This window comes from Nicotiana attenuata, unplaced genomic scaffold (genome assembly GCF_001879085.1).
Source record: "Nicotiana attenuata strain UT unplaced genomic scaffold, NIATTr2, whole genome shotgun sequence".
Classification (NCBI taxonomy): domain Eukaryota; kingdom Viridiplantae; phylum Streptophyta; class Magnoliopsida; order Solanales; family Solanaceae; genus Nicotiana; species Nicotiana attenuata.
In genome coordinates this window covers 161,286-230,409 of record NW_017671248.1, presented here as the reverse complement: position 1 = coordinate 230,409, position 69,124 = coordinate 161,286, and the positions used below count along the sequence as shown (strand labels likewise).

Below are 69,124 nucleotides of genomic sequence, written 5' to 3'. Positions count from 1 at the left end.
TTGTTGCGATCTTTCCTTTTCTTTCACTTTTCTTTTCTTTCTTTTCATTTCTTTTCTTTTCCTTCTCTTTTCTTTTCTTTTCTTTTTCTTTTCTCTTCTTTTTTTCCTTTTCTTTTCTTTTCTCTTCTTTTTTCTTTTCTTTTCTTTTCTTTTCTCTTCTTTTTTATTTTTCACTGTTTTTCTCTTGTTTCTCCACTTACTTTTCCTGCTCGGGCTTACGAGTTTTATTATTGATTCCGAAAGAGGGGTATGCAAGAAAATAACCGAGGCTCAAAGGGGTAACAAAGGATAAAGTGTTTGGATAGCAGAACAAAATGCCTTCGTCATTCCAATCTCCAAAACATGCCAAGTACAAACTACACAATTAAACAAACATGAGGAAAACATACGTAACATCTTTTGATTGCACCAGAATTCCTAACCATATCCACACATTTGCCTTCTACATTTGTCAATTACCCAGCACCATTGGACAACAATCTCGGTACCACGAACGACCCCTGTAGACTTGGGGCAAACTTGCCTTTGGTTTCAAACCGATGTGGCATGATGCATTTTAACAGTATTTCTTTATGTTCCATCTGCCCCAGTTCCACACAATTTGGGCTCGAAGTGATCTCAAAATGCCCTTACGTATTTCCCTCGAATGTCCTTACATCTTCAATATTGTTTCATTGCTTCATTACTAAACTGACTTTTAAAAAAACCAGGCTGAGAATTATGCGTGCATGTCATGTCACCAGACCCAGCATGAAAAGAATTGTAAAAGGAGAAGAAAACTAAATAAAATGACTAGAAATGGCAGGAAACAGAGAATCGCCTTAGACTGACGGTAAAAGGGTTTAAACAACAAAACAAGCAAACAAACCTAGACAGCACTAAACAAGCTATTACGTCTAAACAAACAAGGCAAAGTGAAAAGATAGAAGGGTTTGAGTCACAAGACAATATCCGGATTACAACCCTGAAATAACCCGGACAACAGAAATGACAACAAAATAAACCACCAAAACTCCACTCCGGCTGACCAAGAAATGGAGCGTCTTCCCAATTACCAAGCATGACATCTTAACCACTGAGTTTCGCATCAATATTGCTGGAACCTTCACCAATTTCAATATTATTGACTTCATTCAACAAGTTTCCGAGAGGGTTCTCATACTCCCTGTCACCGTGGATCTTCCCCACAAAATGTGCATCATCATGTTCAGGTAAAGGCTTCTGTGCAATGTTCTGGGTGGCACTGTCCTGGACCGCAATTATCCCTTCCTGAATCATTCTTTCTATCTCTCTTTTCAAATCCCGGCAACTTTCGACATCGTGCCCCTGGACATTGGAATGGTATTCACGCCTTTTAGAAGGGTCAAAGCCTCTTGCACGCTTGTCCACATGATTCAGAGGAATGGGTGAAATCAGGTTATATTGCTTTAGTTTCTCAAACAAGTTTGCATATGACTCTCCCAAGGGGGTGAAAGTTTCCTGCTTCTGTGCCACCTCATGCTTGACATTTTGGTTGGCCCGCAAACCTGCTCCAGGGGGATTCTTGTAGGCTCTTGGGGGTGGGTAGGTGTTTTGAATTGGGTAAGCATTTTGTGGGGTGGGTGCGCGCCATTGTGCATGGGTAGGATGTTGGGGGTATGTTTGGGCATGGTGGACAGGGAAGTGGGGATAGTGTTGTGGTGGGCTATATGGAGTGTGGGGGTAGGTTTGGGGATGGGGTTGAGGTTGGTTGTAATATGGTGATGGGCCCTTGGACCAAGCTCTTGATTCAACTACTGCCACATCTTCTTTCTTTTTCTTTCCCACTACCCCTCCAGTGCCGCTCTGGATAGCCTGGGTAGTTGCCTTGATCGCGGAATAGCTCATGATTTTGTTGGATTTAAGCCCCTCCTCCACCATACTTCCCATTTTCACTACTTCGTTGAAAGATTTTCCCACTGCCGACACCAAGTGACCATAATAGGTGGGCTCCAAAGCCTGTAAAAAGTAATCAACCATCTCGCTTTCTTTCATTGGAGGATCGACTCTTGCCGCTTGTTCTCTCTACCAAAAACCGTACTCTCTGAAGCTTTCCCCGGGCTTTTTGTCAATTTTAGTCAGTGACAGACGGTCCGGGACAATTTCGAGATTATACTGAAAGTGGCATGCAAACGCCTGGGACAAATCATCCCAAGTGTACCATCGAGTGTGATCCTGTCAAGTGTACCATTCCAAGGCCGCACCACTTAGACTTTGACTGAAGTATGCCATTAATAACTCGTCCCTTCCCCCATCTCCTCTCATCTTGCTGCAGAATCCCCTTAGATGTGCCACCGGATCACCGTGTCCGTCATACATATCAAACTTGGGTAACTTGAATCCCACAGGTAACTGGACATCGGGAAACAAGCACAAATCTTTGTAGGCCACGCTCACTTGACCTCCGAGACCCTGCATATTTCTGAACGACTGTTCTAAACTCTTGACCTTTCGTATCATCTCCTCCTGCTCAGGGTTTTTGGGAGGCTTTTCTTCTTCAGTTAAGAGATCAAGACGGGGAGTGTAAGAACATGGTTCTGGTGGTTTGAAGGTGGGTTCGGGTGGGTAATAGTGGTTTTCGTGGGTTTGAAACAAGGGTTCACTAGAGGACCTGTGTAATGCGACAGGTGGGGGAGCTACAAACACAGGAGTAGTTGGTGGTGGAGGGCATGGGATTTGTTTGGGTGGTGGAGGTGGTGGTGTTTGAGAGGTGGTTCTGTAGTACTGCTGGTAAGTAGGGAAAGCCGGGGATGAGTTCACTGTGGGAGGATCTTGTGGCTGCGCTAACGGTGGGATGTAGGCAGGGTTAGCAGGATAGGCTGGTGGTGGGTGTCCCTTTGACCAGGCCTGGTACATCTTGGCCATTTGCTGCTTTAGTTTATACATCTCCTCCTTCATTGCATTAACGTCCACTACTTCCTCCTCCCTAAACGGGTCGACAATGCTTGCTTCTAACTCCCGGTTGACCATGTTTGTCTTATCCTTAGAGTGGGTGTTGTAGGAATGGGTTTCCAGAATGCCAGTCAACTTAACCACCTGCCTGGACTCATCATCAACGACTTTGTTAGCGGTTAGAGCGTTAACAGATAGACAACCGCACATTTGGGGAATGAATGCACCTAAGCAGTTAACCATTTCTATTATGACTTCGCTTGGTTGCATGCGTCATCCCGGCTTTCTTTTCCTTTATTTGTTAAACCTGTTTTTTGCTTTAACCTCTCGCTCTTCCCTCTTGTGTTCCATTGTATGTTTCTTGCCTTTCCCGCTTTTTGGGATTTCTCCAATTACAAAGTTACTAGGTTATTTGTTTTCTGAAAAAGGATACTACAAAACAGACTCGAAATAACAAAATATAGACTTGATGATTAAAACCTAGATCAGGAGTACATCATAGCTTCACATCCTGGGGCCCGCGGGGCATCACTCGGCATCGCCACGGGCCTGCGCAAGACTGAGAAGGTTTCAATGTCAACTGGGTCATCCTGGACAAGGAGTTCTAAGGAAAAGTGTGACTATTTAAAGAAAGCTGACTTATTATGACTTAAAATAAAAGTGGCTATTTTTTCAAAAAATTTATTTAAGAAAGAAAAGACTTGGTTTTGCAAATACGGCCTCTCAGCACTTCCGGGAGGGAGATTTTAAGGCTGTGCCCACAAACCATTTAAAAATAACTCAGGGTGGCTGTTCTTGCAAAAACAGCCTTCCGGCGCCCTTTTGGGGACATTCGGCTTATTTTAAACAAGAATGGCGGCACCCGACTTATTTTGACAAAAAGTTAAAGTCTTGGTATTTTTGGCTATTTTTGAAAAAGGGTGGTTGGACCCGATGAGGGTTGCCTACGTATCTCACATCCGGTGAGAATCAAACCAGCGTAGTTCGGTCAGTTTTGTCAAAACCTAATATTTGTTTTTGAATAATCTCTTTTTTTTTCAAATATTTCCATTTTCATTTTTCAAAAATCCGGCAGCATTTCGGTACTATTTGGGCATTGGTTTTTCAAAACTAGCGGTTACCCTCACTTATCCCTAACACTGTTATTACCTTTTTCATTTTCTCTCATTACATACAAGCCGGTCAACATGCAAAGCCGAGCAAATAAATGCGCAAGTAGCACGTAAGATGCATCAGGATGGTCTTTTCATTTCAGGTCACCTGTCCTAGACGGACCCAACCCCTGTGTTGAGTCCCCTAAGTCAAATGCACATGATGCAAACAAACATTCCTACTGGGGATCCGGCATGAGGTTTTGTTCTTCTAGGTTTAAACCCTAGGTTTATTGGTCTAGACCTGGCTTACCCGAGCGGACAACTCGGACCGAGGGGGAGGCAGCGTACCGGGGATACAGAAGCTTCGCCGGCTTAGCAACTTATCCAAACCTCGTTCAAAATTGGGAAAGACTCTAAACAGAAGAGAAGTTACACGAAGTGCACCCTTATCCATGATGTAGAAGACTCAGAGAGAGGAAGGGATTCGCGACAGTTTATATACTATTCAACAAATATCAAAGCGGTAAAACATTTAGCACATATAGCATGGGACATGTAGAAAAATCAGATAAAGCCAAATATAACAATTTAACTGAGCTCGAATTCTTGAACCCTGAACCGAAATTCTGGGTTCTTGTCCCCAGCAGAGTCGCCAGAGCTGTCACACCTCCTTTTCGCTACTACACCCCGTAAAGGGTATAATAAAAGGAGTTTTTCCAATTAAAGGACAATCAAAACGGGATTCGTTTATTAAGAGATTCAGAGTCGCCACTTGGGAGATTTATGGTGTTCCAAGTCACCGGTTTGAATCCCGAATCGAGGAAAGGGTTTGACTTTGTTTAACTGTCGCGAACCAGAAATCCGGGTAAGGAATTCTGTTAACCCGGGAGAAGGGGTTAGACACTCCCGAGTTCCGTGGTTCTAGCACGGTCGCTCAACTGCTATATTTGGCTAAAGTCTGATTTTAATACATGTTATCCTACTATGCAATTTTAGAATTCTTTAACCGCTTTTAATTAAAAAAAATTAAGAAGGTGAACGTCGTTTAAAAACGTGTCTTTGGATCACGTCACATGAAATGCACCCGAATCTTCGACACATTTTTATTCAACGTTTTGGGATTTGAATTTGGGTCACATGAAATGCGCACCCGAGTTTAGGAAGGTAAAATTATTAAAGAACGCACCTAAAGCGACTAACGTGTTATTAACTTTGCGGGGGGGGGGGGGTCATGAAAATTTGCTAAATGGCACGCCCTGAATTCTAAATATTTTAGCAGATATAATTAATGAGGGCCACGCAATTTGTTATTTTATTTGGCGCGGCGCACCTCGATTTATCCTAATTAAAGCATCTCTAAATTAATTCACGAGGGCCATATGTGATTCATCTAATTACGGCTCACCTCCTACCCTGGGGAATTGGTTGTTTACACTAAGTGTACCTAGAGGTTCGTTCAGTCTAACTAAGAAATAACTTACATGATGGGCAATTAAATATTACTTCTTGAGGAAGGAATTCGACCCAGCTTAAGCGATGCCAAATAGTCCAAAGAAAAGATGCGGCCCAGGCTCCATTGGAAGAGGATGGTCCCATTTGGACCTAAGGGCGAGCTCGAGCTACTAGATCCACTGCTCTTGCGCCAGAGACTCGGTATCGAATCTCCACGATGAAAACGAATACTTGTGGTGATACAAATTCAGGAAATCAACACCGGGGCCGATACAAAGCATGACTCGAGTTCGAGTATTGGACAATACAAACCCTTATGAGCATCAGGAGCCTTGGGCTCTAAATAGCAGTAGAGACCTTCTTAAACATGCAATGAGCAAGGGAATACAAACCACCGGGCTTTTCATTAGCACAATTTAAAAACATTAATTAATTGAAAATTTTCAAATAATCATTACATAGCCATTCCACTAACGAGTCACAGTAATCTCCTCGAGTCCAATACACAGGGATAAAGACTAAATTCAGATCTTAAAGACAGGAGAGAAAAGAAGCTGAACTAAATTTGGAATTAACTTCAACGACTGAATTTTAAAGCAGACCCCAACATCTATTCAAGTGACCACTGCAATTGAATGGTCACGTATATGAGCCAAGTTTAAATTTGATAATAATGTCCTTTCTGTCCAAATCTAAAAGTAAAATAAGCAACACCTAATAATTATAATTCAACTATTCTATCCATTCTAGCAAAATAGCCTATGATGTGTTAAATGTCAACTTCTAATTACATATTCAAAACAGGGAGCATAGATTGCGAAGAAGCACAACAAAGTATAACTTCGAACACAGATGCTATCACATCTCTCGACTTCCATTTCCAATTTCCGAATCCAACTTTACATTAAGGATGTGCAGAAATGTGTACCTGAAGATTAAGAGAAAAGGGAGGCTAAAAGTGAGCAACAGCAGAGGCAGAGATCAATAAGATCAGCAGCAAATTGACCCCAATGAATCAGTTTTGAAACCAAAAATGCTTCAAACAGTCTACCAAAACAGTCTCGCTCGAATGCAACCCAGAAATCAAAAGAAAACCTCGAAACCAAGTTCAAACCATTTTCCTAAACCTTAAATAGACCAAAGATGCTTCAGGAATAAGAAAACTTAAGAAAACCTCAATGAATCTCACTGAAACAGTGACTCTCTTTTAACACAGCCTGAACCTAAAGCTTTCCAACACAAGATCAAGTCATTTTCATTCGAAGGATTTGAAATTTGTATTGTGAGTGAAGAACAACTTAAAATTCAAGGCAAAACTCTAATGGAACAGTGTTTTTCTCCCTAGATTTCTGCCGCCTGGTGATTTTCAGGATTTCAATTCTCCAAAATCTCTGACTTACAAGGCAAGTCCCTAATGCCTTTATAGGCAATTGGGTAGGGCAAACTTCAGAATCAGTTTTTTACCCTTTACCCCTTTTGAACTTTTATTTTAACTAAGTTACCCCTAAATCCCTGACTTGCTACCCAAGTAATACTATAAAGAATCAGGAATTGCAACTCAAACCCCAACCTAGAAACTTCTAGGGGCTTCTTATTCTGTTACTGCAATATTCCTAGTATAAACTTCCTAAACTACCCTCCCAAATGTCTCTTAATTACTCAATGATCAAATGGGCTAAACCTGACCCCAAAATTTGGGCTATTGTTCGGCAGCTTTGGGGCCTTTTACCCTTGAAGCCCAAATTGTGGTTCAAATGACCATAGGTCACAAACGAGTAAGCCCAAAGTTCGAGCATCCAAAGAAATTAACCGGATATAAAAAGAAGACCAGTGAAACCGCCAGCAATACATGAAACTAAGAGATTAGCAGAAACACACTGACTACTCTATTATGCTAACAAAATGACCTAAATCTAATCATGCACCCAATCAACTAACGACTAAAGAAAAGGGATGAATCATTAGAAGCAAATAAACAAAACAAAAGAAAACAACAAAAGAAAGAACAGGAGGAATGAAAACTAACCAGAACAAAGCTGGGAAGCCATGAAATCTAAACGAACAACCTCTAAGCGAGAGCACGGGAACCGGCCAGAACAGGTAAACCTCTCAAAATCGAACCAAGATTCGAACTAGCCAAAGCTTTCCAGAAAGAAAACTGGCCACCACGAATCCTGATTCGTATTTGAACTCCGAAAGTCATAAGATCTTGAACTTTGGTATGAGATTCGAAGAGTTTGGTTAGGCTTCGAAGGCAACTTGTTTAGGATTTGTGATGAAGGGGTGAGGAGGGTTCTGGGGTGCAGCTTTGAGACTAAATTGAGACGGCGCCGCCGGCGGGTGAAGAGGGCGGCGAGTTAGGTTTTATGATATGAAGGAGATGAAGTGAAGAATGTCTGGTCTTTGAGACTTCCAGAAAATATTATACACAGATGATGAAACCTCCTGGGCCGTTGGATGGGGATAATACGAAGGGCTCAGGTTAAATCCGAATTTGAACTCTAAACGACCGCGTTTTGGTATTAAAGAAGCTGGACAGGGTAAAGAAAGTGAAACTGGCTGGGCTTAACCGGGTCTTAGGGGAAGAAAAGACTCGGGCCTGGCTTGGTCTTGAAAGAATTGGCCCAAAAGCTGAACTCAAAGACTAATAATTCTAATTTCCTCTTGCTTTCTTTCTTTGTTTTTTTCTTTTTCTATTTTCTAATTTCTTTTAATCCCAAAAAATTTCTTCCTAAATAAAAATCTAAACTTACATCTTAGAACCTAATCAACCTTATCAAAAACACTAATTAAACCTAAATATTAATTATCAACATTAATTAAAAGAAAAACTACTTGAAAAAATCAAAATTAAAATTAAAAGTGTAAAGTAAACTATTTTTGTGATTTTTCCATTTTATAAAACAATTGATTTTCCAATTAATCCTAAAATGCAAAGTTAAATCCTAAATGCAAAAATGCAAGATATTTTTGTATTTTTCAGATGACTTAAAATGCACAGACAAATGCAAGCAATTAGCCGAAAATGCCACAAAAATTAACAAAATTAAAAATAATGACTAGATATTTTGTTTTAATTTATGGGAGTAACTCATGTAGGGCAAAAATCATGTGCTCACACCATCCTGCTCATATAACACCATCGCTACGCGGAACCTCAACACAGATGAAATTTATCAAGCCGTTTCACAACTCACACGGCATAATATAACATTACACGAAAAAGCCGACGACGAAATAACATCCAACATCCGAATACTCCTCCATAAGGAGCGCTATGCTGAAATGAATACATCCAGCCTGATATAGAGCCCACGTTTACATTTAGATCCATCCACAGACCTCAAGCCGATTCTGATCGTACCGCACTAGGCTAGTAACCTTTCAAGGATCCACAATAACCCTTCTTCCCATGACACACAAGGACAACCGTCGATCCGGAACTAATTTCCACGCTCCACAACCAAATGAACTGAGCGCTCTTCAAGCATAAATTCTCACATGAACGATAGTACCACAATCTCCATACTTGGTTCCAATCTTCGATCAATCAAGTGACTACATGTCACACTTATACCATCTTCCCATGGGACACGCTCCCACGACCTTCCGCACCAGGTAACAAGTCTGCACATCCATACCACTGGCCGCACTAATGCTGTAAAGCAAATCAAAAATCCGAAATCAGTACTCAAAGCCTCTTACACAAGACACCGATCTCAGGTGACGCTAAAGACAACACCAGTTACTCTAACCATCTGAATCATTTTTCCCTGCTCATCCAAGTTGGTGACATTCTTGTCGACACCAAACTGCGACCTTGATCCTCAACTTCCAAACCCCATGCTACTTGATGCACTTAATCATGTCAATACGCAAGAGTACAAGAATTCCATCATAACTCCTAAACCACTAATAGGGTAAACACTTCATCATATATAAACCTTTTACTTAACTCATTTCAAGAGAACCATTGCAACACGTAATTGGAATCCTATAACCGCATAAAATACAACCTCGAGTCGTGATCTAAACCACCATAACCCTTCCAGGGTCCATTTACACATAACAGGCTATAACACTCAAATGTCTTTACATAAAATCAATTACGACGCCCGTCAAGCATCGCACGCACCGCCATCAAGCACATGTATAACTTATCACGCTGAAGGAACTGATCATTTCCACCATCGTGCCAATTCACCATTTCTAACTAATTCGACTTTTTCTAATTTACTCTGGGCTTGACTTAGGAATAATAACAGCCCCATTTAAAACATCACGAACCCAACTCCGCACTCGTCCTGAGTGACCTGATTTCAAGAGACCACGTCGTCTCAAAACCCACGAACCATTTCATACCGTCCTTGTGCGCATCGTGTCTTCAACTGGTATACCAATTCTGATAATTTCTTCTATGAATCCGAAGTTATTTTCTCCCATTCCTCCAATACTATATCGCAGACTAAAGATAACATAGAACACTCCAAGCCCCTTTCATAATCCGCTTAAAAGCTCGATACTTAACCATACCACGGACTCGAAGTCCTTAGGCACCACACTTTAACCTTTGAATCCGCTAGGGCCGTTGTTGAGAGTCACCCACTCTGACTTGGTCCAGAATATAATCAAACCCCCAAGGCTTTGCTAGCACATGAACATTCTCTCAAAGAAGCACCCGGCTGAATCACCTTTCTTGTAAATGACCTCTACACGAAGCATAAATCCTGAATCTTCCCAAAACCTGAACATAAACCGATAAGGACAAGATAGCACATATTCCTCAAATCCTTTGCTCAAATTGCTACTAATGTTTTTTATTTTTCCTTAGTCGTAATAACCTACCAATACACCGATAACCAGAAACCACATAGGTAGACAACCATGCAGTCCAATCATAAACGGTGGGGCTCTCCCACTTAGCTTGAAGCTACAATTACATAACCTTGAGACCCACCGAGGTTCATTCTTCCCCATTGGCATTAGCTAAAAGTCCAACAACGCATTCCAACCTCGAAGTCATGTTCCACCCAAATAAAAATCCGTGGACCTAGTCGCTGTCCACCATGAATTTTCCAAATGGCTCCAGACTATCCTCAAGGCGTGTGACCATCCTACCACAGAACTCATATGTTACTCTGCCACTCTCCCACTTTGGTTCAACCCTCTCCTTTAAGTAACTCCTCGACTTCTACTTTTCACACTTGACCTTCTAAAAATTCAACCACCGCAAAACACCTCCCACGTGTCCTTCCTTGTCCTTCGTCGCCCAATTGTTGCCCCAAATCTGAATCCGTCTCCGTAACACCCGAACAAATGAGCCGCTACCAACTCTAAGCCTCTTATAAGATCATCTTTCTCGACCCTTCAATACTAGAAGTACCAATTCGATTCCAAAATTGCCACACTCTGTTATCTTTGACAACAGCATCTCAGGCACCGTTTCACAATACCATGCCCCAAAGGCAAATTGAAGAAGGCCATAACATTGGCGAACCTTAACGCATTCAACAAGGACGATGATACCACATCACAAGTGAGAACTCTACCACGCTCAAAAATACCAAGCCTCGTTACTCCATCAACCAAAGTCTGAACATTTCTAGTCCGATTGCCTTTCCTCTACGGAAATTGAATACTGAATCACTAAATCATGCACAGTGTAAAACCTCTTTTCAGGTCATTCACTGCCTCGACGCCTAGACAAGCATCCTACCATTACACAAACACTGTGCGATAGCAACGCACAACTCGTCATAACAATCAATGCCAAATCTCAAAACTTTAGGTAATACTGATACTGAGCTGAAATGATAGAACGACCTTCCATAAGGCGACGACAATAGCCCAATCAAATACGCAGGGAGAAACATCCTGAACCACATCTGTAGTACAATTACAATTCCTCAATTCCCGATTTATAACAAGCGTTTCGCGTTGCATAGGATTGAATAGGATAGAAACAAAGGCATAAGCCTCAAAGGAATCAAATCGCCCGATGAGGAATCAAGAAGGGGAGTGCTCCTAATAGCCCTGTAGCCTCTCGAAGATAAGTACAGACATCTCCATACCGATCCGCAAGACTCCACTAGACTCGATCATGACTCGTGAGACCTAAGTGAACCTAGTGCTCTGATACCATGTTATCACGATCCAAAATCCATTAAAGGTCGTGATGGCGCCGGACACCACTGTCAGGCAAGCCAACACTAAATAGTTAGTTAATTCTCATTTTTTTATTTTTGAGATCATAAATTTCCTTCAACTTAACTAGTAAAAGATGAACTTTACAGAATAATAATAATATTTTCCAATTTCAATACTGAATATCCCATCATCATCCTAGAACCCAGTGTCATAAGTGCATGAGCATTTACTAGGAATTAAAATAAAATACAATAATTGTCCAAAATATAAATTTGGACAGAAAGTACTCTGAAGGAGACTCTGCTGGCTGCGGATCGTCTCATAAGATGTAACTCACCTAAGTCCCCATATCAACCACGCCGTTGCGCCCACAAGGCCACTAGACGTACATGTGCCTGTACAACAAAATGTACAACAAGTGTAGTATGAGTACGAAAATAACGCGTACCCAGTAAGTATCCAGTCTAATCTCGAAGAAGTAGTGACGAGAGGTCGACTCCGATACTTACTACGGCCAACAATAATATACCGATAATATGATAAATTATGGATTTCTTTAAGGCGACTGTAAACTCAATAACATGAAGGAGGAAAATAATTCTTTTATTAATAGGAGATTTCAAAATTTATTTTCATCTTTTAACAATTTATATCTCCGGCCAATGAGGCCACATCAATTATCAAAAATTCCAAAACAGTGAATTAAGTCATGCGCAAATCATGCTGAGGTCGTACGGCCCGATCCAACATAATATTAAACAGTGCACTGTCGGAGGGTCGAACGGCGCAAACCATAGATGCATCTATTTACCCCGCTCGCGAATCATACATGCGACGCGGTCAAATATAAATTTAAGGAATTACCCCGCTCGCGAATCATACATGCGACGCGGTCAAATGTAATTTTAAGGAGTTTCCCCGCTCGCGGATCATACTTGCGATGCGGTCAAATATAAATTTATCATTAAATCATAACCCTTTCTTCATTCTTTTCAAAATAAAGACAAATCAACATGAAACTTTTAAATCCTTAAAAATCCTCAACTTAGTTCCATTTAATACAATTAACAAATATAATCAAGTAACGGTATCCATAAAGCATGGTGTAAACCTAAAACTACCCGAACATAAACAGGAATAGTAGCTACGTACAAACTCTCGTCACCTCGTGCGTACGTAGCCCCACAAATAGAAGTACAAATCGAATCATTTCACCTGTGGGGTGAATTCTCTCTTACAAGGCTAGAAAGGAGACTTACCTCGCTCCGAAGTTCCATAACCGGCTCCAACATCGCTCTAACACCTCAAACCGGTGTCCGTCGCTCCAAAACTAGTCAAGCAGTGTGCAAACAATAAAAATATACTCTAATACTCATAATAAATCAATTTATAACAACTCCCAACTCCGTTCGAAAAGTCAATAAAGTCAACCCTCGGGACCACGTGCCCGTATTCCCACAATTGTTGAAAATAAATACTACCCATAACTCATATGGTCTATATCCAAAAATTCATCCAATTTCGTCCATGAATCGACCCTCAAATCAAGGATTACTATTTTTTAACTTTGGTGCTCAAAATCCCAATTTCTACAATCCAAACACGGATAAAAATAGAAACCAACAGAAATAATCATGGAGAAATATCAAAATAAAGGTCAGATATTTACTCCCTTGTTGAGACGAGAACAACGCTGCGAAAATCACCTCAAACGGAGCTCTAGAACTCAAGATTTGCCCAAAATACTAAAATTCTCGGTTTAAAACACTGTCCAGGCGATTTTTCTTCATCGCCTTTGCGAGAGACCTTCTCGTTCTCGAAGAGAAATTTTTTGCATTGACCGGTCAACCCAGAAATCCTTCTTCGCGTTCGCGGAACCTCTCTCACGTTCACGAAGAACAAATCTTCGCACCAAAAATCAGCAATTTTGTCCGACACGGAAATGGGCATAACTCTCTCATACGACATCGAAATTCGACGATTCTTGTTGCTACGACTCCGTAATTACGATACAGATCTAGTGGTTCAATACAATCATAAATCAAAGGTCATTTGCTCAATATATTGCCCTTTATGTCCAAAAAGAAACGACGCCGAAACATCAAATAAGAGCGCGATACAACCCAAACACCTCCGAAACACACCCGAGGCCCTTGGGACCCCGTCCAATCACACAAACCAGTCCCATAACATAACACGGACTTGCTAGAGGCCTCAAATCACATCAAACAACATCAAAATCATGAATCACACCCCTATTCAAGCTTAATAAACTTTAGAACTTCCAACTTCCACATTCGATGCCGAAACCTATCAAATCACGCCCGATTGACCTCAAATTTTGCACACAAGTAACATTTGACATTACGGACCTACTCCAACTTCCGGAATCGGAAGCCGACCCCCATATCAGAAAGTCCAATTCCTGTCAAACTCCTCAAAAACCTTCAAATTTCTAACTTTCGCCAAATGACCCCAAAATGACCTACCTCCTACGGACCCCCGAATTCACTTCCGGATGCGCTCCCAACACACCAGAATCACCCTATGGAACTATTCTCAGACTCAAAATCCCAAACAGACATCGGTAACATTGAAATGCACTTCAACCCAAAATTATGATATTCTTCCAAAATGCTAACTTCCACAATTGGTGCCGAAACGCTCCTGGGTCATCCAAAACCGGATTCGGACATACACCCGAGTCCAAAATCATCATACGAACCTGTCGGAACCTTCAAATCCCGATTCCGAGGTCGTTTACTCAAAATCCAACCTTAGTCAGAATCTTACAACTTAAGCTTCCGAAATGAGAATTCTCTTTCAAAACCAACTACGAACCTCCCGAATTTCAATTCCGACCACGTGTCATAATACTTGAAGTGTAGCTGCTCGTGGCCTCAAACCGCCGAACGATGTGCTAGATTTCAAAACGACTAGTCGAGTCGTTACAAATTTAGTCAATATTATTTAGAAAAATAGAATTAAATTTAAAAGAAAATATATTTCAAGAGTAATAAAATATATATCTTCAATTATATTACAAAAAGAAGGTAGCAGACAAAACTATTAAACAAAGTAATATGCTAATAAAAATTTCTATTAACAATGATATAATATCAAATAATGGATAACATAATAAAACAAATACATGACAAAAAATTTATTCGATGCCTATATAAGTCCGTCTAATTTAATAGAGATTTTATTCATTAAAATTTAGATAATATTATTGAGAATAATAGAATAAATTTTAAAGAAAAAAATATTTCAAGAGTAATAAATATATATTTTAGATTATATTAAAAAATAAGTAGTAGACGAAAATATTAAACAAAGTAATATGCTAATAAAAATTATAAAAAAATACAATTATACTAAATATTGGATAATATAATAAAAAAAAATACATAAAAAAAAGTTATTCAATACCTATATAAGTCCCTTTAGTTTAATAGATATTTTATTCATTAGAATTCAGACAATATTATTGAATAATAGAATAAACTTTAAAATAAAAAAATTTATTTCAAGAGTAATAAAATATATAAGATNATTATAAAAAGTAATATGTTAATAAAAATTTCTATCAACGATGTAATAATACTAAATATTGGATAATATAATAAAGAAAAATATAGAAGAAAAAAGTTATTTGATGCCTATATAAGTCCCTTTAATTTAATAGAGATTTTATTCATCAAAATTCAGATAATTTATTGAACAACATAATAAAATTTAGAATAAAAAAATATTTCAAGAGTAATAAAATATATATCTTCTCTTACATTACAAAAAGAAAGCGAGCAGGCAAAAATATTAAACAAAGTAATATGATAATAAAATTTCTATTAACAATGTAATATTACTAAACATTGGATAATATAATAAAGAAAAATATAGAACAAAAAGTTATTTAATGACTATATAAGTGTTTTTAATTTAATAGAGGTTTTTTTTGGGTATATTGTATTGACAAATAAGATGATAATTGAAATTTTATTAAAAACGATCTAATATGTTCAAACAAGCCCGATCATAATTTAACTTAATTAGTATTTTTTTAATATTGTCCACGCACGGATACGATTACTAGTTGCTTATAGTAATGTAGAAAGTTGGAAGAACGAAGTTTCCGCTGAGCTTGTTAACAAATCTGGCAAGAAAAATAAATTTCCCAAAATTTACAAATCTAAACAGAAAAAGAATTAAGGGTGTGTTTGGTATAATGGACACGGAAAATATTTTCTTGAAAAACAAGTAGTAATCTTATTCATTTTCCGGTGTTTGGTATGCAAATTAAGGAAAATTTCGAATATGTAACCAAAAGATAAAAAAATTAAAACTAAAAATATACTTTAAAAAATATTTTTTTCGCAGGGTAGGGGGCAGGAGGGTGTGTAGAAAAACGAAAAAACAGAAATTTGAAATTACAAAAAAAAAAAGTAAAAAAAAAGACATTTCTTTTTTGGGGAGGGGAGGGTGGTGACGGAAAAATAAAAACTGAAATTTCAAAAAAAAGCCTTTTTGGAGAGAGTGGGTGGGTGGGTAGGCTTGGGGTGGAGTTGGGTTGGTGGGTGTGGGGTGGGTTGGTGAGGGTGGAGAATAGGGTGGAGAAGGTTGAGAAAGAGTTTTAGTAAATATTTTTCCTTCTCTGGTTCTCTTGATAAGGAAAATATTTTTCTCAAATTGGAGAAAAATGAGTTTATAAGGAAAATAGTTTCCAAAATATTTAAGCCAATCAAATATGAAAAAATTAGAAAATATTCTCTGAAAAGGGAAAATATTTTCCTTCGTACCAAACACAACCTAAAAATAAAACATCACGTGTTTAAAATTTAGAACTCTAACTGTATGCAGGAATAAAATAGAGTTTCGACTAAGCATTTTACAAATCCGAGTTAAAAAGGCTCCAAAAATGCATGATTTTAAAAAAGAAAAAATTTATTTTAATTTTTAAAAAAATGTCTCGTGTTTAAAATTCAATGTAATGTATATATAACTTAAATCCATCAAATTATAAGTGGAGCAAGTTGTAAATTGAGGCAAGTTTAAACGGGTTCTTATGTTAAGCCAAGTGAATTGAACAGGCGTCTCTCTGTTTTACGCACTCTCTCTCGTTTGCTCTTTGATTTAGCAAATATGGCGGATCGAACACAATTCATTTTACGTCCCTCTCCTACAATCACTCCTTTACCGCTACTTGACCATTTCCCATTCTCCTTCTACCTCGCTTCTTTCCTCTTCTCTGTCAATTTCTCCTCCACTATTCAGTATTTTTCTTCAGTACTCGTCCCCCCATAGGGAACTGGAAATTCCTTTGTTTTTTTTTCTCTTCACGTGAAGAAGATGTGCAGAAAATTAGTGTATAGGGATTGATTTTTTATTTTTTTAGCTTCGAAAAATGGTTAATCATTGAGACAATATATCAATCATTTTTTTGCCAACCGCCATGGCTGCTTCTCTTGCGAAGTATATGTTGGGTTTCTTTGTTGTTTCGGCAATACTATGGAGTATAATCAAGTAAGTCAATTGCAGTTCAAGTATTTAGCAATTGTTACTATATCATGTGAATAATGAATGCTTCGCTCTCGCTTACATTTCTATGACACTCTTTCAATTTTGGGACATTCTCAGATTATTTATCTATCAAACTATTTTTTCAATCATTACCACACTCAGCATTCCATTTTATGTGACACTCCCCCAAAATGGTTTTTCTTTGACTAGGATTTTCATATATTCTTAAAATATACTCCTTATGTTACATTTATCTTGTTCGGTACGAAGTATAAGAAAGAAAGACAGACTTTTGAAACATGCCATAATGTTTGTGTGGTTGTAAAAGCTTCACAACTAGAGTAAAATGAGAAGTTTAATGTTATATTGTTTTCAATATAGAAATGTAATTCGTTTTTGGAATGGATTAATAAGTAAATAGCGTCACATAAATTGGAAAGGAGAGGATATTTTTTATTAATAACCGGAGATCTCTTCTGAGTTAGCAACCCAATAGTATGGGCCCGCTCTCTATCTTGCTCTCACTTAATTGTTAGGTGAACTGTGCGGCCTATACTTTTGTGTATATAAGTAGGAAGTATTATACTTGTAGTCATAAGTTTAGCTAAGTTTGCTATTTCTCTGGTAAACGACGTTCATGGTACAATAGCTTCCCCGTTTGGGTTGTCAATGAGGCTTCTGTTTCTTCTGTACTTCTGACTGATGTTATGGATTAATATAAGCTGCTAACTTCTGTGCGCCCTATGCACACATCCCGCCTTGTGTCTTTATCACTGAATCAAAGCCTTATGGGGAAAAAACTGCAAAATATATTTCAAATATAAAACTATATAACTTATTGTACTCTCACTAGTTCAAACTATGCTAATTTAAATTGTTTTTGTATAATGAAGGAACTAATGTCCGTATTAAGATGGAAAATTGAATGGATTGACCCTAATACTGCGAACTCATATTCTTTTTGAAAAAAAAAACAAAGTATTATATTGTCACGTAGAATGAAAGGAGGGAGAATTATTCATTATTAGTTGAACTTTAGCGGTTGTGCTAATTCTTTCTCGAATAAAATTAGACACTAGTGCATGTAGCAGATAAAGAAAGATTTTCAATCCATTCACAATTCTCTTCTCTATATTGATCTGATAGAGTGGTTCTGTAGAATGTAATGCTTAACTTAATTGGATTAGACTCGTGTTTAGTGATATGCTTGTTTTAGTGATATGCTTGTCTTCACTGCTTCTATTTGGTGCAAAATATTAATCGTAAGTTTATTGTAGGTCATATGTAACATCGAGTCTTACTAGTGATGAGAAAGTGTTAGTGCAGAAAAGTTTCCATTTTTCTTGTTGCGAGCATTAAGCAGTCTAGTTCTATTGAGCTTAACGATTTAAAAAAAAGTTTAGTTCTATCTAGAGAAATTTGTTAGCTAAAACATTTGTGCGTCTCGTTTGGTCAATCTTGAAACCATGAGCAATTTTCTTTTCTTCTATAACCTTTTCCTTTTTCATTCATTGAATTATTTTTAGTGCGTGCTCACTATGCATTTCTTGCTCAGATTTGGTTCCAGGTTGTTTATATGGATTTTAAGCCGGGTCATGAAAGCCTCCATTTCATTCCGTGTGGGAGGATGTAATTGCTTGAGAGATGTGGCGGTGAAGTTCAACAAGGTAGTTTTTTTTTTTAATAACTTTTTTCTATTTCAGTTTGATCTGTAACTTTAAGGGAGTGATATCAACTGTCTCTGATGCTGTCTTTGTTTCGTGGAACAGTTTTTAACTAGACTAAATTTACTACTTTTTGCTTTGTTTTCTGTCATTGTTTTGGCTGACTATGTTTGAATTTCTGCATACATTTTCCAACTACGTACTGCTTTGTGTCAACCTTTACAGGTGATGTACTACTTAAGTAGTTGGTTAGATAATAAGTATCAACCTTTAACTGCATGGATATTCCCAGCAGTTTTGTACTCTTTTCTGGTACCATCTTGGTATTCAGTTAATAAACCTTTACCTTTTCTAAAAAAAAAAGATAATAAGTAATAGGAAGTTTATTTGTTAGTCTTGACACTTGGCTTTTACAATATACAAGATTATTAGTGATTTTACTTTTCATCTTAGGTTAATGTCCTGATTAAGACTACTATAGGATTTGTAAACATATCTAATATTATTTTTAGGACTTAAGGTTTTAGTTTTTTGTGATCCAAATTGACTGTAACAGTGTGATTCTTGGAGTAAATGTGACTCCTATAGAGCTTCTCCTTCCTGTACCATGGTTGTCCTGTTAAGATCTGAAATATGACTCTTATTCTTTTAGATTATGTTAAAGCTTTAATTCTTGCCCCAGTGTTAGAAATTTTACTTTCTTTTCCCTGGAAAAGCATTTTCTCTTTGCAAGCCAAGTTTATTGGTAGAGGTACAGGAGACAACTCAACTTATGTTGTATTAGGCTAGTACATGATAGCATACTTGTGAAGATCTTGATTGAAACAGTGTTGTTAACCATGTTTCCAAAATGGCTCATATTCACTTGGTGCCTACTCCTCCTTGGAAAAACATGCCAAAGATCATGTAGCTAATCTACAGGTGAAACTTTCTTTGATCATAGCTCGAGTTGAATCATGAATGGTTGTGGGCAAAACCTTCTCATTTGGAAAAATCATTAGTATTGTCTATTTCCAGTGCCTTCGAAGAATTGTCATTGAAAATATCTTAATCTATGGAGAACTGTTTTCTGTAATGATGATATTACGTTTGTCTTTATTCTCTCAAGTACCATCCATTGCTTAGAGTGCTGTACACTTTAACTAGTTTTGGCCATGCCAGCAAGCTTTTTGGTTTTAGATCAACTAAAAAAGTGGAAGAACCTAAGTTGCTCGGACTCAAGTGCAGGTGTCCGATACAGGTGCGGATCTAGAGGTCGGATCCTTCATTATCTAAATTTTAAGATTCAGGGATATGGATCGTGATACGGATATGGGTATGGAGATTCGGCTAAAAATAATTCAAATATCTAAAAATAGTGTTATAAAAATATGTCTAACTTATGAGACATTATGTGAAAAACTTATAACGTATTCCGAGAAGGAGAAAATATTGATCAAGAGGAGAATCCAAGAAGGAGATAAAAGGAAATGTACTAACAAGTAACAATAAAAAATTCTATATACAAGGTATTTCATTTTCTTCAATTTCACCCTAGCTTTTATTTTGATTTCATAAATCGTAGTATCTGTCCCAAATTTCTCCGTCGATTTTGGTCGAAGTGCCCAAAATCGGCTGACCAAATCCGATAAGGATCCCACACCCACACCCACGTCGTGTCGACACTGGTACGGCATAGAAAGTGAAGAGTCCAAGCAACTTAGGGAAGAACACTTTGGCCTTCTTGGCATCAGATCTTTTGAGTTGCAGGATATGAACTGACTAGAACAGAGTCCTTGTTAGCAAGCATTACCTTTTATTCGAAAAAAATTTGGTATCTGAATCTAAAATATTACTCTTGCCATTTTTGTGCTTGAGTTCCAGAATAGAAATTAATGTTATGGAAATATATGTTATTCCCGTACTTGGGGTTGTTTTTACACCAAAGTCTGAAGTGCATAATGATTTAGCTAGGTCCTCCACTTAAGGGAATTCTTAAGTTGCTGTAACTAACTGTTCTGGCATTGATTTGCAAGTTTGTGATTGTTTACTTGACAAGGCAAGAATTCCCTGCAAGATGTTCTATATATGCTGGGTCATGATTTACTTTAATCTTTGTTCTCATCACTAGAACTGATAATTTTCAGGGTGCTGTTGAGAGCATATTCATCAGTGAAATCAGACTCAGTATACGACAGTCCTTGGTTAAGCTCGGGGATGGGTTGATCTCGAGGGATCCAAAACTACAGCTGTTAATATGCGGTTTAAAAGTTGTAATGAGGGCTTCAAGTAAAAGCTCAAAGAAAACAAGCTCAAAGAGAGCAAGATCTCGTAAATCTCGGAAATTAGGTAGAGGGAAGTGGATGGTTGTAGCTAATATAGCCAGGTTTTTGTCAGTTTCTATGACTGAGACGGTTGTTAAGGTAAGACTGGCTCCAATTATTACACTTGATCGTTTGGGTGTTTATGATTATTTGCCAGTTCTTCCATCGTACTGATACACCAGACTCTCTTACGGATGTTGCTTTATTTATCTTTTTTGTCAAGTTTTTTTACTGTTTGTAATTGTGCATGCTGAAGATTTTTGTTACAAAAACATATTTGAATAATTTTTTGATTCACTGAGATTCTTACTTCATTGTGAGCGGAAATAACTAAACAAGGAATTTAATTGCTTTTGCTTGTACAGTGAACTACCTCCGAGTTTGTTCAACTTATACATAGAAGGATTTGAATTGTAGGTTAATGCTTACAAGAAACCAGTTGAAGTATACCTTGGAGATCAAGGTTCAAATCGTAGTGTGGACAAAAAGTAGGCGATTTTTTTCCATATGCCTAAGCCTTGGTGGGCAGAATTACCCGGTACCTGTGCTGGTAGGAGGTAGCAGGTACCCAGTGGAATAGTTGAGTGTGCGAAAGATGGCCTGGGCAGCATCATTATTTAAAAAAACAAAGGAAATCAGTTGAAGTATATGATTGACTGATGGGAACATATTGATTCTTGTTTTAACTGATTTCGCAATAAATGTGAAACTAGAGATCCTACTAAATTAATCAGAATAAAGGAATCTGCATCTTAATAGATAATATCTAACCATTTGTACAAATTCCATTGTAACATGTTCTTGGCGGACGTGGCCGGACCAGATTTAGAAGGGCAGCATTATAAGACTTTGGGCACTTTTTGGGGTTATAGTGGGACGATATGAAGTGAAGGTAAATGTTCAGACGGTGTACATTGAGAAAAGCTGGCAAGGAAGTAGCTTTAAGAGTGCAGGCAAGAACAAAAGGGAACAAACAAAGAACAAATGGAGCCAAAAGAGCTTGGAGTTGGTGTGAACGACATGCTTAGTATATCAAGAAAGGAAAATGACGAAAACCTCAATGAGTGGAGTGTAATTTTTTGAAGGGGTTAATTAGTTGTAATCACTACTCTAAGGTATTTGGGGGGATAGATATTTTTGAGGTTTGGATATTCTATTTTTATTGGTATACTCTGCCGTGCATAGGTTCCCCTTTGAGTGCTTTTAATTTAGTTATATAACCTATCAAAAGATAAAACGTGTTCTTATATTTCTTTTTAAAGTTATATATGGGAAACTGGAAAAAATATTATAGACTCTTCTTATACTTTTGGATACAGATCATTAAAAAGCACTACCAAGAAGAGAATAATCAGGAGTACTCCATTAGTTAGTGGTATTGGGTAATATCAGTAAAGCTTTATCTGGATGGAAATTCACTAGCCATAGAGTGAAGGAATTGTACGAAATTAGTTTCTGTCCTGCAATGACCTATAGCCATACTGTAGTATGTTAATGCAATGATCGCTAGATAAAGTTGTTCTTAATGTGACATCTTTTTGTTCCTAATTTGTTCTAAAACACATGTTATTGTTTTCCTTTGTGATGCTTATGTTCTTGTTTATTTCGGTAGCTTTTTTTCCCCTCATGTATCATGTTTCTTATGCATGTTGATTGTCTCTTTAAATTTTGTAGACACCAAAAGCTGGTTTGGAAGTTAAAGGAATGACACTTGATATATCTAAAGATAGTGGATCAGAGCCAGCCTTGTCTGTCAAGTTGCACGTTACTTCTATTCTTGTTCACTTATGTGAATCACAAATCAGTTCTGGTCAATCATCAATGCACAGCGGATCTTTTCCTGCCAACAGTGCAATACTAACCATGACGGAAAGGACCTCTGCCCCTTTCAGTTGTGAGGAAGTTTCTCTCTTGTGTGAGTTTGGCCATGATAGGTATTACCTTTTTCAATTGTTTCATTTTAAAGAAGAATTCATTATGTAGTTTAATTTATTCAGTAACTGACAATTTATGGGACCTCTCTGGTCATTCAAATCCTAGTTACTTCTCTTGTAGCCCATACATAGTAATATACTTTCTGGTTGTGTTAGATATGAATCTAAGCTTTCGGAGTGCCGTTACTGTCCATGCCATTATTTTCTTCCTACAACTTTTTAACAGCTCGGGCCGTCTCATTACCTTTGTTGCTTTAAACACGAGAACCTTTTCTAAGATAATCAGTTGGCTCAACTACTTCTACATTTTCTTGCTTTTTTCTTTACTTAGGAAATTTTAAAGGTTATAACTTATAAGCTTAATATGTGCACCAAATTTGTTTAGTTTTCTTTGGAAGTAGAAGCCCTCAAGCATCTCATACAGCTAAATTTCCAAAAGATGGAAAATAATTCTCCTCCACAAGAGCATAAGATGCCTTATATTACCTAAGTAATTGTACCTCTCAATATGCTGTACAAAAGTAACACAAATATCTAAACTAGAGCTTTCTTTAATTTCTGCAAGTCATTTTGTCCAATTAAACCTTCAAAAAATTGTCCATATGTGAAGAACGAGTAGTCCCAGCTTATATATTAAGAAAACAGCTATTTGATATGCAATACATGTTGAGGTGATAGTTTTACAGCTCCCTTTCCTTATCTAACTACAATAAGATTTTGAGATAAAGAGCATGTTGAGCTTACACAGGTTGAGCAGAAGGAACTTTCTTAGATCATGTCATCTTGTTTGATGGAAAACATGGATATGTCAAAAGGGGCTGATTATGCAAAACTATAGAAGTTCTTTGATAAATCGTGAAGTACAGAGACGAATTTCATTGAGGAGAAGAGAACTTGCTGTTTATAAAGATGTAGCACCTATATTTATATATAGGAAAATGATACATTGAAAAACCCCAATCATAGGAATACTAGGATGGTAGCTTGTCAATCAAGAAATAAAACAGAAGGCAGTAAGATAGAAGTTCCACAACTTTTTGGAATTGGATTGATAGTAGATATCTGAAATCAAACAAAAACACAATTGTGTGGATGTAAATATTTGAGCTAGAGTTGCTTGGTGCTCTATAACAATAGCACTTGCCTGGTGCTGTTATTGTGAATAAAATAACCTTACTTCATCGTAAACAGGTTTGAGCTAGAGCTGCTATATCACTGAACAGTGAGCATGAAAATGTCATCGTGAACAAAATTTCACCTTTTAACTTAAATATGTCCTGCATGAAGGGGACACGTATTTTTTGACTTTGCTAGATGAAAAGTTTACCGGCTATTTAAACAGCAACCGGCTTTCTGTTTTATGCTATTCGAAACAACAATGTTTTGTGGCATTAAAAAGAGCAACTTAATTAGCTCTTCTCGATTCTCATTTATAGATGAGACGGGAAGTATATCATCCAACAGACCTGTTTGCTACTATTCTTTGCCATACTAGATCCATTCAGTTGTGACTTATTCAAATGCGTTCATGTAATCTGATCTTAGTGAAAGCAATTTTTCATCTTTTTGTCTGATGTTGACTGTGCCTCTTTACTTCTCGTTGTTGTTTCTTTTCGTTTAGGGAAGCAGGAGTGGTTGTTAGGAATGTGGATATCAGAAATGGTGAAATTTCGGTTAATCTGAATGAGGAGCTGCTTCTTAAAAAGAAAAGTGCGGATACTTCACATGTAGCTATAAAGCCGATTAATGAATCTGGTAGTACTGAAAAACCAGAGAAAAAACCAGCAGCTTTTGCTGTTATGAGAGAAAAATATGCCTCTATGTTTCCAGAAAAGGTCAGCTATTTCCTTATTCTCATCTTTTCTAATGTGCTTGACTATATATATTTATCCTCTTTGATGCTTTGGTAACTATGTTAAGCACCGAATAATCAAAGATGAAGCGTACAATTTGTGCTTGCTTAGGTTTAGAGCTTAAGCGCATCTTAAGCAAGTCTTATATTGCATTGCTCGCCAGTGGAAAAAGAGATAGAGCTGTACCCTAATCCATCAAATCTTAATGCAATTGTGAAGGAGAAATAGAGTTCCCAGTGAAGGAGAAAGCCTTCTCATTTGAATCCGTGGAAGAAGCTGCAAATGAAATTCTTTGCTGTTACTAATATGTCGGAGAAGAAACATATACAAGAACGAAGACGTATTGCATATGGGACTAGCGTACAGGGTGATCACTTTAAATCAAAGGTAAGATGGGTCAGACAGTTGAAGGCGGGTCCAGGAAATTGTGATAAGCCCAATGTAAAAGAACGATGCACTCAAAGGTTAAATGGGGACTAGGAACAATGGAGAGACGAAGCCAATCAACATACAACCATGAGTGCACCAGTTAGTGAATTATTGGTTAATTTTTGGAGTTTAAGAACAGAATGCCTGAAATTTTAGGGGCCATCCAGTATGAAGTTGAGTAAGCAGGCCTTTGACTGTACCATGGTGAGTGAGAGACCTCCTAGGAAAAGCCCAGGACTTCAGATTGTTCCTTATAACCAAAGATTTCACTTAAAAAGTACAAACCCAAGTTCACTTATAAAAACAACAAATCGATACAGATTGTAAACATAAACCGAGACTAAGTGTAACAACATAATCAGCCTCTGACCAACCAAAATCCAAACCAAGACCAAAAGCTTAACTGAACCTAACAATATGCCATCAAAAGTTGGATGATCTTCCATGATAGGTTATAGAGAATACTGAAGGAATGACTAGTGAAGTGAACAAGCGAAGCAAAAAGGGGGAGGATCAGTGTGTGAGGGAAGACCAATGCACAACTGATGACATTTCCAACCAATTGGCCTCCACACCCAAAAAAATACTAACTACTTCACCCAAATGGCTACCCTTTTTCTGATGAAGGAAGGAGATGGAAATTTAATAAGGTGGGACGGATAGAGGTAGAAGGAGGAATGGGAGAACTGTATAATTGAGCTGAAACTCAATATCTTCAAAATACAAACAATTGACAATTTTACTGCTACCTTGCGGCTTGGATAGTGATATAAGGGGGATGACATTCAGTTGGGATATGCAGTTTACGAGGAAGTACGAATTGGTCAGTCATGATGAGATGGATGATTACTGGGAGCATTTCAGAAAGTTTGGATGTAGAAGAGGGAAAGAAGAAGGCATTGAAGATGTCTGCAGGCGGGTCAGATAACATGCATCTTAGTTGGTTCCGCCACCACTAGATAACATATAGATTTTCTATGGGGGAGATAAGGGTTTCAACATGGATGGGAAAGAATTATTGGGATTTCAGTAATTGTAGGGGATGTCATGCTTTTTATTAAGAAAAAAGAATGACATCCCCTAAAATATCTAGGGTGTGTCATTCTAGGGGTTCAAAAGGAGAGCACTTTATTTGTATTGTGAGAAAGCACGGGAGAAAATATATTATTGATGTATATTCATATGTTACAATGAGCCCTATATATATACACACATAACATGTCCTACTCCTAATATATATTGGATTAGGGTTATTTATTTACTCCTATTTACATGACTATTCTAACACTCCCCCTCAAGCTGGTGCATATAAATCATATGTACCGAGCTTGTTACATATGTAGTTAATACGAGGACCAGTGAGGGACTTGGTGAAAATATCTGCAAGCTGATCATTCGACTTCACAAACTTTGTAGCAATATCTCCCGAGAGTATCTTTTCTCTAACAAAGTGACAGTCAATCTCAATGTGTTTAGTTCTCTCATGGAACACTGGATTTGACGCAATATGAAGAGCAGCTTGATTATCACACACAAGTCCCATCTGACTAATCTCACCAAATTTCAACTCCTTGAGCAACTGTTTGATCCAAATTAGCTCACATGTCGCCATAGCCATCGCTCGATATTCTGCTTCTGCACTAGACCGAGCAACCACATTCTGTTTCTTGCTCTTCCAGGACACCAAATTTCCTCCTACCAAGACACAATATCCAGACGTAGAACGTCTATCAGAAGGTGATCCTGCCCAATCAGCATCTGAGTATCCAACGATCTGCTCATGGCCTCGACCCTCAAACAATAAACCTTTGCCTGGAGCTGATTTTATATACCGAAGAATGCGAACAACTGCATCCCAATGACTATCACACGGAGAATCCATAAACTGACTCACAACACTCACAGAAAAGGAAATGTCAGGTCTTGTCACTGTAAGGTAATTTAATTTACCAACCAACCGTCTATATCTTGCAGGATCGCTAAGAGGCTCCCCCTGTCCTGGCATAAGTTTAGAATTCGGATCCATCGGAGTGTCAACCGGTCTACAACCTGTCATTCCTGTCTCTTCAAGAATATCTAAGGCATACTTTCGTTGTGAGATCACAACACCTGAGCTAGACTGAGCGACCTCAATACCCAGAAAATACTTTAGTTTGCCCAGATCCTTAGTCTGAAAGTGTTGCAAGAGATGTTGCTTCAATTTAGTAATACCATCCTGGTCATTGCCGGTAATAACAATGTCGTCAACATAGACCACCAGATAAATACAGAGACTCGAGGCAGAATGCCGATAGAATACAGAGTGATCAGCTTCACTCTGAATCATGCCAAATTCTCGAATAACTGTGCTGAACTTACCAAACCAGGCTCGAGGAGACTGCTTTAGACCATAAAGTGACCGACGCAAGCGACATACAAGGCCACGAGACTCCCCCTGAGCAACAAACCCAGGTGGTTGCTCCATATAAACTTCATCCTCAAGGTCACCGTGTAAAAAAGCATTCTTAATGTCCAGCTGATAGAGGGGCCAATGGCGAACAGCAGCCATGGATAGAAAAAGGCGGACTGATGCTATCTTAGCCACAGGAGAGAAGGTATCACTGTAATCGAGCCCAAATATCTGAGTATATCCTTTGGCAACAAGACGAGCCTTAAGACGATCAACCTTACCATCCGGACCAACCTTGACTGCATACACCCAACGACAACCAACAGTAGATTTACCTGAAGGAAGAGGGACGAGCTCCCAAGTACCACTCGTATGTAAAGCAGACATCTCGTCAATCATAGCCTGTCGCCATCCTGGATGAGACAATGCTTCACCTGTAGACTTAGGGATGGAAACAGAGGACAAAGAAGATAGAAAAGCATAATAGGGTGATGACAAACGATGATAACTCAAACCGACATAATGGGGATTAGGATTAAGGGTGGCCCGTATACCTTTCCGAAGTGCAATCGGTTGATTAAGAGGAGACAAGTCCGCAGTATTAGCAGGGTCAGGTGCAGGACGTGAATCAGCTGGACCTGATGCTGGGCGCGGACGACGATGATATGTCAAAAGTGGTGTTCCTGTGGCAGGGAGTCTAGGAGGAGCCACACTAGACTCCTCAACGGCTGGAATGGATAAGACTTCTATAGCGGAAGGTGAAGGAGGAGCTATAGGAGACTCGGGTAAGACTTCTGTGGCGGAAGGTGAAGGAGGAGCTATAGTAGACTCCTTAAAGGTCGGTATAGGTAAGACCTCAGATATATCAAGGGGGTCAGAAAGGTCAGAAGAGGTAAAGAAAGGTTTAGACTCAAAAAATGTGACGTCAGAGGACATAAAGTACCTACGAAGATCAAGTGAGTAACAACGATAGCCCTTCTGAACACGAGAATAACCAAGGAAGACACACTTGAGAGCACGAGGAGCTAACTTATCTTTCCCAGGGGCTAGGTTATGAACGAAACAAGTGCTCCCAAAAACACGAGGGGGAACAGAGTATACGGGTGATTGGGGACACAATACTGCATACGGTATCTGATTCTGGATGGGAGAGGAAGGCATCCGATTAACTAAATAACAAGCTGTGAGAACTGCATCGCCCCAAAAACGCAGCGGAACATGAGATTCAATGAGAAGTGTGCGAGCAGTCTCAATGATGTGCCTATTCTTTCTCTCTGCAACCCCATTTTGCTGAGGGGTATAAGGACAAGAGGTCTGATGAATAATTCCTTGAGAAGTCATAAACTGCTGAAATTGAGAGGATAAATATTCTAAGGCATTATCACTGCGAAAAGTGCGAATGGAAACACCAAATTGATTTTTAATTTCAGCACAAAAATTCTGGAATATAGAAAACAACTCAGAACGATCTTTCATTAAGAAAATCCAAGTACATCTTGAATGATCATCAATAAAACTAACAAAATAACGAAATCCCAAGGTTGAACTGACTCTACTAGGACCCCATATATCAGAGTGAACTAAAGAAAAAATAGACTCTACGTGACTCTCAATACTACGAGGATAGGAGGCTCGGGTATGTTTCCCGAGCTGACATGACTCACACTCTAATGTGGATAAACTAGACAAACCAGGCACCATCTTCTGAAGCTTGGATAAGCTTGGATGTCCTAAACGTTTGTGAATTAGGTCCGGAGGATCTGTAACTAGACATGCCTTGGAGGATTTTAGGGAGTTAAGGTAGTAAAGCCCTTCTGATTCAAGTCCTGTTCCAATCGTCTGCCCTGTACTGCGGTCCTGCATAATAAAAGAATCATCAATAAAATATATACCACAATGGAGGGCACGAGTCAAACGACTAACAGATGCAAGATTAAAAGGACAGCCAGGGACATAGAGAACGGAATCTAGAGTGACAGAGGGTAGGGGATTCGCTTGTCCAACTCCTTTTGCTTTGGTTTGAGACCCATTGGCTAAAGTAACAGTGGGAAGAGACTGTGAATACGCAATATTTGACAAAAGTGATTTATTACCAGAGATATGATCAGAAGCGGCTGAGTCCACAACCCATTGTCCAGGAGGACTAGACTGGGAAACACAAGCAAAAGAATTACCAGCAACAGAAGTATTAGTCTGAGCAACAGAAGCTACTTGTGGAGATGTCTGCTTACTTGCTCGATACTGAAGGAACTCATTATACTCCCCTTCAGATAAAGAAAATCCCTGGTTACCTGTAGTCTCAGTCTGAGCAACATAAGCATTTTTGGTTGGGCGGCCATGTAAAGAATAGCATACATCACGAGTGTGTCCAAGTTTATGACAATAGGAGCACTTGGGTCTAGATCTTCCAAAACGACCTCCTCCTCGTCTATTTTCCATAGTATGAGATGCCCGATTGTCCACTGATTGGGATACGAGGACAGATGAGTCAAGTGTCTGTGATGAGCTCACTGGGTGACTAGGTGCTGCAGCAAGGCGAAGTAATCGAGAGAATAATTCATCAACTGAGGGGACGGTTGGACTAGCCAAAATCTGGTCACGTACTGAATCAAGGTCATTAGGGAGTCCAGCGAGTGTAAGAACTAGAAACATCTTCTGTCGTTGCTCTTGTTGTTTTTCAATACTAGCAGAAACTGGCATCAACGTCTCAAATTCTTCCATGACTGCCTGAACTTGTCCCAAGTAAGTAGACATATCTAATTCCTGTTTCTTCAAGCTTGTCATTCGCGATATTACATCATAGAAACGAGATATGTCATTAGTGTATAGATTACGAGCCTTTTCCCAAACTAAATAACATGTCTGGAATGGACGGAACAAGGGCATCAACTTGGAATCAATAGATCGCCACAGGATACTACATAACTGAGCATCGACCTTCTCCCACTGTGTTTTGGCCTTTTCATCACCTTCGCTAGCCTTATTTGTTAAATGATCTTGAACTCCTTGACCTTTACACCACAACTCGACAGATGAAGCCCAATCTAAGTAGTTTGAACCTCCCATTAAAGGTTCTGAGGTAATCATAACACCGGAACTGCCAGAACCCGGGTTTCTAGACCCGAAAGCATCGACTCCCAAAGACATGGTTGGATTATCACCAAATAACAAAAAGAATCAACTGAAAATTCTCTGAAACAGATGAAGAAAACACTGTGTTTGCCGGAAAAGTACTGTAGCTGCCGGAAAAATCAGTATAGTCGCCGGAAAAACTCAAAGTGGTCGGAATCAAACGAAAAAGGTATGGACAGACTCGGAATTACTAGGCGATCCGACTGTCCAACTGGAAGATTTTCAAAAAATGGCCGAAACAGTGCTCACGCGCCGGCGCGTGGGGGCGCGTGGGTCAGATTTGCCGGAATATCGCCGGCGCGTGAGGGCGCGTGAGGGGGTGTTTTCCGGTGGGGTTTACTGGGGTTTGGTCGCCGGAGCCTTGGGAACCCTGTGGTGGTGTTGGTTTTTGCACAACACTGATAATTAGTGACTTTGACGCAATTAGTCACTTAGGTCACCGGAAAATTGCACGGTGACTGAGTTGTTTCTTCCCGGATATCGTTGGAATGACGCACAACGATAAATTTCTCACGGTTGCTCTGATACCATGTGAGAAAGCACGGGAGAAAATATATTATTGATGTATATTCATATGTTACAATGAGCCCTATATATATACACACATAACATGTCCTACTCCTAATATATATTGGATTAGGGTTATTTATTTACTCCTATTTACATGACTATTCTAACAGTATTGTCTAGCATTGAATAGAAATGCAAGTAGCTAGGAGGACAAGAGCAGGTTAAGGAATTCTTGGATTTTATCAACTATTAGAAAAAACTTAAGACTGAGAAGTAGAAGAGTTTAATGTTGAAGAGTACAATCTGCCTAGTGTGAAGAAAATGGCCCTTGGGTCAAACTATGCAAGCAAAAATCTCACTCGTTGTCACATATATGAGATGAACATAGAAAAGGAGTGTTCATATAGAGATCATGTGTTTCATTGCATGAACAACAACATGGAAAGCAATTTACTGTAAGGCAAGGTTCTTAATTGATGGTATGTGCAGTCGATTACCACTAGGAAGAAACAGCAATAAAAACAGACTGGAAAATTAAGGTTCAATAGCATGGAGATGATGCTGTTGAACATTGTTCTTACTTCTTCCAGACAATCTCAAGAAATTCTAGACTAGAATACATAAATTGTAAATGTAATTTATCAGTTAGCAGGGCCCAATTTACAATACTGTTCTTTAAATACCCATTATGTGCGAAACATGCTCCAATTAATTGGATTCGACACATTCAGTTAAACCCTGAATATCAAGAATATTGACTGAAAATCTTATTTGCATTTTCCTATGCAGTTGAAAATTAACTCCTTTCTAGACTAGTTCTTCCTCGTGTAGTTTTAGAAGAACTGGTCTGCTATGTCTGTAATTTCTCTCTTTAACTTTTTGGGCGAGGAGTCCTATGTGAGGCACTTTAAGCTTACTTATTTTCCCATCACTTGAAGAAATTTCATTATTGTTCACAGTTGAAACATTAAATGGAAATCAAGATCTGAGTGCAGTTGGCACAGTAGATATCAGGTAAAAGAGGTGCAGTTAGGGTAACAGCTTTTGTCAAGCAGTTGAAATAGGAGTGACAGGTGGATTAGGCATCATCTCGTGCAATGCTTGGTAAAAAACACATGATCGACATATACTGCATGGACTGGGATACCCAATACTTGTTATGTAATAGCACACATATAGGTAGTGGTGCTTGCATTTGATTGATATACTTACTGTATTTTGTTTGATAGCTTAGCTTCACTTTACCCAAAGTGGATGTGAAGTTTGTGCACCGGGTAGAGGGTTTTATGGTTGAGAATAGCATTATGGGCATCCACCTAAAAGGCTCAAAAACTCGATCTATTGAAGATGTTGAAGAAAGCACGCAACTTCATGTTCAGTTGGAGATCAGTGAAATTCATGTATGTTCGCATGGTCAATTCCTTTAAACTCTTCTTTACTATAAAATTTCTATTGCCAAGTATTTATCTAAAGATTGATTTTTTACTATGCTGTAGCTACTTAAAGATGCCGGCACATCAATTCTCGAGATATCAAAACTTGAAACCATTGCTTCAGTTTATATTCCACTTGAGGTAAAATGCTGCCTGCTTTTAGCTGCACCAATTTTCTTAGCTTTCTTATTTTTGGCAAACTGCTGTACATTTAGCATTGTATCACGCTGTAGAGTTACTTCTTTCACTGTTGAGAAGGCAAACTGGGACATACTATATTCACCTCAGTGAAGTTCTCAAAATTGATACCGTAATTAAGATGAATAGATTTTGCCTTTCCCAACATACCATGCTTGAACTGCCCATCTTTTTAGTTTATTGGATCTACCAATTCAGTGCATGATATTATGTATTTTTGTTCAATTTCATTTAACAGGAAAAATGAATTTTTCTTTTGTGTAATGGAAATATAAAAACTTGTGTATGTGAAATTTAAGGGAATTAGTTTTAAATATAGAGTGTGCTATAAGTGTTCAAGTTATGGTTTAATATGAAATGAAATGGAGAAGGTGGGTGCAGACTTCATTTATGTGCGAAATGGGTAAGATAGAATCAAAATTTGGAAAATGTTGTCGGGTATACACGATTGTATGCCTATAATTTATATACCAATTGAGACCATTACACATGAATGTGTTACCAATTCCATGGTTATTGCGGGGAAATAGCAGCGTAGGAATTTAGGAGAAGCTTTCTTAGTGGCTAACTGCCAAAGCCTCATTCTTGTATGAAGTCTAGTTGTCTAGGTGGCACTGCTGCTATATAGGCGTTGGTTAGGGTCTCTCTTTTCCTCAATATTCCTGGTTTTAGTTACTATTCATGCTTTCTATTTTCTTTATCAGGAGTTGAAAGGTTTGCATGATTTTGCATGTTGCTCCTGTAACATATGTTGTGCTTGTTAAGGATTCACCTCAATATGTGTGCTCCTCACCAGCATCATTTATAAGGATGGATATAAGTTAAACTAATGCTCTATCCATGACATGTTCCCCTTTTGCTGTATATCATCTTTTTCATGCTTCCCCTTTGGCATTCATTGTTTCTGTATGTCTTAATTATGTCAATTCTTCTCCTGCAATTTGATCATACATAACATTTTACTTTCAGCCTGCTTCACCTATCAGATCTGAAATTGGTGTTAAGCTTGGAGGTACGCGGTGCAACCTCATAATTACAAGATTAAATCCTTGGATGCGCCTTCATGCTTCAAAGAAAAAGAAGATGGTACTCCGAGAAGAAAGTTCTACTCGTGAAAAAACAAAGTCATCTGATCATAAAGCCATTATGTGGACCGCCACTATTTCGGCCCCTGAAATGAGTATAATGGTCTATGATCTGAATGGCTTGCCATTGTGTCATGTAAGACTTCTGATATCCTATGGACATCTTTGACTCTTGTTTGAGACGTTGTCCCTTACATGAAATTCTTCTCTTTATTCCTTCTCAAATCTTTTGTGTCTTTACTTCACACAAAACATTTAGTGATCCAAGCTCAAACAAAAAAATTGAGTTTGGTTTTTGCATGATTTTACTTCAGCTATTTGTTGTTTTAGCCAGAATACAATGCTTAAATATCTGAGTATAGATCTGCTGAAACTCTATGGATTAAGATGGTAGTTTGGCTTCAACATAGTAAAGCTATTGGTCTTGAACTCTTTCCTATAATTTGCATCTCTCAGCTACAAGGGACTCACCGAGTTGGTGACCTTTTGCTTGAACTGATTTCTTTGCCTTTTCCATGTAATCAAGGACATGTTGCGTTCTAGACATTTAGTTTCTCCTAACAATGAGTTTCCCTTTCTATTCGAAGTAGTCAAAAAATGTTACATCAGTATTAGCATGGATAACTAGGTTGTCAGCTGGTGTCTGTGGAATATTTTTGTAGTAGACACGTTATTTCATCCTCCTGTTTAATTATGATGAATCGTACTTCGTTATCAAAGAAATATGATGCATCGTCCTTTGTCTTCTGTATATTGCAGGCTTGTTCTCAGTCTTTACATGTCTTTTCCAATAATACATCAAGTGCAGGCGCAGTAATGCAAACGGAAATTGTTGAATTCAATCTAAACATGTCTGACGAGCATCAAGAATGCATAAAGGACCTGTTTGGGGTTGAAAAAAACATTAGTTCACTAATTCATATAGCAAAAGTCAGTTTTGATATGGGCAGGAAAGATTTGGATTCACCTGAAGAGGGACTTAACTGTAAAAAAGTTCTCTCTGTTGATGTTCCTGGAATGGCTATATACTTGACCTATAGGCGCCTCGCATCCCTGATATCAGCAGCTTTCTCTTTCAAACGTTTCCTGAAGAGTTTCTCTGTCTCTGGTAAGAAACCAAATACCCAGGGAACGAAATCATCCAAGCCATCAGGAAAAGGGATTCAAGAAATAAAATTTAATCTACAACAGTGCTCTTTAAATATAATTGGAGAGGCGGGCTTGGAAAATGCTGTTGTTCCTGACCCGAAACGGGTCAATTATGGATCTCAGGGTGGTCGTATTGTGATTAGTGTTTCAGCTGATGGTACCCCCCGCACTGCAAATATAATATCTACAGCTTCAGATGAATTAGAAAAAGTGAAGTACTCTGTGTCCCTTGATATTTTCCACCTAAAATTTTGTATGAACAAGGAGAAACAATCGACACAAGTGGAGCTTGAAAGAGCCAAATCTATTTTTCAAGAACATTTAGAAGACAGAAACCTTGGCACTAAAGTTACATTGCTTGATATGCAGAATACAAAGTTTGTGAAACGATCTGGTGGCCTTAAAGAGATTGCGACGTGCTCTCTCTTTAGTGCCAGCAATATATCAGTTAGATGGGAGCCTGATGCGCATATAGCATTGTTTGAGCTGGGCCTGCAATTGAAGTTGCTCGTGCACAATCAGAAGCTTCAAGAACCTGCTAAAGAAGGAGATCCTAAAGATAATGAGCAGGGCAAAGAGACCTCCAAAGAATCACTACAGCTGGAGAAACAACACAAGAAAAGAGAATCAGTTTTTGCTGTTGATGTGGAAGTGCTTAATATATCTGCTGAAGTTGGAGATGGTGTTGAGACAGCAGTTCAGGTGCAGTCGATCTTTTCAGAAAATGCTCGGATAGGTATGCTTCTTGAAGGGATCATGCTCAACTTCAACAATGCAAGACTATTTAGAAGCAGCAGGATGCAAATTTCTCGTATTCCCAAACCCTCTAGCAGCGCACCAAATGAAAAAACTGAGAATGGCACAACATGGGATTGGGTAATTCAAGCCCTTGATGTTCATATATGCATGCCATACAGGTTGCAATTGCGTGCAATAGACGATTCTGTTGAGGAAATGATTCGAGCTTTGAAGCTCGTAACTGCTGCAAAGACTAAACTTATGTTTCCCAATAAGGAAGAGAAACCGAAAGTTAAAAAGACTAGTTCAACAAAAATTGGTCGAGTCAGATTCTGCATAAAGAAGCTCACGGCGGATATTGAAGAAGAACCAATACAGGGATGGCTTGATGAACATTATCAGCTATGGAAGAACGGGGCCTGTGAATCAGCGGTCAGATTAAACTTTCTTGATGAACTTATTTCCAAAGGCGGAAAATGTGAAGGTTCTGCTGAAGGAAATGATCCTCTTGATGCTGGCAAGATCAATATTAATGGAGAAGAGATTGATGTAGAGGATACTTCAGCCATTCAGAAACTGCGGGAGGAGATCTACAAGCAGTCATTCAGGTCATATTACCAGGCATGCAAAAAGCTTGTTCTGGCAGAAGGATCTGGGGCCTGTAATGAAGGATTTCAAGCAGGCTTCAAGTTTAGCACTGCAAGAACTTCTCTTTTTTCAATTTCTGCTACCGAGTTAGATGTAAGCTTGACAAAAATTGAAGGAGGTGATGCAGGGATGATAGAGCTTCTGCAAAAGCTTGATCCAGTATGCCGTGCACATAGCATCCCATTTTCACGATTATATGGCGGTAACATCAATTTGCGTACGGGTTCTCTTGTTGTTCGGATAAGAAACTACACATCTCCGCTTCTTGCTGCTAATTCAGGCCGATGTGAAGGCCGTCTTGTAATGGCTCAGCAGGTACAATCTTTAGTTCTTGGTTTTTTTCATCCTCCTCAAACCCCCAAACCCCTATGGCTTTTTCTGAATATATATGGTCATGTCGTCATGAAAAGGCAAATAACTTTTCCTGCATTTTCTGTCTGCTTGATTTTGTTTCTGGATATCCTGCAATACTTGTATATACTTCATTTTCTCTGTATGATGTGAAAATGCAATTGATGCTTCTCATAATGTAGAGAGTAGGAGATTCTCCATCTAATAGTTTTCAATTATTCCTCCCAAATTTTTTGCAATTTGCTGTTTTTTGGTCATTCTAATACATTGAAGAGACTAGACATAAGTAGTGCACATGCAGATTCTGTTGTTTTGAACTTTGCCTATCAAAGCACCATTTTTACTTGCCGCAGTACTGGAATATTAGCAGGACCCATACTATTTGAAAACTTAATCATGACGGATGAATATGGTTGCCCAGTCAATTCATCATGAAATAGCTATCAGCTTTGATAGTAGTACTACAATGTTACGCTATAAGGAACAAATCAAAACATTATTTTCATAATAGTGCAGTCTTTAGTGTTGCCTTTGTCATGTCAAACTTCACTTTCTATTGTGTTAAGTGTTAAGGCAACACGGACAAGTACTGCTGCTTCTATTTTTACTCTGTGGGTAAGTTCTATTTTACTTAATGCTCAACAAACTCCTGATTCGTGCGTAAACTGCGTATATATAACTCTTGCTGCCAAGTTTCATCAGTATGCTGAAGTTGACAAGAACTAAATTCAACTGTATCAATCTGATGATATCCGGAAGCAAAGATTTTATAAGCTGTTCCTAAAATTCTGCTAGGTGAAATAATTTTGGTGAGATAATAATACCATTTAAATTTATGTTAATCTTTGCACCTTGGAATTGGATAATCCTAAAGCAGAAGATGTTAGACGTCTAACTGTTCCTTTTTTACTTTTTTTTTTCTTGAGAAGCTTATTTATCAGCGTTTTTGAAAAGGTTTACTCATGAGTTACCTTTTGAATGTATGGAAATCTTTTAATGTACCCACTGGCATTTTGGTGAACCTTTTTCGTCCATATTAACTGCAGGCAACACCTTTTCAGCCCCAGATGCAGCAAAATGTGTTCATTGGGAAATGGAGGAAGGTCCGTTTGCTTCGATCAGTCACTGGGACCACTCCACCAATGAAAACATATTTGGATTTGCCCTTACACTTTCAGAAAGCAGAAATTTCGTTTGGAGTTGGTTTTGAACCTGCATTGACTGATCTCAGCTATGCTTTCACTGTGGCCCTTCGTAGGGCCAATTTGAGCATCAGAAATCCAAATCCGGATCCTCCTCCACCTAAAAAGGAAAAGAGCTTGCCATGGTGGGATGAAATGAGACACTACATTCATGGGAGCTCCACCTTATATTTCGATGAGTCTCAAATCAATATTCTTTCCAGTACAGATCCTTATGAAAAGTCCAACAAGCTTCAGATAGCATCTGGGTATATGGAGATCCAGCAGGCAGATGGTCGTATTTATGCTTTTGCAAAGGACTTCAAGATTCTATTAAGCAGTTTGGATAGCTTGTCGAGGAACACTGACTTAAAACATCCAACTGGATTTTCCTGCACTTTCCTAGAAGCCCCGGCCTTGAGTGTTGAAGTGTTAATGGAATGGGATTGTGATTCTGGAAATCCTCTAAACCATTATTTATTTGCTCTTCCAAATGAAGGTGTGCCTCGTGAAAAAGTTTTTGACCCCTTTAGATCAACTTTTCTGTCCCTAAGGTGGAATCTTTTGCTTAGGCCCTCTCTTCCCTTCCATGATAATCAGTCAGAGGTACCCTCTGCAGATAATCAGGGTCTCTCGAGCCCTGCTGCCTTTGGTGCTCAAAAGAAAGATACCGGGGCAGTCAATTCACCAACAATACAGGTTGGTCCTCATGATTTGGCATGGCTAATCAAATTTTGGAACTTAAACTACATTCCTCCTCAGAAGTTGCGGACCTTTTCAAGATGGCCCCGTTTTGGAGTTCCAAGAATTCCTAGATCTGGCAATCTGTCATTGGACAGAGTAATGACTGAATTTATGTTTAGAATTGATTCAACACCAACATGCATAAAGCATATGCCTTTATATGATGATGACCCGGCAAAAGGGCTGACATTTACAATGACAAAGTTAAAATTTGAAATTTATTTAGGCCGGGGTAAGCAAAAGTACACATTTGAGAGTGTACGAGACCCTCTTGAACTTGTGTACCAAGGTATTGACCTTCACATTCCAAAGGCATTTATCAGTAGAGATGATAGCATTAGTGTTGCGAAAGTAGTTCAAAAGGTTAGAAAAGAATCACAAACTGCAGTTGTGGATATGTCTACTAATGATAAACCTGGCAGTATGAGTGGCAGCATGGACAGACATCAAGATGACGGTTTTCTTTTATCATCCGAGTACTTCACGATCAGAAGGCAATCCCCAAAGGCTGACCCAGAGAGGTTATTGGCATGGCAAGAAGCTGGTAGAAGAAATATTGAGACGATATCCGTTAAATCTGAAGTTGATAATGAGAGTGAAAGTGAGGACAAGACAAGATCTGATCCAAGTGACGATGATGGATACAATGTAGTGATAGCAGATAATTGTCAACGTATCTTTGTCTATGGTCTTAAGATTTTGTGGACACTTGAAATAAGGGATGCTGTTCGGTCCTGGGTAGCTGGATTATCTAAAGCCTTCGAACCTTCAAAACCATCTCCCTCTAGGCAATATGCGCAACGAAAGCTGCTGGAGGAAAGTAAGGTAATTAATAGTATTGAATCACATGAAGATGATAACCAGAAGTCTCCTCCCAGCCAAGATGCAGGGCCGTCAAGGAGTCAAGATGCAGGGCCATCAAGGAGTCAAGATGATAACAATAAGTCTCCTCCGGAACAAGCAGGTCCACCAAAATCACAATTAGAACCACCGCCATCAAATGCAGTTAAAGCAGACACTCCTCAGTCTAGTTCTACTGGTAAGCTCTAACTGAAACTTGAAACTTTTATCATACTTTGGACATAGAATGTGTATTCTTCTCTGAGGCATAAGCTTAACACCACAATTTTTTCATGTGTCTACCTATAAAGTTAGGCTATGCATTTCACTTATTTTACAGTGACTAGTAGGGACAACTTTTTCCAGTAAGTGTAGGTATTAGGTTTATCCAGTTTACTTGCTGGCATATTTTGACAATCAGTTGCACCAACTGGAGATAGCTGCATGTGCATGTGATCAATATGAACATTTACATACTCTTTGAGATGTGCATGAGAATCTTTTGCTGGACTTCTCACTGTTTGAGCTCCTTACTGCTAAATGCTTATTGTTGTGTTTTGTCCTTTTTTTCTCTTTGTTACCAGCAAAGCTTGGTGTTGCTGAAGACTCTGAGGGGGAGGGGACTCGCCATTTTATGGTGAATGTCATTGAACCACAATTCAACCTTCACTCGGAGGATGCAAATGTAAGTTAATAAAGAGTCATTCTTGGATCAATTGTTAATTCTGGCGAGGTCATAATTTCCTAGTTTCTTTTTATCATTATTCATAATTGATTATTAATATTTGTTTATTTTCTTTCTATCTCGCTTGATCATCCGCTGGATGTAATATAGCTGAAGAGAGAGGAAACACAATCAAGTAACTGATATCTTTTTATGAAATTAGCTTTGTTTATGCTCTTGTTTCTCATACTAAACACAATCAAGTAACTGATATCTTTATGAAATTAGCTTTGTTTATACTCTTGTTTCTCATATTAATTCTCTTAAAACAGAAAGGTGTGCATTGAGGTGCTTAACCTGTCATGATGGCGGGTGAAACACCCTGATCACTTTGTGCTCTATGCAGCTCAACTTAACTGTAAATTATTAACAGCTTCTACCTACATGAATACGTGCTTCTTCATTCAGCTTTAGTTTTATTTTATGATAATTTTCTTCATTCGGCTTTATTCAAGTGCTTCCAAATTCCAAGTGTGATTCATTTTATAGCATCGAGTGCTAGAGGAGCCTTAGAAATTGCCTTACTCTTATAAGAGTATCAATGTATTGTTACAAACTTGTGATGTTCAATTGAGAGTTGTGATGTAAGCATGGTCAGGGAAATTTGTAATCCAACATACAATGACAAGAAAGGGGAATTATTATGTATGTGAAATCTATAGCAATGCTTTGAATTTTCATCTATGCTAATGCTACAGAACCCTCCCTCCTTGACAGGGTAGATTTCTGTTAGCTGCTGTGAGTGGTCGTGTTTTGGCTCGTTCATTCCATTCAGTTATTTCCGTTGGCTATGAAGTGATTGAGCAAGCTCTTGGTGGAGGAGGTGTCCAAATTCCTGAGTCTCAACCACAAATGACATGGAATCGCATGGAGTTGTCTGTGATGTTAGAACAGGTACAGGCACATGTTGCCCCAACTGATGTAGATCCAGGGGCTGGACTGCAGTGGCTTCCTAAAATTCGGAGAAGCTCACCTAAAGTTAAACGCACTGGAGCATTACTTGAAAGAGTGTTTATGCCTTGTGATATGTATTTCCGCTACACTAGACATAAAGGCGGAACAACACAGTTGAAGGTATGCCTTGTTTCTGAATCTGTGACAACCTGTTGACATTGTTTCATGGGATCACAAGTGTACTATCTTTTGTTTGATTCTCAACTATGATAATGTTTTATCCAGGTGAAACCCTTGAAGGAGCTTTCATTCAATTCTCATAACATAACAGCAGCAATGACGTCTCGTCAATTTCAAGTTATGTTAGATGTGTTGACCAATCTTCTCCTTGCTCGGGCTCCAAAGTACAGACACCTATTAAAAATTTTGTCATTAATTTTAACATCATATTGTTTTTAATTTGTTTTTGTGGAAGTGAATGCATCTATCTCATATTGTTTTCTCAATCCTCATTTTTTGTTGAGCTCTCAACTAAATTAAATTGGAATGCTAATTCAGGCCTCGAAAAGTTAGTTTCTCATATTCAGAAGGTGATGATGAAGATGATGAAGAAGAGGCTGATGAAGTCGTTCCTGATGGAGTGGAAGAGGTAGAATTAGCAAGAGTGGAGCTTGAGCGTGAAGAACGAGTCCAGAAGTTGATTCAGGAAGATATTAGGAAATTATCTCTTTCTACTGATGTTTCCGTGGACATGGGCCCTGTAAAGGAAGGTGATCTCTGGATTATTAGTGGTGGAAGGACCATATTGGTAAGACAGGAACTCTCTGAAGCACTTTAACTTTATGAATGTGGTACAAGTCCCGTACCTTTTTTATTGTGAAATAACAGTGTTGTCAAATGCAAAAAGCATATTAAAGTGCCAAAGGTCTGTTGGGGCCTTAAACGAAAGGCGAATTAAAGAGTGAACTTCTGTAATGAAAGGTGCAGTGAGGAAAAAGATAAAACATATCTATGTAATGCAAACAAAAAAAAGTAACTATAAAGACAAATAACATATAATCTCTCCGTTTTAATTTATATGACACTTCCCTTGTTCGTCTATTCCAAAAAAATTGATGCATTTCTATATTTGGAATATTTAACGTTAAACTAACCATTTTACCTGTTTTACCCTTAATGAGAAGCTTTTGCAGCCAACTTGTGTTAATCCTAATAACAACTGGCTGATTGGCTTTAGACTCATTTTTTCCGAACTGTGTCCCATTATGAAACCTAGCAACTACTTTCTGAGGAATTTACCCTAGTTCTGACGATTTGCCTGTTTGGCCCCTCGTCTCTTCCACAAATTTCTGATAGATTCATTTGACGTTGTACAGATTTTATTATAATTATAAATAGGAGGTGTATTGAAGTGAGTGCCTGTTATGTTGACTGTCTACAGGTGCAAAAACTGAAGAAAGAGCTGGTAAATGCTAAAAAATCAAAAAAAGTTGCATCTGCTTCTCTAAGAATGGCTTTACAGAAGGCTGCACAGATACGGTTGATGGAGAAAGAAAAAAACAAAAGTCCTTCTTGTGCTATGCGCATTTCTTTGCAAATTAATAAAGTGGTCTGGAGTATGCTTGTGGATGGTAAATCATTTGGTGAAGCTGAAATAAATGACATGGTGAGTCTCTATATAATTTCATCATGTTTGGTTCTGTCTTTGCTTGGCTGAAATTCCCGTGGAGTTTCTCTATTGAAGTAACACTAGTTAAAAAATATGCATATCCTTCGTCAGTAGCTTTTATGTCAGACTAGTCAGCTGACAGGAAATACTGACATCCTTCAACAAACTGAGTTACAATATCTAGGAACTTTTGGCTTGAGGTCTGGTATTTGTTTTTCATTTAACTAATTCTTTGTGTGTATTAGTTCAGGGACCACCTTTGTGCTTCCATCCAAAAAACATAAGATAGTCAATGTAGTCTAAACTATACCATCGTTTTACTGCAAACTAGCACCTAAATCTTTTGATTATTCTAGGAGTTAGAAATTTCTCAAATCAGGTAATGTATTGGTAAACACTTGATAACTTAGGGTTTTGCACTCTCAAATATGCTAGGTTGAGTGTTCTAATATGAAAAGTGGCACTTCTCTGCAAAAATGAGAATACCTCCTTTCCTCCTAATGAACGGCAAATATTGAAAAACTACATACTAATTTATAATATGGAGATGCAAAATTTGTGGAAAGGAAAACCTTCCGAACTACGATTTCTATTGTTAATCTAAATAGATCATTCCTTGTTCATGTGAGAGTCTTCATCTAACGCTTCTGATTTACTGCTAGAAAATGATCAAATCATTTTTGGCTGGTCTAGTCAATGTTTAGCTGGACATATTACACTATTTTACCTAGAAAAACTGCATTAGAAATGAGGTTCAAGTTAGCAAAGTTCAGACCAGGAAACTTACATTTGAACAGTAAAGTACCGGCTAGCTTAGGCTAGCCTATCCTCGTGCTATTTCTTTAGGGAGGAAGCTCTCTTGATTTAAGAATGTGTTTGATGAGGAAAAAGTAATTACTTGTCTTCCTCAGCTACTTTGGAATCTTAAATCCTGATTTTTTTTGTTATTGGAACTGAATGTAGCTTCTTTCACATGGAATCACTTGAATCAAAATATTTTATTTCTATTTCTCAATGCAGATATATGATTTTGACCGGGATTACAAAGATATTGGAATTGCTAAGTTCACAATAAAGTACTTTGTTGTGAGGAACTGCCTGCCGAATGCCAAGTCGGATATGCTCTTATCAGCATGGAATCCTCCTCCAGAATGGGGAAAGTAATGCCGGCTACTTCCCATTATTCTTCTGTTCTACTTCTTGCATTATTAGTCATGCATATTGAATGCATCTTGTTTGTGCTTTTCTCCTTTTGCCGATTGGCGCCATGATGGAGTCTTTTACTTTGCAAACTTGAATTTCCTCATCCCAAAAATGCAGTATCATCTGCGATTATGTGATGGCTGATGGAGATTAGTGCCAGTTTTTGCATTTGTAGCCATAAATTCCTGAACAATTACCTCATTCTCCACTTATAATTAGAAGAACCAACTCCTTATAACAATGATGAAGAGAATGAGGCATGATGATCTCCTGATCCGGTATGCTTGAAGCGAGAAAGAATCAGCTTGGCATCCATTGACTAATTCAGAACGACATAGCTGTCCAGTTAACCTAATACTTCCATTTCTTCCTTTTTGGTCAATACCCGAACTTTTATTTAGAATAAACAGAAAAATAAATGTTCACATGATACGTTATATGCTACTCCTTTATCTATTTCGCATTAAGCATTTTATTATGTTAAAATTTCTGCTGTTTTCTGGAGTGATGTGTTAACAATTTGTTTGACAACTCATGCTTTGGCATCTCTACTGAAAACCATTAAGTGAGAATTGCATAAAATTCTTTTTTTTTCGTGAACACTTGGAAGAAAACACCATCAGACATACCTATTGAAAACGGTAAAAGAAAAGCATCATCAGATGAAAATTAAAAAAATCTGTTAACGGAAATACTGAAAGCTTACCTTGCATTGTTCTTCGGAAGCTTGATATATTTGTTCTTTTGTTCCATTGCATTGTGATCATACTATTTTTAATTGTAATTGCTTCAGAAAAGTTATGGTCCGGGTAGATGCTAAACAGGGAGCTCCGAAAGATGGACACTCTACCATTGAACTATTGCAGGTAATAGTATTGCTTTTTTTTTTTTTTAAATAAGTTAAGTTTTCACAAAGTCAGGAACTTACAGTAATTATTCACCAAATGATTTATCTCATTGAATTATTAATTAAATCTTCACACTAGGACATTTGTAATAGATCAACCCTTTTTCACCCTTTTGGCTTCTTTTATGATAATTCCTCTTATAACCTGTTTAGATTTCTTCTTTGTGTAGGTGGAGATTTATCCTTTAAAGATACATCTGACTGAGTCAATGTACAGAATGATGTGGGCGTATTTTTTCCCAGAAGATGAACAAGATTCCCAGAGGCGGCAGGTCTGTCTCAGGTCCCATTTATCAGTTCTACGGTGCAATGAGTTTAAGCAACCTGATGGTTTAACCATGTGACAAAATAATGTTGATAACATTTTGTTTGTTTGTAGGAAGTATGGAAAGTTTCAACTACTGCTGGTGCCAAACGTGCAAAGAAAGGCTCAGTGCAGGAAGCACCAGCATCAAGTAGCCATTTAACTAAAGATTCTCACTCTTCCTCTTATGGTGATTTATCCCTAGTGAGTCTCTGATCCCTTCAGTTGGTTGTTGGTTACTTATTCATCTAGCTAACCAATGGAAGCAGACGACGGAGTGAACTGTGGTTCGCACGTCCTCTTTCTTTAATTTTATTTTACAGACTCGGATAAATTCTTCGGTATAGTTCCTTAATCTTTAATCATATCTTTTTTACCAAATGAATTTTGTATGCCTGAATATGTGCAGGCATCAAAGGTACAGAACCAAAAAGCTAATGTTACTGCTGTGACCCCTAAGCTAAGACGAACATCCTCCTTTGATAGAAACTGGGAAGAAAATGTAGCTGAATCTGTTGCTAATGAACTTGTACTGCAAATGCACTCATCAAGTGTTTCTTCCTCAAAAAGTGGGCCCCTCTCAAGTATTGAGCAGCCAGATGAAGCTAACAGAAACAAATCCAAGGAATCAAAATTAGTTAAATCTGGTCGTTCCTCTCATGAAGAGAAAAAGGTGGGGAAGACACATGATGAGAAAAAATCTAGGCCCCGAAGAATGAGAGAGTTCCACAATATCAAGATTAGTCAAGTCAGTCGATATTGTGTTATTATGTGTATGTTTTTTAAATTTGTTAGTTCCATAACTAATTCATTCTTATTTATGCATGGGTTAGGTTGAGTTACAAATTACATATGAAGGATCAAGATTTGCTGTGGGTGATATGAGATTGCTGATGGATACATTCCATCGCGTTGAATTTACTGGAACCTGGCAGAGATTATTCTCACGGGTTAAGAAGCATATCATCTGGGGAGTCCTTAAATCAGTAACGGGAATGCAGGTTATAATTCCTGGAAATTCTTTTAACTTTTCATGGCCTAATTATTGGCCATACTAAATCAACGTTTTCAGTTTCTGCTTCGTGTTAGTTGCATTACAACCACCCTTCTCTTTTACTTTCTCTGTGATAAATATCTCCAGACTGTTAGATTACTTTAGGGGGTTCTTAAAGCTTCATGGCATATGTCTGTTAATTTTAATGCAGGGCAAGAAGTTCAAAGCAAACAACCAAAAGGAAGCCAGTGCTGCTAGTGTTCCCGATATTGATCTTAATCTCAGTGATAGTGATGGTGGTTCAGCTGAAAAATCTGAGCAGAACCTGCTATCCTGGCCAAAGCGTCCCACTGATGGCGCAGGTGATGGGTTTGTCACCTCAGTAAAAGGCCTTTTTAATTCCCAGCGCAAAAAGGCTAAGGCTTTCGTGCTTCGCACAATGAGGGGTGAAGAAGATGACTTACACGGTGACTGGAGTGAAGGTGAGGCAGAATTCTCTCCTTTTGCCAGACAACTGACCATAACAAAGGCCAAGAAGCTGATTAGACGGCATACAAAAAAGTTCCGTCCCAGAGGGGCAAGAGGTTGGTGGATCCCTGACATTATCTCCTGATTTCTCTTTCTTTTTGTTCTCTCTTTTGTGCATATTGGCCCTTATGTCTTTCATGTGTAGAACCTAATGTCAAATTCTATGCCCTCTCTGCTACACTAGAGTTAGTAGAATCTAAGCATTTATGTGATGCCGATATCCAGATTATTTTTTGTTATGTGGCTTAGGGGTCCTTCACTTTTTCAGCCATACCATTACTGAGTATCAATGACTGTTATGCTGACTCAAACATTTCTTTCCAGGTTTATCTTCTCAACAGGAATCACTTCCTTCATCACCAAGAGAAAACGCCCCATTTGATAGTGATTCTTCAAGTGAAACATCGCCTTACGAGCATGAGTAGCAGAGCTTGATAACAGTAAAAGCATATTCCTTTAGGATCTAATGGACTCTGCCAATGGCAGCAAATTCCATTTGAATAGGGCTTTGTAGCACTCCTACTTAGACTGTGTGAGATGCCTACTTGTTCTAAAATGCAGAACAAGGTAAGAGCTGTGCACACTGATGGAAAGAAGTCCACTATCTGTTTAACATATCATTGCCTTTTTAGAGCTCTTGAGATATCTTGGAAATATAAGTGAGGTGATTCCTGAGTTATGGGACTTTTTTAGCTTCGTAGCACTATGCATTTATTCTTTCACCTATGTAGAATTGACTTCTGGACTTGTAATAGTCAAAAATTTTGTAATCATGTCTTGTCTTTAGCAAGAAGCCAGAGGCTCATCACTGCCAGTACTCATACAACAACAATAACAATAAACTCACTATAATCCCTGGGGAGGGTAGTGCGTATGCAGCCTTACCCCTACCTTGTGGAGATAGAGAGGCTGTTTCCAATAGACGTTCGGTTCAGAGAAGCATAAGCACCACTGCCAGTACTCATACATTAGACTAAATTATAAAGTTCCGTTTGCTAAATTTATCACACTGGACTGTAACTGCGGAGATGTATAAAAATCAAAATATGACTCTTTAGTCTCTTATACCAAACAGATATAGATGCTATATTCCTACATTTATCAGCCTGTGGTTAATAATAGGCTGCAGATATGACATCATCCAGTTTCCAATCATTATAATTGCCTTGAATTGAGGAAATCTTAAAACAAGAAGGCGGTAATCGAACGATATTACTATGGAGTGATTGTGTCCTTGTCATTGTATTTCTGACTTAAAATAAAAAGGAAAAATCTCTTGATCAATGTTTTCTGTAAGTGATAGTCTATTCTTTCTGCAAATCTATTTGTTGAGGTTTCTTTCCTCTTTTTTTATTTTTATTTTTATTTTATTTATTTATTTTTAGCACTGATGGACACAAATATACCTGTCCATGGTACTGAGTAGGATCCAGAGTCGCATGTGAATGTTAGCTTTCAGCTTTCATCTAATCAAAGAATAAAAATTCCATGCATGCACTTCCACTTACCACTCGATATATTTGAGGGAGAATGACAATTAATTAGTCTATAACACTTTTCCTAATTTGTCAACACGTATGAATCTACAAATTAAGGTCAAAACGAGGGATAACAATGCTAAATTTAAAATAAGGTATTTTTTCGAATGAGTTTAATTTCTACATATTAATGGTCGAAAGTTTTTTTTACACTAAAAATCAGTGAACTCCCAAAAATATTTCTCGCTAGATTGTACAAGGAAGAGGGGGGAAAACATATGGGGCGAATTGTACAAGTACAGGAGCTCATGCCGCAAAGAAAAATTACAAAAGATAAATAGAAGAAGAAAGGGAATCTTACATCAGAGTCTATTTGGAAAGCCACCCTATAATTGGAATTGGTGTAATTACTAGGGTAGTAATTACACACAGTGGCGAAGCTAGGAATTTTCCCAAGGGTGTTCAAATTTAAAAGAAGTAAAAAAAAAATCCGACAAAGGGTGTTCAATATGTGTTATATACCTCTAAAACGTAATATATTACCTATATACACAGTATAATTTTTTGACGAAGGGTGGTCAGTTGACCACCCTTATCACTATGTGGCTTCGCCACTGATTACACACCCTAGTAATTACACAGTTGTGTAATTACGATGACATGTTTGTTTGTCATAGTGTAATTACAGTGTAATTACAAGTTTACTGTTTGGTTGCATAAGTGTAATTACACAGTTAGATTAAATTTCAATTAAGTAATTATCAAAACTTAAAAGTTAATATAATAAATATATGCATATAAGTATAAATGATATTATATTTTGTATTTAAGATGTATATTTTTTCGTGAATATACATTAATTTAGTATCATATATTTATAACTAATATTGTAAAAATAATTTATATATTTTTTAAATTAATAATATTTAGTTTAGATACTTACAAAAATAAAATATACGTTTTGTAAGAACATCATGGAGTTCATGTTTGATAAAATAAATTAATATTTACAAATATAATATCATAACATTATTCAAATGTTTGACAAAACTAATCTATCAATTCTAACTAAAAATGAACAATATGCAATGTCAGCCAATACTACTAAAACAAGTAAAGTGAAACCATGAATATAGCACAATTTTAAAATCCAAAGAAAATAAAATAGTTTAGCATATGTCAAATTCCAACTTAATAAAAGTAAATTCCACTACAACTTAGGATTAGGAAACATAATAAGTTTATAACCACATTCAACAATGAAATTCCACTTTAATTGCATCACTCATTATATGTCAAGTTTGTTAAAGACTCATTATTTCTAATATTAGGAGGTGTAGTTTAAAAAATAGAATAATAAAATAAATAAAAAATAAAATATAAGCAATTACATGGAATCACAAGAAGTAAATATAGAGAAATAAAAGATAAATAATGTACAAAAAAATTTAAAATTAGTAAAAATAAAATCAAAAAATTAAAGAAATAAAAAAACAAATTAAAATAAAAACAAAAAGGAAAGAAACTAAAAGGCAACCTTGCAATTACATAGTGTAATTACCACCAATTCTCACCTCTCCCTTGAGAATTGGAGAGTGTAATTATACCCCTCCAATTACACCCAATTCCATGCTGACCAAGTAATTACTTGGCCAAACAAACATGCCAAACTGTGTAATTACACTCAATTACACCCAAATCCATTTCCAAGGTGGCTTTCCAAACAAGCTCTAAATGTCCCAATTAAGTTTCAACTTAGCAATCTCTAGCCATTAATTATAGACTTGCACACATAAAAATTGAAAATCCAAATAAATAAGGTTCTTTCTTTCCAAGAATTGCACGCAAAGATCTCCTTCCATATTTTAAGCGTGATCAACAACATTAGATGCAAGACGGAAAAGAAATTTCATTGATGAAATTTATATATATATAAGCAAAAAAAGATCTTTTTCAATGGATATGGTTGAAATTCATTGAAAACATATAGATGACTCAATATACATAATTTCTGGAAGATTGGAGGTGATTTGGACGGATTTGATATCGAAATTCGTAGTTAAAATCGAGTTTAAAAAAATCTTTTACGATACATGTATCATGTATGTATCACGCATGTATCTCACCCAGTTAGACAAGGATGTACTTGCAATACACATTTGATATATGGCGATGAAAGAATTTTTTCCCAAAGTGGCCAAACTTTGCCTGCTACTGAGAGATTTGTAGTACTTTTGAACATGAAAGAGGAAAGTAAAAATAGTGTCGTCTTGTGATATTGTTAGAGAGGCCAAAGAGAGAGAAGGAGGAAATCTGAAACAATTCATACGCAGGGGAGAAATTCAAAAATAACCAAATTTACAAATGGTCATTTAAAAATAGTCACAGTTTCAAAAGTAATTAAAATTTAGCCACTTTTTATGTAAATATAAATCTGAACGAAAACACTATTCAAAATCCAGAAAAAATACTCCAGTATAATATATCGGTCCAGCATAATATACTGGAGATTGGAGCACCGGTGCTCCAATCTTCAGTATATTATAATGGAACTTTCAGCGTGTTGGAGTTCCAGCATAATATGCTGGAAGTTCATACACAGGTGCACCGATCTCCGGTATATTATGCTGGAACTTTCCGTGTTGCAGCAAAATAGTGCCTATTTTTCAATAATTTTGCAAATGCTGGCTATTTTTGAATGATCTGTCCAAAAATTGGCTAGCCCGTACTATTTTTACCGACACAAGGGGTGGGTAAGGTGAGTGCAGTCAAATCTAGCAAACTAAAAGGCTATTATTAAAAAGATACTCATTTAATATTAATTAATTTGTATAGAATATGTAATTATGTTTATGAAACATAATTAAGTGATAATATCTCTATTATAGGTAAATAAGTTTATAATCTAACTAGCATAGCTAGGTAAAAATCTCTTCATAGTTTGATATTTATGTTTTGGCGTTTCTCATAAGGATTCCTTAGTAAAATTTTAAGGGTAGATTTAGCTATTTAACTGTGTGAAGATACTTCTAAATATTCATTTTATGACTGGCTCGATTCTTTTGTAACGTACATTGAATAGCTTAAGCACTGGGCACAGGGGGGGATTGAGGGGTGCAAGGGTGTTCACCTAAACCTCCTTCGCCGAAAAATTATACTATGTATATAAGGTAAAGTCTAATTTTTATCTCTATATATTATGTTTTGAATCCTCTTCACATAACCCAAAAGCATGGCTTAGTCGTAAAGGGGGTTTAAAAATAATATGAGGTCATTGATTTAATTCCTACTAGATAATCTCTTTAAATTTTTTAACTTATTCCTTTTTTGAATCCCTTAGCAGAAGTCTTGCCTCCGCTTAAGGCTCCATAGACAGAGATATTAGGAAGAGAAGAACACCTCTTAGCACCTGACGTAAGAAAAAAGAGAACACATTTTATATTATCAATCCGATTAAAACGATCTAGGGTTATGGACTATTTAATTATCCTATTATATTTTTTTACTTGATTGACTAATTAATTTATCTGGTTTGGTGGCTGGCAGGGTTAATATTGTTCATAAGAATCTATCGAGCTCTTACTTGCCTATTAAAGCTAACCTAACACCTATATGTCTATGGGACCAGAAATAACAAAAATGCATTCATAATTCTCGTATAATAATCAAACAAGATGATGAGGTATGTCTATCCTAATCGGAAATCTGTTACACGATGTGTGGGTTCAAGAACTTACTCTACTCAATTCTACGTGCAATCTAAAAACTGGCTCTTGATAAAGTTATGTTGATATGCGCATATAATAAGAATTGAGTTGATGAAATTAGTGAGAAAAATGAGAAAAGGATAGCCAAACATAGGAGAAAAACATAATTATTGAAGGATAATGTGTTTTTGAATGAAAATGAAGTAGAGATACGGTAAAGTAGGGCTGTGCATAATTTGGTAAATACCGAATTATCGTACCGAAATCGAAAATTTTGGTATTTGGTATACGGTATTTTGGCATTTGGTATGGTATTTGGTTTAAGTTTTTGAAAAAAATTGGTATTAGGTATGGTATTTGGTATTTTAAAATAAAATACCGAAATACCGATACCGTACCGAAATATATATTATATTACACAAAACTCATATTATCAATTATAACATAAATATAAAGAGTCTAAGATTTTACTTTCCTTTATTCTCTAAGTTCATTAATTAACTCTAAACAAGTAACAAGATATTTCTAATGATCAAATATTCTTTTATGTACAATTTCTCTATTGGGTCGATATTTGCTAGTTTTGGACAAAATTTTTGCAACAAACATTTTCAGTTTTGTATTTTTGAGTACTTTAATTAAGAATATTAGAGTTCATGGCTCTATGCACTAGTTAGTATTCAAACCGAAGTTACCGAACTGAATAAACCGAAACCGAACCATACCGAATTTAATTAGGTACGGTATTGGTATAGGATTTTAAGAAACCGAATACCGAAAATACCAAACCGGAATATCTAAATACCGTACCGTACCGACCGACGAACACCCCTACGATAAAGAGAAAATAAAGAGACGAAATAAATTGTTATCAAGAAAATCAGTGAATATATATTAAAGGCTAGCTGAAAAAATATATCCTAGAGGCTAAATAGTAAGAAAACATAATAATTAGAGTGTCATTTACAAAAATAGAGATGCAACATACGAAGAAATCCAAAATAGACCAACTATATTAGAAGAAAAAAATTAGAGAATTTGTTTTAGTTTAAACGGAAAAGGGCCAGGCCTGCCCCTAATGTATCAACTCTAGTCTAAAAATGCCCCTCGTTAACCTATTTTGCTAAGAATGACCCTACCGTTAAAAATCTGGCATATTTGTGCCCTTAATTCTAACGGGTGAGTTGTGATTTATTTAAACATTTTATTAATTTCACGTGGCCATATCTGATTGGCTATTAATTAAGTCATACCCCAAACCTGATTTTACCCCATCCATAGCCCAAATATACCGACCCGACCCAGCAAACCTTGTTTTACCCCCCCCCCCCCAAAACACCCGACCTTAGGTCATTTTTCACCCACTTCATCTACTCTAAGCAAAAAGTGCGAAATGGTCGGCGATTTTGGAGCTTGGCTTCTTGGGATTTTCTGCGACAATTTTTTACTGAAGTTGACAGATTGAAGTTGCTCTTTAAAGCTAAAGTCTTCTCTCCATTCAAGTAAGACTTTATTGCTGATCTTGCGTTGCTTAGGGTTTTTTGAAATAAACAATTCATGTTGCTTTTGATATTCTGTGATGTTTCAGTTGTGTCTTCAATGTTAGTAGATGTCTTTATGTAGTATTTTTTTGTTGCATGTGGTCACGCTTAGATTTTGGTAACATCTGGTTTATTTATTCGTATGGGGTTGTCTTTTTTTGTCGATTTCAGTTGTTTATTCAAAGATTTTATCTTTGTTTACTAAATTTTCAATTGCATGCGGTCCCTTCCCTTTTTTTTGTTGGTCTGGACTTAGGGGTTCAATTATTGTTGATGCTTAATTTCTTTATTCATATGGGGTCTACTTGTTTGTTGATTTCAGTTGTTTATTCACTGTTTTGCTTTTGTTTACTTTTGTTTGGCCGTATTTGATCTCTGTTCCTTTATTGGTAGGTGCCCTCTTTAACTCCCTGTCCCTTTATTGGTAGAAGCCCTCTTTAACTTTTCTGTTTGTTTATTATTGATGGGTCCTTTTTCTTATTTTTTTATGGCTTGCATTTGTTTTCTTTGAAGAATGATTGAGAAGGTTGATTTGGTCTTTAATCATGGGGGTAAGTGGGTGTTGGAACCTCAAGTGGTATATCTTAAAAGAAGAAAGCATGTATTGATAGGTTATGATGTGGATTTGTTGTCTTATATAGACATTTGTTCTGAATATACTAAGAAGTTAGGTTTGAGTGAGGTGAAACAATTACTAGTAACATGCCCTTCTGGTAGGTGCTTTTTAATTGAGGGTGATGCAGGCATTAGAATACTACAGTCTTTACTGTCAAACCAATTCAATGAGATTTAAATATTTGCTGTAGATGAGGGTGAATTACATGTGCCAACTCCTAGCATCACTCAGCATGATGAACCTTATAATTTGACAGTAGGAGTAGATGTTGGAACTGATTGTGATTCATTTGATGGGGAGGAAACTAATGGAACTAACTCTAGTGATTATGATAGTGAAGAGTTAGAACTATTTAGAAGAGAAATGAACAAAGACGTTAATGACACAGTAGACAAGTATAAAAAGTTGGAGAAGGGTATGAGATTTAAAGACTTGGCTGAAGCTAAAAGAGTTGTAGGGTACTATGCAGTTGCTAATAGGAAGGGCCTTAAAGTTAAGAAGAGTGACACTACTAGAGTTAGGTACAAATGTGATATTAGATGTCCTTTTGTGTGTTTTATATCGAAGGATAATAGAGATCAAGGATTTAAGATTAAGACTTTGAACACAAAATATGAATGTGGTCCAGCATTTTAGAATAGAAGAGCTACTCCCAATGCTTTAGCCCATTATTTCAAGAACAAAGTTCAAAATAATCGTAAGTACAAAGTCAAAGATATGAGGGTGGACTTGGAGGATAGATTCAGACTTAATGTTATAATGGTCTTAGAGAAGTTGGAGGGTGGCTACATTGATGACTATAATAGGTTAGAGGCATATGCTCAAGAGTTGAGGGATAGTAACCCTGGTACATATGTGGTTATAAACATATCAAAAGATGCTTTGGAAGAGGGAAAGAAGAGATTTCCTAGAATGTATATATGCTTCCAAGCTTTGAAAAGTGGATGGAAAGCAGGGTTGAGGTAGGTCTGGATGGCATATTTCTAAAAGGAAAATGCAAAGGAATTTTACTGGTAGCAATGGCACAAGATTCTGCCAAACACTTTTATCCACTTGCTTGGGCAGTGATTGATAGAGAAACAGGTAGAACTTAGAAGTGGTTTCTGGGGCTGTTGAGATCTTCCTTAGAGTTGGGAGATGTTGAAGGAGTGGCATTCATTTCAGACATGCAAAAGGTAATATCATTAACAAGCCACACTTAGGTTTTTCACTGTTAGTTTACTTTAATTACTAAAAGCCTTCTTTGTTTGTTTTGATTGTTGCAGGGTTTGATTGATGTTGTTGCAACTGTGGTTCCTAAATCACATCACAGATGGTGTGTTAGGCACATAGAAGCTAACTGGAGCAAGAACTGGAGGGGTGCAGAAATGAAAAAGTTGTTGTGGTGGTGTGCTTGGAGCTCTTATGATGAAGAGTTCAAGGATCAATTGAGGACCCTAGGGACTATTTCTGAACAAGCTGCTAAAGAGCTAATTTGGTACCCTCCACAAAACTGGTGTAGGGCTTATTTTGACACAACATGCAAGAATCAGATGGTTGATAACAACTTCACAGAATCATTCAATAAATGGATTCTAGAGGCAGGACACAAACCAATAATCAAGATGTTAGAAGATATTAGAGTCAAGGTAAATTACTGTTTTAGTAGTTTATGTAACTAACTGATTTTATGTATGCTTATCATAGTGTTTGATTATTGGTTTTCCCTTGTTTAAAAGGTAATGAAAATGCTAAAAGATCGTGAAGATGAATGTAGGACTTGGAGAGATGAATTCACTCCATATGTCATGGAGTTATTGGGTGATTTCAGAGAAATTGCACAAGGGTGTGAAGTTGATTTTAATAGTAACTTTGGTTATAAAGTGCATGAAGGTCCAGAGAAGCATACTGTTAATTTTCAACTAAAGAAGTGCACATGCAGAACATGGGACTTGACAGAAATTCCCTGTCCCCATGCAATTAGATGTTTAATTGACAAGAAAGAAGAGCCATTGAGTGAAATGCATTGGTGGTACTCAAAGGAAGCTTACATGGATGTGTATATGCATAAAATACAACCAGTTAGAGGTGAAAAATTGTGGAAGGTAGAACCACATCATGCAATGGAGCCACTAGAAATTGTCAAAATGGTTGGTCGACCAAAGGTAAAGAGAAAGAGAGAAAAGGATGAGGCAAGGAAGAGAGAGGGGATTTGGTCAGCTTCAAGAAAATGACTTGTCATGACTTGTGGATACTGCAGTGAGAGAGGTCACAACATCAGAAAATGTCCTTTGGTAATGCTACTCATTCCATTCTTATTAACTTCAAAAAAATTTAACTATAATAACTCTAAATGAGATACCTTCATTGCTTGATCTTCTAGGTGAAAGGGAAACATAGCCACTTCTTCCAAGAAGAAGGATCTTCTCAAGAAGTACAAGATGTGCCCTTGACAGCACCCCAAGATAGTCAAACTTCTGAATTTGTTTTTGTTCCTACACTTGGAATGAGGCCAATGACAACAACCCAAGATGTTAGCTTCAAGGTTTCACGTATTAATTTTGATGATAACAAACCAAAATAATTATTAATCAAAGAACATTTACTTGTGATAATCTTATTCTTGTACAGGAAAGAAAATGCTGGTAAGATCCAAACAAATATGGGAAAGAGAATATCATGTGAAGAATTTATCAAGGAAGATTATTTTCAGAGATTTAATCTAGAAGGAATAATATTTGTAAGTAAAATTTCAAATATTGAATGGTTTACTACAATATCAGAAGAAGAATCTATGGAAATTATAGATGGAAAGCCTTTCAACATCTTGAAAGGAAAGTTGCTAAAATCATGGAGAAGATCTATTATTTTGTGGAAGGAAGATACTATATGAAAAAGATACTGCAAGGAAAAGTAAGAATATATTTTCTATGGAAAGAAAATATATTATAGATGTAGTACAATCTATTTTATGGAAAGATATTATTTTTCAAGACCTACTAAAGGAACATTGGAGAATTATGGAAGAATGCTTCCTAAAGGTNTAAGAGCCATACTGTACATATGAGAAGAGTCTAGAGAGAATAATTATTACTTGACAAAAATATATCATGTAGAAGGAAAGAGATATTCTTGCTACAAGTGTTGTATGGCAGTGCTAGATTTGCTACAATACTAAGAAAGGAAGCTGTTGAATGAATTACTACAAGCTATATCTTGGAAGGAGTAAATCAAGGGATCTTACTTAAGAATGTGCAGGCAGAGAATCACCAAGCTCTTTCAAGGAAGAAAAATTCAATATATACTGGTGCATGGTTGACAACACTTCAAATAGAAAGATCTCATTTTATGGATACACAATAATACTGTCTACTTCACAAGGAAAGAAATCGAATGAACTTAAGGCATGGAGTCCAGAATATCAACAAATTGGAAATATATTTGACACCATTGGCAAGACACATCATCAATCAATAAGTACAAGATATAAGGAATAAATTCCAATAAATCAGTGATTGGTGGAAGGATTTCAAATTAGTTTGAAGGTGCAAATGGAATTGAGCAAAGGAATTAATAGGAAGTCACGTTTGGTATCTACTCAATCAAGGAGAAAATCTTCTGATTGAATATTATCGAAATCAAGGGGTCAGCAAAATCAAGCCCAACGGTCAGAGCTATTGAAGACTATAAAAGCGAGAGCCTGGGAAAGAAGAAAACATGCATCCTTCTATACAATTGTCTATCCAACTACATCTACAAGTTCTTTATTCTACTCTTAACAAGCATGGTAATTCACTCTAGTAGATTTACTGTGTACCCAAAAGAGAGAAGAGAGACAGAAAAATATTGGAGAGGCAGTGTGTCCTAGAGGTTGTGTCATTGTTCGTTTCTTTGGTGAGCGAGTGAAAACCAAAGGATCGTTGTTGGTGAGCGAGTGAAAACCAAAGGATCGTTGTTGGTGAGCGAGTGAAACCCAACCCTGTCAGTGTTGGTGGTGATCGTTGAAAATCACAAAGGCTGTACTCAATTCAATTTACAAAGAGCTCCAAAAGATAACACTCTTGCAACCCAAGAGGACTGGATTAGGATACCACATTGGTTCCGAACCAGTATAAAATTCCTGGTGTCATTTACTTTATCGCTCTCGTATTATATTCTGTTCCTTTACTATTTATTGTGATTAACACTTATTTAAATCGAAAGGACTAACAGCTCTGTGCAGGCTGTCTCTGCATAAGTCGACTAGGTCTGAAGAGTAGTCGACTAGAAATTTAAAAAAGGCTACAATTCACCCCCCCCCCCTCTTGTACTTTCAATTGGTATCAGAGCAGGTCTCACATTTTTACTTTTGCTTAACAGCAAGTGAGAACAAATCATGTCAGCACACACAGTTATCGGAGCCTTACTCCAAGAGGGGACTTCTGCATTAAGACCACCATACTTCAATGGACTGTATTACACTCACTGGAAAGCTCGAATGGAAACTTTCATCAAATCTTATGATGTCAAAGTATGGCGAACCAGAAAAGAAACTAGAAGGACATGTATCTACTGAACCCCTTGATATTGATGATTATACTGATGAGCATATAGCGATCGTGCAGATAAATTCAAAGGCAAAAAATCTATTATACAATGCTATAAGCGGAGAAGAATTTGAGAAAATATCAAGTTGTGACACAGCCAAAGAAATGTGGGATAAACTTGAAGTTACTTATGAAGGTATCAGTAAAGTAAAAGAGACAAGGATAAACCGTCTGATTCGTGATTATGAGTTGTTTGAAATGAAGGAAGATGAATCCATTAAAGACATGTTTGGCCGATTTAGCAAAATAGCTGGAGATCTAAAATCCTTTGGAAGACCATATTCAAGTGGTGAACAAGTTAGAAAGATTCTAAGAAGTTTACCCACTTTATGGCAACCAAAAGTTGTTGCTCTTGAATACGGAGATCTCGACAAACTATCATATGATGAACTTCGTGGAGACCTTAAAGCCTTTGAGCAAACCCATCTCAAAAAGCATGAACATGAAGAGAAGAAAAAGAGTGTTGTATCTAAATCAACTATTGTTGAGTCTGAAAGTGAAGCCGAAGAAGAAGGAGACAAACATCAAGATGATATTGCATTATTTTCTCGAGTTGTCTCTAACACGACACGAAGAAGCAAGAAAAATGGAAGAGTCAATTCAAGTTTTAGAAAAGGTAATGAAATAAGTGAGCAGAAAAACAATGAAAGAAAATGCTACAAATACGGAAATTATGGTCACATCCAAACCAACTGTGCAGAACTAAAAAGGAAACTATCCAAAGGCAATCGAAAGAGAAAATCTTCCAGCGTATGGAGTGATGAATATATGCCAGATAAAAATCATAATGGAGTTGCCAACCTTTGTTTCATGGCACGAAGTGAGACAAGTGAGAAAAGAAAATCTTTTGGTATCTGGAGTGATGAAGATATATCAGACAACGATCATGAGGAATCTATAAGCAATTGCATCATGGCCCTAAGTGAAACAAGTGAGGTAAGATTTTATGATTGTGATAAATGTAATGAACTTCAAAGTATCGTAGAACATGCTTTAGAAGATATGAGAAAAATTCTTGATGAGCTCATGAAGACTAAACGGGAGAAGAAAAACTTGGAGACCCAACTTGAAGAATATAACAAGTTGAAAAAGGAAAAGGAAGAGTGGGATATTCTACTCGAAGAATATCAGGTTGAAAATGACTTACTTTAAGAATAAAATGTGGAACTTCGTAAACAAATGAATAGTTTGCACATATCTTCCCGTCACCATTTTGATCGACCAAACAAGCGGGCTCATTTTCTTAATAACTCCAAGTTGACTGACAAGGGATCTACTAGTAGACGCCCTACTTCAAACAAGTCGACTCAGGAAAGCTTCAAGTTGACTAAGGCACCTGCTGGTAAATACTCTACTTCTTTTGTTACATGTCACTACTGTGGTAATTTTGGACATAAGGCATTTGCATGTAATTATGCCAAAAGTCATGTTAGATTAAAATTTATTTGGAGACCTAAACAGTTACATGTATCTCCAATTATACAAGCTACTAACCATGAAGGACCCAAAAAGGTTTGGGTACCAAAAACGAACTAATTTGTATTGCAGGAATTTCTAAGTCCATCCATAAAAAAGATGTTTGCGTATTGGATGGTCGAGGAACATACTTAAAGTTGCTTCAAAGTTCTTACATATTCAATAGAGGATGAAGGAAATACGACGTATGATCTAAAAGAGTGACTGGTATCACTAAGGTTTATTCAAGTTCCTCTCATTGCATTAGGTAATACATATCCAGCTATTGGTTTAGTAAAGTATAGCCTAGTATATGCATATTAGTCATCTATATACACTTCGAGTCCACTAGCTACATCACATTGTTATTCTATTTGGAATTATTTGTAGAGACTTTAAATAGCATGAGTACATGTCTTGCATGAACCATGTCATTTGCATAAGATATTAGGACAAGCAAGCATGCGATTATATTGATATTGTACGAACTTGACTCATGCCTATATGCGTCTTAGATTATTCTTGAAGTGAATTATTTGTGTAATAGTACTTTCTTGGTAAGAATACTAATACTTCACTCAAGACCAAGAAAGTTATTTAACTTTGAGGCCACTTCTGCACATGAAACATTTTGTGCAATACTCAAAAGCTTTAAGACGAAAGATATGTATCTCTATTATTAGCTTTAATTGGGTTATGTTTTGGATCTATATTAGAGGATACCTTATGTGAGGTATAGAAGGAAGAAAAAGTGAAATTTTCATAAAGCACTATCTTTTAGTGGTAATTAGCTATCTATAGATACCATTTGCTATATTACGGATTGTAGATACGTTTTCTGTAGTTATAAGGTGTATTAGATGTATTTAAGCTACAGTATTCATGAATACAGTAGCAAAAATAGGCTTGAATCAAGGAAGTCCAGCTAATCAATTGTTGTATTCGAGTGTATTCGACTGTATTCATGGCATGAAACATAGGATTACAGCTGGACAGATTATTGTATTCGACTGTATTCACGGCTTGAAACAGGGGATTACACTATTTTTAAACGGAAAGTGAATCAATTAACATAATAGACTCCTAATATAACTCAACAAACTCAATTATAACACACAAATTTTGTATTTTCAGTTATAAAAAAGATTCTCAACTAAAAAATACCCAAAAACATAGCAATCTTCAGAGAAATTATATAATACATCTGAATACATAAATTATATTAATTAAAAAAAATATATGAATACATTCATGGCATATAGTGAGACAGTGAATACAATGAAATACATAGAATACAGCGGGATACATTGAAATACAATGGAAAAAAAGACAGTAAATACAATGAAATACATGGAATACAACGAGATACATTGAATTACAATGAAAAAAAGACAATGAATATAATGAAATACATAAAAAATACAGCGTGATACATTGAAATACATGAAAAATGCCGAAGGGAAGATTTTTCTGTGAACTGATAAAATTGTGTCGGTGGAATGGGCGTGAAGGACTAGGGTTTTGTTGACGCCGGAAAATAAACGGACGAAGAACTGAATGTGAGTTGACGGAGGAGATATCTAAAACAAAATGTCAAACTCATAGAATATGTAATAATCAATAATTATGTAATAATCACATAACTGAATGTGAGTTGACTCCTTCCCTGACTTCATCTTCACTGCCTTTTCTCTCTTCGTTTTCTTCTCTTCTTCTAACCCCACTACTTCTATTATCTGCAAATTCACCCCACTCATTTCTTTCCCTTTAAACCCTCGTCGATTCGTCAGAAATCCCACTATGTCCAACCCCTCTTCCACCAACCTCCGTAACCCTACCACCCGCCCCTTCCTTAACCCACAGTCCCTCTCCGATTGGTTAAGGCCGCATTTGCTTCCGATTCTTTTTCCTCTTGGGGTGTTAAACTGGGTACCAAGAACGTTAATAACCTCTAGCTCGAGTTTTCTGTGGGAGAAAGAGAATGACATGTATCAAATAAGAGAGAAAAAGAAAATAATGTAACTGAATAGCGTATTTAGTGGCTTAGGGGTAGGAGGAACCAAAATTAGATATTTTGCTATAAACATTAAAAGGTATCTATAGAATATAATATTTTTTAAATGGTATTTATTTAAAATAAATAAGGTGTTAACCTTTGCTATAGGAGGTAAAAATTCTGAAGAAAAATCAAGTGTTGGTTATTTCTATCTTTTTTGTTGCAAATGCTTGCCAAAATCTTGGAATGTACATATATATGTTTCTATTGATGATTATCCTTACTTTTGTGTAACGACCCGACCGGTCGTTTTGAGCTCTAACACTCCGCTCAGCAGCCTGAGGCCGTGAGCAGCTTCATTTCGGGTATTATGACTTGTGCGCGTGGTCGGAATTGAATTTCAGGAAGTCCGGAGTTGAATTGGAAAGAGAATTCTCATTTCCGAAGCTTAAAGTTGAAAGAATGAACTAGGGTTGGAATTTTGAGTAAACGACCTCGGAATCGGGATCTGAAGGTCCCAGCATGTTCGTATGATGATTTCGGACTTGGGCGTATGCCCGATTCGGGTTTTGGATAACTCGGGAGCGTTTTGGCGTCTATTGTAGAAGTTAGCATTTTGAAGAAATTTCATAAGTTTGGCTTGAAGTGCATTTCAGTGTTATCGATGTCCGTTTGGGATTTCGAGTATGTGGATAGCTCCGTATGATGATTCTGGAGTTGGGAGCGCGATCGGAAGGGAATTCGGAGGTCCGTAGGTCATTTTGGAGTCTTTTGGCTAAAGATAGAAATTTGAAGGTTTTGAGAAGTTTGACCGGAAGTTGACCTTTTGATATCGGGGTCGGAATCCAATTCCGAAAGTTGGAGTAGGTCCGTAATGTCGAATATGACTTGTACGCAAAATTTGAGGTCAATTGGACGTGATTTGATAGGTTTAAACATCGGAAGTAGAAGCTTGAAATTTCGAAGTTCATAAAGCTTGAATCGGGGTGTAATTCATGATTTTAGCGTTGTTTGATGCAATTTGAGGCCTCGAGCAAGTCCGTAATGTGTATTAGGATTGGTTGGTATGTTTGGTTGGGGTCCCGGGGGCCCCGGGTGGATTCCGGGCGGTTAACGGATCGAAATTTGGATTTGTGGACAGCTGAAGGAATCTGGTTGCTGGTATTTTTGCTTCTGCGGTGGGTTGGCCGCAGAAGTGGCACCGCAGAAGCGGACAGGGAGCCGCAGAGGCGAGTTTTGGTCCAAGGCTTGAGGATCGCAGATGCGGTCAAGTACCGCAGAAGCGGAACCGCATCTGCGGAGAATGGGTCGCAGAAGCGGATGGGGGTATCTTGGAGAGGACCGCAGATGCGGTCAAAGTTCCGCAGAAGCGGGACCGCATCTGCGGGTGGCAAGTCGCAGAAGCGAGAAAGGGGTGGCTCAGGAAAGACCGCAGATGCGGCATTTTAACCGCACCTGCGGAACCGCAGAAGCGGCCAAGGAACCGCAGGTGCGGAAACAACTGGAGCAGTGAGGTCTTTTAAGTTCGAAGTTGAGTTCATTTCAACCCCATTTTTCTTCCATTGGAGTCGATGGGGAGCAGCTTTGAGGTGCCATTGTCGTCACTCATCATGAGGTAAGTAATTTATGCTAGCTTTGAGTTAAATATAAAGTTTATACATGGATTTAGGCAAGGAAAAAATGGAAAAATTTAGGTTTTGGTGGAAACCCTGAAATTGGCATTTCTTCGAATTTGACCACGATATTGAGTATGGAATTTAGTAAAAATTATATATTTGAGTTCCTAAGGTCATTGGTAATCTTTATCTTCAAAAAATTTCGGATTCCGGGCACGTGAGCCCGAGGGCGTTTTGGTCAACTTTTCGATCGGAGTTAGGAATTTCTATAAATTAGATTGTAATGATTAAATGGGCATATATTAATGGATTTGCGTAACCGTTGGCTAGTTTTGGAGAGTGGTGCATCAATTAGAATCTTCGGAAGGGCGTAGAATGCCGGTTATGGATCTTCGGAGCGAGGTGAGTCTCCTTTCTAACCTTGTGAGAGGGAATTTTCCCCATAGGTGAAATAATTGATTATGTGCTCCTATTTGTGGGGATTACGTGCGCACGAGGTGACGAGAGTCCGTGCGTAGCTACTATTATGCTATTGTCCGGGTAGTTAGGACCCAAAAGCATGCTATACTGGAATTATTTACCAACCTATTGATAGCTTGAACTGCTTAAACTACATCGAATCAGTAAACGAGTTTCTAAAAAGGGTTTAAACTTCATTTTTCCTAAATTAATAACGAGAATTAGCTTTCCTTGAATAATTGCCCCATGTTGGCTTATTGACTGAATGTCTCTATGTGATTATTTTGGAACGGGCCGAACGCCTCAGCAGCTTAAATAGATGCATCTATAGGCGCGTCGTCGACCCTCGGCAAGTGCAAATTTCATTTCTGTTGGAGCGGGCCGTCGCCTCGGCATGATTTATATATCGTTGCCTGAGAATTTTATACGTGATGCTGCCTTTCATGGCTTGAGATAAATTTATAAAATAAAGAAAAGTAAACCTTGAAAATCCTTTATTATTTGTTGAAGGTGTATTGCCTGTTTTACAGCTTTGCGAGTTAGAATTGTTATGTAAAATCCCTGATTTCCTCACACATTTAGTATGTTATCATTGGACCTCTAGTAAGTGTTAAAGTTGACCATCTCGTCTCTACTTCTTCGAGATTAGGCGGGATACTCATTGAGTACACGTTGTTTATGTACTAATACTACATTTCTGTGCTTTTTTGTTGCACAGGTATATCTATTTCTAGTAGCCCACTAGGCGCAGCAGCGCGGATGATTTGGGGCTAGGTGAGTTGCACTATTCGAGGCGGCCCGCAGCTAGTATAGCCCTCTTCAGTACATTGTATTTATTCCCCGTCCATTGTATTCCGGACGGATGCTGTATTTTATTTCCCTATCAGTAGATGCTCTTGCACTTGTGACACCGGGTTCTGGGATAGTTTGAAGTATTGTATTAACTGCTTATCATTTAATTTTGATTTGAGACTATATTCTTTAATATTGCTAAACATGAAGGAATATCATAGATTTTAGAAATATTTAAAACGAGAATTTGATTAAGTAACTTGGTTGGCTTGCCTGACAGCAGTGTCCGGCGCCATTACGACCCTTAGTGGATTTTGGATCGTGACAACATGGTATCAGAGCACTAGGTTCCTAGGGTCTCACGAGTCATGAGCAAGTCTAGTAGAGTCTCACGGATCGGTAGAGAGACGTCTGTACTTATCCTCGGGAGGCTACAAATTGTTAGGAGTACTTCCATTCTTGATTCCTTATCGTGCGATTTGATCCTTGGAGGCGTATGCCTTTAATTCATTCTTACTCAATCTTACGCGACGCATAGCGCTTGTTATAAATCGAGAATCGAAGAGTTATGATGGTATTACAGATGTGATACAAGATGTTTCTCCTGGTATAGCTGATCGGATTATTATCGTCGCCTTATGGAAGGATATTTTAATGTTTCAGCTCAGTAACGGTACTTCTGAGGGCTTTGGGGCTAGGCACAAGTTGCCATGATGCCGATGAATGACTGTTCCGCAGTAGTGATATGATGGTAGGATGTTGCCCACGTGTCGGGGCAGTGAATGACTTGAAGGGAGGTTTACTCAGTGCATAACCAAAAGATTCAGTATTTTATTCCCGGTAGGGGAAAGGCAATCGAACTAAGGATGGTCAGATGTGGGCTGGTGGAAGTAATGAGACTTGGTATTCGCAAGCGTAATGGAGTTTTCTTCTATGTTGGGGTGTCGTTGTCCTAATTGAACGTAATAAGTGTGTCGGTGTTATAATCTTCTACAATTCGCCTTTGGGGCAAGAGATTGTGAAATAGTATCGGAGATGCAACTGTCAGATATTGCAGGGTGCGGTGGTTCAGGATTGGATCAGTATTTCTAATGTTGGCGGTTCGAGAAGGATGACCTTCGGAAAGGTTTAAAGTTAGTAGCGATTTGTGGACTCAAGTGCTAGGAAGATAGATTTTATTAAGGCAACAACCGAACAGCAAAGGATGAGAAATGCATGCGGGAAGTGCCAGGCGGAGTTTTTTTAACTTCTAGAAGGCCAGGTGTATGAAGCAAAGGTCAGGTAGCTGATTAAAGAAGTGAGTTTGCCCAAAGTGGGAGAGCGGCGGATGTTGCATATGGGCTTGGTGGTAGGATGGTTGCGCACCTTAAGGAAAGTCTGGAGTGATTTGGGAATTATAGTGGCTGGCGATTGAAGCCTACGGGTCTAATTAGATGTATGGGCTACCATGCGGCAGGAGATTTTATATAAACGGGACGGAGCTTCGTGAGTGGAGAAAGGATACCACATAACTTTAGATCGGAGGAATATTGCCACGCATTCAATTGATGTCCGCGAGGGGTGAATGGACTTGTGCAGCTGGAGAATGAGCTCGGACTCAGGAGGGGTCATTGGTGTCATAGTGATTGCACCGTGTGCAGCAGCGTTGGAAGATATCGGGGAGTGATTTCCACAGGCGGGTTATTCCCTATGAGCAGGTTAGCGGTCGCATGGTGGGCGAAGCTTTTGCGAAAAATTCTATCGGTTATATAGCAAGGAGATCGGTTGTGCAAATGTGTTTGATGAGTCAGGATATAAGAAGGGGGTTTTACAAAAAGATTTCGAGAATTTTGGCGGTTGATTGCGCAAGGTTATGTCAATAAGAGATAAAGAGGACGGGTGAGTTCCAGATTTGTGAAATAATGGCTTCAAGCTAAGTGGGAGAGTCCCACCGCTTATGATTGGGTTACATAGTTAGCTACTTGCAAGATTTTTGGCTATCAGCATATCGATGGGCTATTTCAGCTACGGGAAAAGAACATAAGTGGTAATTTGAGCAAAGGAATTGTTAAAGGGTGCTATGGTTGGCCTTATTGGCCCATGTTCAGACTTGGGGGAGGATCCAGGATTGCGCCTTGTAAAGGTGCGGATTCCAAAGGAAGTGATTCCGCCGGGTGCCTCGTCGAGAGGGTATTCATGTGTTATAAGATTTATGGAGTTGATTATATTCGGGACCAAGTCAGAGCGGGTGGCTCTCAGTAACGGTCCTAACGGATTCAAAGGAGGTAAGGTATGGTACCTAATGATTTCGAGTCTATAAGTACGGTTAAGAATCAAGCTTTGCAGCAGCCTATGAGTGGAGGCTCAGAATGTTCTATGATGTGTCGACTTGCAGTATAGCACTTGAGAGAAAGATGAGGAAGGACTTCGGATTCGGAGAAGGATTAGCAGAATGGGCATATCAGTTGAGGGTGCGAATATGCGCGCAAGGAAGGTATGGATTGATTCGTGGGATTTAAGACAGCATGGTCTCGTGATTCAGGGTCACCCGGGGTGAGTGCGGATGGAGTATGTTATGTGTTGAATGGAGTTAGAATTATCTCTAAGGCAATCAAGGATAAATTGGAAGAAGGTAGATTGATTAGCCATAGTTGAATTTGGCATATTGGTGTTAGTGATCAGTTCCTTCAGCATGACCGAATTATGCGAGTGATTTGTGATGGTGCGTATCAGGCTTGTCAGCCGCCGCAATTGATGTCATTCAGAAGCATTCTACTATTATGGCTTGTTATGTGGAAGCAGAATTTCCGGAAGGGCAATGGTGGCTTAGGCCACTACTTAGAGATTTGCATATGCTACGATTATGGGAATCCACCTGTATGATACTATGGATCTCCTGAAGTGAGTTAGGTGAAAAGCTTTTATGTGACGAAGTGTTAACCTAGTAGTGGTTTCGAAGCTATGATGAAAAACGAGTTCTATCGTATACTGGCATGTTAAGTGCAGTGAGTGGTATGGAAATTGCAGTGAAGATCAGGGTAGCAGCTCAGTGTGGACAAGGATGTCACGAGCTCAGATGAGCAGGAAAGGAGTTTCGATGTTTAAGGTAAGTTGGTATTGTTTTCAGCATCACTTGAGATTGGTGTGTTGTAAAGGGGCTTGTGTCATGGTTAATGGTTCTTGATCGCTTTTCAGCGTTAGTGCGGTCAGTGGTTTGGAGGTACGACCTAGTTATTTGTTATGGTAGGTTATGGGGGTGCGTCCCACAAGAAGATTGTATAAGTATGGCAGGTAGTCACTGGATTGATTAAAGACTTAAAACAAGTATGGAGGTTGTGATGATATCGTTAAGTTGGGAATATGTGCCTGGAAGGCACTCAGTTACTGAGTTGCGGACTGTGGATGAGTACTCCGGTTATGATGGTTGCCCTTGTGTGTTATGGGAAGAGGGAAATTTTTATGGACCTTTGAAAGGTTATTGGCTTAGTTGATATGATCGGGATCGACTCGAGGTCGGTGGATGAATTTAAATGGGAATATGGGCTCTATGTCAGGCCAGTTGTGTCCATTTCAGTAAAGCGTTCCTTATGGAGGAGCAGTCGGGGTGTTATTTGTCGGCAGCTATTTTGTGCAATGATATGTATATTGCGTCGTATGAGTTGTGAGACGGCTTGGTAAATTTCTTATGTGTTGAGATTCCGCGTAGCGATGATGTATATGAGCGGGATGGCCCTTGAGATTCAGATTGTATATCGCACCCCAGTTGTGCTTGGGTTTCGTAGCTTATAGCGCTACATGTTCCCTNTACAACAATAGATCACCACCGGGGTAGATACATGCATAGGTAAAGCAAGACACCCACGGGCGTACCCAGGTGATGAGCAAAATATGAAGACACATAGGAATAGGTAGATCTGGGATCAAACAAGACAGAGGCATCCCTGTGGCAGACTGAGATAATACCTGTGATAACAGCATCTGATGCAATAGCGT

At 37.9% G+C, this 69,124-nt stretch overlaps 3 protein-coding genes across 3 annotated transcripts; all 3 read left to right on the top strand.

Annotated features, from left to right (window-relative positions):
• The first annotated feature begins 16,658 nt into the window (after window positions 1–16,658).
• LOC109207026 (protein SABRE-like) lies at window positions 16,659–47,700 on the top strand. The gene is made up of 23 exons (XM_019369903.1): window positions 16,659–17,126; window positions 18,679–18,790; window positions 20,914–21,189; window positions 22,765–23,024; window positions 24,646–24,859; window positions 32,567–32,737; window positions 32,834–32,911; window positions 33,938–34,189; window positions 34,813–36,903; window positions 37,986–39,903; window positions 40,289–40,389; window positions 41,146–41,502; window positions 41,608–41,726; window positions 41,881–42,130; window positions 42,764–42,988; window positions 44,012–44,151; window positions 44,988–45,060; window positions 45,272–45,373; window positions 45,481–45,609; window positions 45,815–46,153; window positions 46,239–46,406; window positions 46,611–46,983; window positions 47,252–47,700. The coding sequence occupies exons 1-23, from the start codon at window positions 17,056–17,058 to the stop codon at window positions 47,350–47,352; spliced, it is 7,920 nt and encodes a 2,639-aa protein (XP_019225448.1). The 5' UTR covers window positions 16,659–17,055; the 3' UTR covers window positions 47,353–47,700.
• Window positions 47,701–55,028: 7,328 nt separating this feature from the next.
• On the top strand, window positions 55,029–56,897 carry LOC109207023. The gene is made up of 7 exons (XM_019369900.1): window positions 55,029–55,183; window positions 55,225–55,352; window positions 55,398–55,444; window positions 55,535–55,897; window positions 55,988–56,413; window positions 56,632–56,793; window positions 56,880–56,897. The coding sequence occupies exons 1-7, from the start codon at window positions 55,029–55,031 to the stop codon at window positions 56,895–56,897; spliced, it is 1,299 nt and encodes a 432-aa protein (XP_019225445.1).
• A 1,796-nt stretch (window positions 56,898–58,693) lies between these two features.
• Window positions 58,694–59,986, top strand: LOC109207022. Its single transcript, XM_019369899.1, has one exon. The coding sequence runs from the start codon at window positions 58,694–58,696 to the stop codon at window positions 59,984–59,986; it is 1,293 nt and encodes a 430-aa protein (XP_019225444.1).
• Window positions 59,987–69,124: the final 9,138 nt, after the last annotated feature.

What these genes read in the sequence shown, in the direction of transcription:
- LOC109207026 (XM_019369903.1), top strand. Translation starts at nt 17,056, where the DNA reads ATGGCTGCTTCTCTTGCGAAGTATATGTTGGGTTTCTTTGTTGTTTCG. An exon ending in CCTCCTCCAGAATGGGGAAA is followed by an intron (nt 44,152 to 44,987) that starts GTAATGCCGGCT and finishes TAATTGCTTCAG; the next exon opens with AAAAGTTATGGTCCGGGTAG. An exon ending in AATCAGTAACGGGAATGCAG is followed by an intron (nt 46,407 to 46,610) that starts GTTATAATTCCT and finishes ATTTTAATGCAG; the next exon opens with GGCAAGAAGTTCAAAGCAAA.
- LOC109207023 (XM_019369900.1), top strand. Translation starts at nt 55,029, where the DNA reads ATGGTCTTAGAGAAGTTGGAGGGTGGCTACATTGATGACTATAATAGG. An exon ending in AGTGATTGATAGAGAAACAG is followed by an intron (nt 55,353 to 55,397) that starts GTAGAACTTAGA and finishes GATCTTCCTTAG; the next exon opens with AGTTGGGAGATGTTGAAGGA. An exon ending in AAATGGTTGGTCGACCAAAG is followed by an intron (nt 56,414 to 56,631) that starts GTAAAGAGAAAG and finishes TTGATCTTCTAG; the next exon opens with GTGAAAGGGAAACATAGCCA.
- LOC109207022 (XM_019369899.1), top strand. Translation starts at nt 58,694, where the DNA reads ATGGACTGTATTACACTCACTGGAAAGCTCGAATGGAAACTTTCATCA.